At 45.4% G+C, this 72,089-nt stretch overlaps 3 protein-coding genes across 6 annotated transcripts; 2 read left to right on the top strand and 1 right to left on the bottom strand.

Annotated features, from left to right (window-relative positions):
- Positions 1-34,496: 34,496 nt before the first annotated feature.
- On the bottom strand, positions 34,497-35,478 carry LOC147986485 (uncharacterized). The gene is made up of 2 exons (XM_087542029.1): positions 35,187-35,478; positions 34,497-35,149 (listed from the first exon to the last, which is right to left on the bottom strand). The coding sequence occupies exons 1-2, from the start codon at positions 35,476-35,478 to the stop codon at positions 34,497-34,499; spliced, it is 945 nt and encodes a 314-aa protein (XP_087398155.1).
- A 3,192-nt stretch (positions 35,479-38,670) lies between these two features.
- Positions 38,671-42,513, top strand: LOC125539513 (acyclic sesquiterpene synthase). 2 transcript variants are annotated; one of them, XM_048702984.2, is made up of 11 exons: positions 38,671-39,132; positions 39,401-39,459; positions 39,626-39,900; positions 40,019-40,116; positions 40,287-40,483; positions 40,696-40,799; positions 40,889-40,984; positions 41,067-41,282; positions 41,359-41,500; positions 41,584-41,829; positions 41,991-42,513. In XM_048702984.2, exons 1-11 carry the CDS (start codon positions 38,991-38,993, stop codon positions 42,339-42,341), a joined length of 1,926 nt encoding a protein of 641 aa, XP_048558941.2. In that variant the 5' UTR covers positions 38,671-38,990; the 3' UTR covers positions 42,342-42,513. The 2 variants fall into 2 exon arrangements, with proteins under 2 accessions (XP_048558941.2, XP_087400905.1); XM_087544779.1 differs by lacking the exon at positions 39,401-39,459 and having other exon boundaries at positions 38,993-39,132.
- Positions 42,514-50,857: 8,344 nt separating this feature from the next.
- On the top strand, positions 50,858-56,164 carry LOC125539514 (ent-kaur-16-ene synthase, chloroplastic-like). Of its 3 annotated transcripts, none has more exons than XM_048702986.2 (14): positions 50,858-51,260; positions 51,644-51,690; positions 51,790-52,075; positions 52,176-52,378; positions 52,854-53,067; positions 53,152-53,272; positions 53,344-53,441; positions 53,532-53,743; positions 53,825-53,937; positions 54,027-54,122; positions 54,203-54,418; positions 54,529-54,670; positions 54,746-54,991; positions 55,628-56,164. In XM_048702986.2, exons 1-14 carry the CDS (start codon positions 51,002-51,004, stop codon positions 55,928-55,930), a joined length of 2,556 nt encoding a protein of 851 aa, XP_048558943.1. In that variant the 5' UTR covers positions 50,858-51,001; the 3' UTR covers positions 55,931-56,164. The 3 variants fall into 3 exon arrangements, with proteins under 3 accessions (XP_048558943.1, XP_048558944.1, XP_048558942.1); XM_048702987.2 differs by having other exon boundaries at positions 51,644-51,693; positions 52,176-52,356; positions 52,850-53,067; positions 55,628-56,163; XM_048702985.2 differs by having other exon boundaries at positions 51,644-51,693; positions 55,628-56,163.
- The last annotated feature ends 15,925 nt before the right edge of the window (positions 56,165-72,089 follow it).

Below are 72,089 nucleotides of genomic sequence, written 5' to 3'. Positions count from 1 at the left end.
CCATAGGAGTTTAACGGTGGGGCTACTATATAGCCCCTGGTGGCTCCGCACTCTCCCGAATTTGGGGTGCATGCATGCCTGGCCGGGAAACGGCCCTTTCTTAAGGCGGAGGAATTCTAACATTCCGATAGGTCATCGAGTGGTTGACCAGTCTCACGCTATATCATGACAGTCAGTTTTCGGCTTTCTCTACTGAGGTGCTCGTCCGGATGACCCGGGGCACAATCACAGTAGTTCTCTAGTGCTACCTTAGCCGATAGAGCAGAACGTAAGGTACCAAAACATAGGAGCCGGGCAAACCCAACATTTGACCAAAGACATGATTCGGAGCTGATGCATATAAGGCCAAACTCGCGACGCCGAACACTCCCTAAGGTATTCGGTCTTTATGGTATGAACCGGGCCTAATCAGTGCCCTTTGTAAGAAACCCCTAGTGTTCAGGTACGTGCATTATTCTGACGTGGCCACATGCCAAGACGCCAGCATCCTTCTCAATTGTACTGAGAATCCGAGGGATGTGTATCAACAAGAGACAGTAAAAAAGGTTGACGCATGGTCTTAATCTAAAAAGAATCCTTGGAACGGGTCCCTGTTGCACGTCTGCGCCTGTGTCTCCGTTGTGCCATATCCTGGACGGGTGTAGCACGGTGGTCATCTGTAAAAGAGAGGAACTTAGGTGAAAAGTTGTCATGCAAAAAGGTAGGTTTTTGAAAAAAACCATGTATAATTCAAGATGAGTGAAAATTGCCACTTGTCTGCGCGTTGAGCCCCTTGTATTTGTGATAGGGGTGTGGCCATCAAACCTGTACGAATTACATACAGCTGCGCCGGACTCGTCTAACCGTGTCCGTGGTCTTGACGACCTATCGAATACTTTAGTTGGTGAGGCCGTTTTAGTGTGCGGCTGCCCAGGCCGCTGCATTCTCTTCGGCGCGCAGGGATCACTCCATATTTCCATTTAATGTAATGATGCCACGTGGACCAGGCATCTTAAGCGTGAGGGATGCATAGTGCGGTATTGCGTTAAAGCGAGCGAAAGCTTCGCGTCCAAGTAGTGCCTGATAGCCACTTTGGAACGGAGCAATGTGGAAGGTTAAATTTTCGCTACAGAAGTTATCGGGGAAGCCGAATATAAATTCTAGTAGCAGGGAGCCCGTGCAGTGAGCCCCTAGGCCCGGCGTTACTCCTTTAAAGGTAGTATTGTTTTGGAAAATTTTCGTTGGGTCTATCCCCATTTTGCGGATTGTGTCCTGATATATCAGGTTTAGACTGCTGCCACCGTCCATCAGGACTTGTGTGAAATGGTATCCGTCAATTATTGGGTCTAATACCAAGGAAGCCCATCCTGCATGCCAGATATTTGCTGAGTAATCCCGATGGTCAAAGGTGATCGGTTGAGCCGACCAGTGGCAGGACTCCGCGGTGATAGGCCCTTGTGCATATTTCTCTGGGAGTGCCGCTTTATTTCTCCCCTTGATCACGTGTAACACGTTTACGGTTTTGACTTCTGGTGGAAATTTCTTTTGTTCCCCAGTGTCTTGCTTGAGAGGCTCATCCTCGTCTTCGCTTGGTGTATCCTCCCCCTTGTGTACGGCGTTCATCTTGCCGGACTGCTTGAATACCCAACATTCTTTGTGGGTATGATTAGTGGGTTTACCAGGGGTGCTATGGATCTGACATATTTGGTCCAGAATTTTGTTTAGGCTGGACAGTTCATCTCTGGCGCCTTTAGGGGGTGGCTTTTGCTGACCTGGCCGAGAGCTTTTGAATTCGGCGTTTACTGCCGTGCTCTTCGGGCTGTCTTCTTTATTCCGGCGCTTATTATTTTTGCTGCGTCGTGATTTCCCGTTTTCATCTCTAACTTCAGATGTACTAGGGTCGCTGGTGCTGCACCTGGCTAGCCAGCTGTCCTCACCCGCGCAAAAGCGGGTCATGAGGCTTGTTAATGCTGCCATTGTTCTCGGCTTTTCTTGGCCGAGGTGTTTGGCAAGCCATTCGTCGCGGACGCTATGCTTAAAAGCTGCCAAGGCTACGGCGTCCGGACAATCGACTATTTGGTTCTTTTTAGTAAGAAACATGTTCCAAAGCTTTCGGGATGACTCTCCGGTCTGTTGAGTTATATGACTCAAATCATCCGCATCCGGAGGTCGGACATAAGTCCCTTGAAAATTTTCCCAAAAAACATCTTCGAGCTCTTCCCAGCTTCCAATGGAGTTTTTGGGGAGGCTTTTAAGCCAGTGCCGAGCTGGCCCTTTGAGCTTGAGTGGTAAGTACTTGATGGCATGGAGATCATCTCCTCGAGCCATATGGATATGGAGGATATAGTCCTCAATCCAGACCCCAGGGTTTGTTGTTCTGTCGTATGCCTCTATGTTTACGAGTTTGAATCCTTCTTGAAATTCATGGTCCAGCACCTCATCGGTGAAACATAGGGGGTGTGCCGCACCCCTGTATCTGGGTTTACCGTGTTGTTCAGATGTTTGTTGTGTTGCATCGTATGCTGGAGCGTGCTTGCGTGGTCCATAGATGGATCTGGTTGCGCCGTCCTTTCGATGCGAGCCCTCGCGTGGATCGCATAGTGGCTTATGTGTGGCGTTGTTTACCGCTCTATGTTGGCCGTGAGGTCGTCTATCCGGCCAGGTGGCCGTTTTAATTTTTGGTTGCGGGGGATCTAAGGCCTCCTCGTCAAATTCAGGTAGCAACTTTCGCTTCGCGTAGCTCTTGGTGGGGCAATTACCGTCGTACTTCGCTGCTGTATTGAGTACTTTACTCCATCTGATTTTAAGTGTGCCTTGCGCAGCCTTGAGCCTTTGCTTCTGCTTTTTTAGACTCCTCGCGGTGGCAACGAGCCTTTGACGGGCATTCTGTTGCTCCAGGTGTCTGTCTGGTGTGATGTCATCCGGACTGTTATCTTTGACAGAATCGGGTTGTTCGGTTTGATTCTCCGGGTTGCCATGGTCCGGCGATGGTTCACCCTACTCTAACGCTGGGTCTGTATGATCGTTGTTTCTGCCGATGCGGGATTTGTAGCGGTGCTTACGCCGCCGCTTTGACTGCTACTCGAGGGGACAACCCTTCATTGCGTCCTTCTGTTCCTCGTGGTCGTTTTCTTTTGGTGTGTCCACCATGTATACGTCATGTGATGAAGTGGGCGTCCAGTGCCCTATGGGCAATGGTTCCTGTTCGTCTCCTGCATCGTCGTCCATACCGTCGATGTCTTCAGAGTCGAAGTCGAGCATGTCGGTTAGGTCATCGACATTGGCTACTAAGTGGGTGGTGGGTGGGCGGTGAATTTTGACGCCATCCGCATCCCAATCCGGCCGGACATAGTTCGGCCAGGATTCTCCTAACAAGGAGAGACCTTAATGAGTTCAGTATGTCACCAAGGGCCGAGTGCTGAAAAATATCCGCGGAGGTAAACTCCATGATCGGCGCCCAATTGGATTCGCTAGGAACGGACGCTGGCGGTTCGGAGTCCGTGGCCGGGGGGAGATTCGGTAGTTTGTCAACACGGCTCTCGTGCAGAGTAAGGTCGATGTTCGGCTCGGTCACCGATGGGGGTAAGGCCTCCGTGGAGGGGTCCATCCACCCGTCCATGGACGGTGCAACTGGCTCCGAATTGAGGGTCGGAGCGGCTGCCGGTGCGATCTCCTGAACACTGTCAAATGGTAGAGCTAAATCATACTCATCATGACCGCGTGACGCACAAGGCAGAGGCTTGAATCCGTCGAAGATCAAGTCTCCGCGAATATCGGCCGTGTAGCTTAAGCTTCCAAACCTGACGTGGTGGCCAGGGGCGTAGCTTTCAATCTACTCCAGATGGCCAAGCGAATTGGCCCGTAGTGCAAAGCCGCCGAATACAAAAATATGTCCGGGGAAAAAAGTCTCACCCTGGACTGCATCGCTAACGATGATAGGAGTCATCAAGCCTAACGGCGACGACACAGAGGAACTCTCAATGAAAGCACCAATGTCGGTGTCAAAACCGGCGGATCTCGGGTAGGGGATCCCGAACTGTGCGTCTAGGCGGATGGTAACAGGAGGCAGGGGACACGAAGTTTTACCCAGGTTCGGGCCCTCTTGATGGAGGCAAAACCCTACGCCCTGCTTGATTAATATTGATGATATGGGTAGTACAAGAGTAGATCTACCACGAGATCAGAGAGGCTAAACCCTAGAAGCTAGCCTATGGTATGATTGTATGTTGTCCTACGGACTAAAACCCTCCGGTTTATATAGACACCGGAGAGGGCTAGGGTTACACAAGGTCGGTTACAAAGGAGGAGATATGCATATTCGTATTGCCTAGCTGGATTATGGTATTCGTTACACAAGGTGGGTAGTACAAGTAGAGTCCCATCCAGACACGAGACGAAGTCTTCAATCTTGTATCTTCATAGTCCAATAGTTCGGCCAAAGGATATAATCCGGCTGTCTGGAGACCCCCTAATCCAGGACTCCCTCAGCCACCAGGGGGCCCACGAGGCAGGGGGCGCGCCCAGGGGTAGGGCGCCCCCCCCACCCTTGTGGCTGGTGGCTGCCCCCCTCTGGTACTTCTTGCGCTCAATATTTCTATATATTATGGAAATAACTTCCGTGAGGTTTCAGGACTTTTGGAGCTGTGCAGAATAGGTCTCTAATATTTGCTCCTTTTCCAGCCTAGAATTCCAGCTGTCGGCATTCTCCCTCTTTATGTAAACCTTGTAAAATAAGAGAGAATAGGCATAAGTATTGTGACATAATGTGTAATAACAGCCCATAATGCAATAAATATTGATATAAAAGCATGATGCAAAATGGACGTATCATTCTCCTAGATAGATCTTACGTGATCGTAGGAATTTTTTTGAAATACTACGTTCCCCAACAGCGGTATCAGAGCCAGGTTTATGCGTAGATTTTATATGCACAAGTAGAACACAAAGAGTTGTGGGCGATAATAGTCATACTGCTTACCAGTAACGTCTTACTTTGATTCGGCGGTATTGTTGGATGAAGCGGCCTAGACCGACATTACATGACCGCATTCATGAGACTGGTTCTACCGACGTGCTTTGCACACAGGTGGCTGGCGGGTGTCTGTTTCTCCAACTTTAGTTGAATCAAGTTTGACTACACCTGGTCCTTGTTGAAGATTAAAACAACACACTTGACGAAAAATCGTTGTGGTTTTGATGCATAGGTAAGAACGGTTCTTGCTAGAAGCCTATAGCAGCCACGTAAAACTTGCAACAACAAAGTAGAGGACGTCTAACTTGTTTTTGCAGGGCAAGTTGTGATGTGATATGGTCAAGACGTGATGAGATATAAATTTTTGTATGAGATGATCATGTTTTGTTCAATTTATCGGCAACTGGCAGGAGCCTTATGGTTGTCTCTTTATTGCATAAGATGCAAGCGCTATATATTTGCTTTACTTTATCGCTATGCGATAGCCATAGTTGCAAAAGCAATAGTTGGCGAGACGACCATGTGACGACACGTTGATAGAGATCAAGATGATGGAGATGGTGTCATGCCGGTGACGATGGAGATCATGACGGTACTTTGGAGATGGAGATCAAAGGCACAAGATGATGATGGCCATATCATGTCACATATTTTGATTGCATGTGATGTTTATCTTTTATGCATCTTATTTTGCTTAGTACGGCGGTAGCATTATAAGATGATACCTCACTAAATTTCAAGGTATAAGTGTTCTCCTTGAGTATGCACCGTTGCGGCAGTTCGTCGTGCCGAGACACCAAGTGATGATCGGGTGTGATAAGCTCTACATTCACATACAACGGGTGCAGGACAGTTTTGCACACGCGGAATACTCGGGTTAAACTTGACGAGCCTAGCATATGCAGATATGGCCTCGGAACACTGAGACCGAAAGGTCGAACGTGAATCATATAGTAGATATGATCAACATAGTGATATTCACCATTGAAAACTACTCCATCTCACGTGATGATCGGACATGGTTTAGTTGATATGGATCACGTGATCATTTAGATGACTAGAGGGATGTCTATGTAAGTGGGAGTTCTTAAGTAATATGATTAATTGAACTTTAATTTATCATGAACTTAGTCCTGATAGTATTTGCAAATTATGTTGTAGATCAAGAGCTCGCGTTATAGCTCCCCGTTTATATTTTATATGTTCCTAGAGAAAAATAAGTTGAAAGATGATAGTAGCAATGATGCGGACTGGATCCATGATCTGAGGATTATCCTCATTGCTACACAGAAGAATTATGTCCTTGATGCACCTCTAGGTGATGGACCTATTGCAGGAGCAGATGCAGATGTTATGAACATTTGGCAAGCTCGGTATGATGACTACTTGATAGTTTAGTGCACCATGCTTTATGGCTTAGAACCGGGACTTCAAAAACATTTTGAAAACCACGAAGCATATAAGATGTTCCAAGAGTTGAAATTGGTATTTCAGACTCATGCCCGAGTCGAGAGGTATGAGACCTCTGATAGGTATTTTGCCTAACAAGATGGAGGAGAATAGCTCAACCAATGAGCATGTGCTCAGAATGTCTGATTACTACAATCGCTTGAATCAAGTGGGAGTTAATCTTCCATATAAGATATTGATTGACAGAGTTCTCTAGTCACTATCACCAAGTTACTGGAACTTCGTGATGAACTATAATATGCAAGGGATGACAAAAACAATTCCCCGAGCTCTTTGCGATGCCGAAATCAGCGAAGGTAGAAATCAAGAAAAGCATCAAGTGTTGATGGTTGACAAGACCACTAGTTTCAAGTAAAAGGGCAAGGGAAAGAAAGGGAACTTCGAGAATAATGGTAAGCAAGTTGCCACTCCCATGAAGAAGCCCAAAGCTAGACCCAAGCCTGAAACTAAGTGCTTCTACTGCAAAGGAAATGGTCACTGGAAGCGGAACTGCCCCAAATACTTGGCGGATAAGAAGGATGGCAAAGTGAACAAAAGTATATATGATATACATATTATTGATGTGTACTTTACTAGTGTTCATTGTAACCCCTGGGTATTTGATACTGGTCCAGTTGCTATGATTAGTAACTTGAAACATGAGTTACAAAATTAACAGAGACTAGTTGAGGGTGAGTGACGATGTGTGTTGGAAGTGATTCCAAGGTTGATAAGATCACCATCGCATACTCCCTGTACCTTTGGGATTAGTATTGGAACTAAATAAATGTTATTTGGTGCTTGCGTTGAGCATAAATATGATTGGATCATGTTTATTGCGATACGATTATTCATTTAAGTCAAAGAATAATTGTTGTTCCGCTTACATGAATTAAACCTTCTATGGTATTACATCCAATGTAGATGATTTACTAAATCTTGATCACAGTGATACACATATTCATCACATTGAAACCAAAAGATGCAAACTTGATAATGATAGTGCAACATATTTGTGGCACTGCTGTTTAGGTCATATTGGTGTAAAGCGCATGAAGAAACTCCATGTTGATGGGTTTTTGGAATCACTTGATTATGAATCACTTGATGCTTGTGAACCATGCCTCATGGGCAAGATGACTAAAACTCCGTTCTCCGGAACAATGGAGCGAGCCACTAACTTATCGGAAATAATACATACCGATGTATGTGGTCCGATGAGTGTTAAGGCTCGCGGCGGGTATCATTATTTTTTGACCTTCACAGATGATTTGAGAAGATATGGGTATATCTACTTGATGAAACACAAGTCTGAAACATTTGAAAAGTTCAAAGAATTTCACAGTGAAGTGGAGAATCATCATAACAAGAAAATAAAGTTTCTATGATCTGATTGTAGAGGCGAATATTTGAGTTATGAGTTTGGCCTTCAATTAAAACAATGTGGAATAGTTTCACAAACTCATGCCACCTGGAACACCACAAGATGATGGTGTGTCTGAACGTCATAACCATAGTTTATTAGATATGGTGCGATCTATGATGTCTCTTACCGAATTACTACTATCGTTTTGGGGTTATGCATTAGAGACATCTGCATTCACATTAAATAGGGCACCATCTAAATCCGTTGAGACGACACCATATGAACTGTGGTTTGGCAAGAAACCTAAGCTGTCGTTTCTTAAAGTTTGGAGTTGTGATGCTTATGTGAAAAAGTTTCAACCTGGTAAGCTCGAACCCAAATCGAAGAAATGCGTCTTCATAGGATACCCAAAGGAAACTGTTGTGTACACCTTCTATCACAGATCCGAAGGCAAGTTATCTGTTGCCAAGAATGGATCCTTTCTAGAGAAGGAGGTTCTCTCAAAAGAAGTGAGTGGGAGGAAAGTACAACTTGATGAGGTAGTTGTACCTTCTCCCGAATTAGAAAGTAGTTCATCACAGAAATCAGTTCCAGTGATGCCTACACCAATTACCGAGGAAGTTAATGATGATGATCATGAAACTTGAGATCAAGTTACTACCGAACCTCGTAGGTCAACCAGAGTACGTTCCGCACCAGAGTGGTACGGTAATCCTATTCTGGAAGTCATGTTACTAGACCATGACAGACCTACGAACCATGAGGACGCGATGATGAGCCCAAATTCCGCGAAATGGCTTAAGGCCATGAAATCTGAGATGGGATCCATATATGAGAACAGAGTATGGACTTTGATTGACTTGCCCGATGATTGGTGAGCCATTGAGAATAAATGGATCTTCAAGAGGAAGACGGACGCTGATAGTAGTGTTACTATCTACAAAGCTCGAATTGTCGCAAAAGGTTTTCGACAAGTTCAAGGTGTTGACTACGATGAGATTTTCTCACTTGTATCGATGCTTAAAGTTTGTCCGAATCATGTTAGCAATTGCCACATTTATGAAATTTGGCAAATGGATGTCAAAACTGCATTCCTTAATGGATATCTTAAAGAAGAATTGTATATGATGCAACCAGAAGGTTTTGTCAATCCTAAAGGTGCTAACAAAATGTGCAAGCTCCAGCGATCCATCTATGGACCGGTGCAAGCATCTCAGAGTTGGAATTTACGCTTTGATAAGTTGATCAAAGTATATAGTTTTATATAGACTTGCGGTGAAGCCTATACTTACAAGAAAGTGAGTGGCAGCACTACAGCCTTTCTGATAAGTATATGTGAATGACATATTATTGATCGGAAATAATTTAGAATTTTTTGGAAAGCATAAAGGAGTATTTGAAAGGAGTTTTTCAAAGAAAGACCTCGGTGAAGCTGCTTACATGTTGAGCATCAAGATCTATACACTAAAAAAAAGACACTTCTGTGATGATACTTGTTTGTCACAGTAGGTCACATTTTCTGTCATGCATGCACATCCATGACAAATTTATGACAGAATCAAGATAGTCATACCTGTGCTGTCGTAGAAGTGTTCCATGACATTACCAAAATTATCACCACGGAAGTGTCCACTTCCATGACGATAAATCGCGCATCATGGAAGTGCTTTCGTCAAGGGTGACCGACACGTGGCATCCACCGTAAGGGAACGCCGTTAAGCTATCGGGTCTGATTTTGGATCCGATAACCCGCTAACAGCACGGACCAATGAGGATTTTCCACGTGCAAAATTCTTATTGGCTGGAGGAAACACATGTTGGCTCACCGTTGGGACAGATGTCATCCATTCATTGGACAGGAGGCGCCTATGATACGTCGACACGTGGCACAACCCAACTAAGGTCCATTCCGGTGAAAAGGCCGGCCCGTTTGACTTGGTCAAAAGGTAACGGGCTGGCCTGCGGAAAGACTGTTAACGGCCTGTTCGTATATAGCCCATTTATGGCCCGCTAACTCACAGCCCGTTATGGCCTATCCGAATTAAACCCAGTAGCTTCATCTGGGCCTTCCAATATGATTCCAGCCCATCGTAACTTCCGGCCCATGTATGGCCCATGATGTCTTTCAGCCCAAACGAGACCATTTGTAACTCTTGGCCCATTAATGGCCCGTGGTGAATCTGGCCTGCAATGAACAGTGTACCCCTTTATACCCATTAATGGCCCATTATTCCATTGGGCCGTTTCCAACTCGTGTTATCTTTCGGCCTTCTCAGGGCCCATTTATTCTTGGGCTCATTTCCAGCATTCGGTTACTTACGGCCTGTCATTGGCCTTTTCTGCGTGTGGGCCAAATTCAACCCGCAGCTACAATCGGCCCGTTTGCGGCCCGTTACTCCGTTGGGCCATTTTCATAATGTCATCAAATACGGCCGATTAATGACGGCCTGTTAGTGTCGTCCCATGAACGGACAATTCCAAATCTAGCCCGTTTACGGCCCATAATGCGGTCTGTTATTGGCCCATGTTTGGCCTATCGATCATACGGCACGTAGAAGGCCCATTGATGCTACGGCTCGTAGAAGGCCCATTGATGCTACGACCCATAGAAGGCCCATTCTTTCTACGACCCTAAGAAGGCCCATTGTTTCTACGTCCTGTAGGAGGCCCATGGTAACTACAGTAAATATGTAGCCCATGGTTATTGTGGCCTAGTTTTAAAAAATAGGTTATTGCGGCCACTAGCAAACTGAGGAAAAAGAACAGCACTGACTACAAGCAAACAAATAAACAAGACAACAAGGAAATAAATAAGCAAGCAACTTATGCTAGGCTATCACGGCTATTACACATATTACATCCACTGGGCATCAAAGTTCGCCACCAGTGCAAATATAGGGAACAAAGTAGCATATCATATACAATGGTTGTCAAAGTTGGCGACCAGTGCAAATAAACGCCGCAGCAAAACAAGTCCAGAACTGAAACCACTTCAGAGGATCTCAAGAAACAATATCCTGGGTACCCATAATGCTGGAAAGATACTTAGCAAGCTTATTAACTTTCTCTTGTTTGGCGCTTAAATCCTCCAGCGCTTGTTGTTGCACCAGAAAGTATGCATATGAATTCTACAGGGACTTCCTGAGTCCTTCAGCTTCCTATCGCAGCACATCTGATCGATGTCTTTCAACTTGAAGTTGAGACTAAAGAAGACGAACTGATTCAGGCAGCGAGTTCAAAGAGCTTGTGCCAGCAATAGCGGCCAGTAACTCGAACACTACATCAAGACATGACTTTTGGGTTCTCTCACTATCGTCAAGGTAGTTTTTATCAGCTTTCTTGGAGACCAACAGGGATGTCTCACTATCTTGAACCTTATCTGCATTACTTCCTTTACCATTGCATAACAGGGTACTGTTCTCCAATATTTTGTCCGCATTCTAAAAGAGAAACAAGCAGACACATCACAGGTTTACCATGTTGTATTTGAAACTCATTTTGGTAAATCAGTTTAGTAGTAAGCTGCACAGGATAATAGCATGAAATAAACATATATCTATGTACCATGGTCACTTTATGGTCTATATCATTCTAGTTTTTGATGCCAAAATAAGATAGAGACACAGTTCAAATAATATTTGTTCAAGACAAAGCAGAATAGACAGAATATAAGTGTGGGAAACTATAGAGCAATAACAACACTTGTAATGTGCATGACATGAGAACATAACTGTTTATTCAATTGAAACTGAAATCAACATAGAGCAAGTTACAACAACAAACCAGTTAAAGAAATAGGTTTAAAACATACCTGTTGCGCCATTGGAGTTTCAATTCCATCCTTCAAATCTGAGAATAGTTGGTCTGAGTAAATACAGTGATGCAAGAGCAAAGGAGTATGAACCATAGCTACAGAACCTGACCTAAGAACAATTCTTCTTCTCCTTTAAGTGTTGAGTTGGTATTCGGAGTGGTGGTCATCATGCTTTGGGCACTGCAGTTCCCTTACTAACTGCTCGTGTTTGGGTGCTCTGTGGTGGAGACATTGATGTGTCAACTGGAACTGGGTTACTATCTGCTAGGGTTGGGCTTAGAAGTGGTGTAGTTGGTTCTCTGTCCAACTGGGTAGGGGTACAGTCTGCGAGAGTCTGGGTTATGTGTGGAGGGGCTGGTTCTTGGGCAAGTACAACCGTGGTTCTATCTGCATCAACTGGTAGCACTATCTTTTCTGAAGACCGTGTTGTTACTCCCTTAGATACTGCCATCACCCTCTCCAATTCAAATGGTTGATAAACAAGAAAAGTAATTGAATGTACAGACATTGTATGATAGACAGGTGCAATGGATAGTGGGGAATAAAAGAGGGCATGAAATAATTCACATTTATGTTGTCTAACCAAACAGGATAACATGACACAATTTCACATATATGATGGCTAACTAAACAGGATAGCATGACACAATTTCACATTATGATGGCTAACTAAAAAAGATGGAAAGACATAGTTCAAAATATGATGATTATGTAAACAGGATGACATGATATAACTATATAATGTGTTTATTAAATAGGTTGGCATGCCATAATTCACATACATGCCGCCTATGGAAACATGATAGCATGATATAATTCCCAGATAGAATGACATAATTCAAAATATGATGACTATAGACACTAAACAGGATGAGATGATATAACTATATGATGTCTTTATTAAATGGGTTGCCATGCCATAATTCAGATAGATGTTGTGTATGTAAACATGATGGCATGATATAATTCAAATATATGATTTATATACTAAGCAAGTAAGCAGATGGCAATCCATATATGATGTAAAAACTAAGCAATGCAAGACAACATGCATGACATGGGTAATATAACCCTGCCAAGTTTGAGAATAGACCTCGGGGGGGGGGGGGGGGATAGGACTGGTCATCAGCCTCTGAATCCTCCTCTGAGGAGCTCTCTGTGTCCAGCAAGATGTGTGCTTCAATAGGTAGCATTGTCTGCTCTGAATACCTTGTTTTCACTCCAGATACTTCCATCACCGCTTCAAATGGCTGATGCAAGAGTAGTTGAATATACAAACACTATCAACAAATGGAACACATAATACAAAAAAATGATAGCATGATATAATTCACATACATGATGATTGGCTCAACAGCATGGCATTGCATAATTCACATATATAATGCCTTTGCAACAAGATAGCATTGCATAATTCACATATATAATGTCTTGCAACAAGATGGCAATGCATAATTCACATATATGGTAATTAGACACTAAACAGGTGGCATTCACACAAAGCATGTCTAAACTAATCAAATGACATGGCAATGCAAGACACCATACGCACGATATGAGCAACATAACCCTGCCAAGTTAGAGCATACACCTCGGGCGAGGGGGGGACAGGACTTGTCATCTGTCTCTGAATCCTCCTCTGAGGAGCTATCCGTAACCAGCGAGATATGCGCTTCGTTAGATAGCATAGACTGCTCTGAAGACCTTGTTTTCACTCCAAAATTTTCCATCACCGTGTCAAATGGCTGATGCACACGAAGAGTAGTTGAATGTACTAACATTGTTGACAAATGTAATACATAACGAAAAAAGGATGGCCTGATATAATTCACATATAAGATGACTGGCTAAGCAGGATGGCATTGCAAAATTCACATCTATGATGCCTGGCTAAACAATATGGCGTTGCATAATTCACATAAACGATGAATAAACTAAACAAATGGTATTCACACAAAGCATGTCTAAACTAAGCAGTTGACATATTTGATGTATAAAGTAAGAAATGCAAGGCACCATATGCATGATATAACCAACATTAGCATGCCAAGTTAGAGCAAAGACCTCAGGGGGTAAATAGGAGTGGTCTTGTCCTTTTGAATCCCCCTTAGAACAGATATCTTCCTCTCGATTACAATCCGAAATGGGTGGAGGGGGGCCTGCCTTTGGGCCTACCATGGAGCGACGCCTGCATGAAATTTTATTGCCACACAAGGCTCGTCTCTTTTGCTCTACATGTTCAGTTCCATTGTGTACAATAACTAACATGCATAGGAATAAAACATAGTGAGATTATGTAAGGAGTGCATGTAGAAATCCAGAGTGATGGTAGCAGGCAGATAATGGCTTCAGTTAAAAAGTACAGATAATGGCTTCTTTACTGTTTGTTTCCCACCCAACATGAAACTCATAGTAGACACCAGAGATTAACCGGATAGTAGATAGATACTATTGATTGCGGCCCCGATATGTACCCCACAACCATTTAAAAACTCAAGTTTGACCATTAGTTTGGAGTTGAGTCTAATCGGTGAACAGGACGATAAAGTAGCATGTAATATTAAGCGATGCATAACGTAAGCAGACACGAAAGAGTGCGACCTCTCTTGCGGACCCGTGTAGTCCTCGAGGTCATCTGCTCGGTTGATGATGGTAATGTAGTTGTCATGGCTGCCGACGGCGGGGAAGAAGATCTGAGGCGGCGAAAGACAGTCTGGAGGCCGGATCCCTGCTGTGCTGCGCCCTTCTGTCGTTGGAGCAGCTGAGCTTGGGTGGACGACGGCGCAGCAGGAGCAGGACAAACCACACAAGGTTTTCTTTGACAACTATCTGTAAGAGAAGTAATTCTGTTAGGGCTCGTTTGAATTGGAGGATTCTAACAACGCAGGGATAGGAAATACACAGTAATAGGATAGGAATGCACGTGCAAAACAGAAAATTTAAAAACACAAGATTTCTGCCAATCAGGGTGTTTGGTTCACAAGAATTGGAAGATCACAGGATGCAAAGAAGCATGTTGAGATTAAGTCAAACAACAAGAAAATGTATAGTTATAATGCTATTATGCTACTATCTCTTAGTCTTGTCCTTCATGAATAGGAATTTGAAAAGGAGGACAAGTGGAAATTAAAATCCGTACGGTTTTCCTTTCAAGGAGACACTAAAGGAACAAATCCTACATTTTTCCTTTCCTCCATTCCTTTGAACCAAATGCATGAATAGTAGTACCATAGGAAACTTTCCAATTTCTATGTTTTTCCTTCACTTTTCCTTTCAAGCACTGGCGATTCTAGTAGGCAAGCTTGAGCAAGGAAAAGCTACACTCAAAAAATGTATTTGTGCTACTTGCCTACTTCTACTACTTTGGACCCAGGCCACTGCCGTACTAGCTCAACTCCCAGGCCCATCGACAAATGAACAGCTCAAACACGTAGAGATGAATAATGATGGCGTTCAAGAGAGTCCATCATGGATAGCTAAGTTTCCTGATACCTCACTGCTTGTCATATAGTAGGAGAAACTAATCATATTTCATGTTACTGCATGTGCTCAGTGGACAATATATATAACATGTAGAGTAAAAAAGAGATGCAACAAGTGTACAACCTCTTTGGCGAAGCCATGTCGATCTCAGCGTGATTGGGTTGGTTGGTGAGGATGATCCAGTTAACTTGGCTGTCGGAGGAGGGGAAGAAGATCTTAGGCGTCTAGAGATGGAGCCTGGGGTACTGCTCCGCTGTGATGGAGGGTTTCGTTGTTGGAGAAGCTCCGGTGAGTTGTACGACGCCGAGGCTGAAGCAGGACAAGAGAGACAACGTTAACCTGAGTGGAATTCTAATAGCATCTCCAATAGATGACGTAAAATACATAACCACAAAGTGCTAGATGTAAAATACATCAGCCGCTCATCTCTGAACTTAACTATCGAAACTGAATTTAACTGTCGAAACTGAACTTAACTGTCGAAACTAAAATTTTGCTATCGAAACTGAATTTTACTGTCGAAATGCACTAGCTAGTAGCAGCAGCAGCAACGCGTGCGAGAGCCGAGGCAGATGGTCATGTAGCAGCATCAGGTGAGGCTACCCTGGGCCGCCAATCACCACCGGCCGAACAGCCGCCCCCCGTCGCCTGCGGCCGGCGGTGCGCCGCCCCGCCCGCCCCGAAACCACTCCCCATCGCCGGTTCGCCGCCGCCCCGGCCATCCTTCTAGGCCCCCATGCTGAGCTTTTTCTCCGGCGATCCCCACGGCACCGCCCCACCACCGCCGACGACCACGGCTCCCACCCTGGACCCTAAGGTAGATAGTGGGGTACCTCTCCGGTGAGCCCCCCTCCCCGCTGTGTCCAGTTCTTCCTTAACTCCGGCAAGCCCCCCACCCCCTGAAAATCGACTGACCCGAAAGTCGATTCAGTCAACTGAAGTGTGGCTAAATCGGAGCAGCATCGCAAGCAAGAGCGAGAGCAGCAGCGCGAGCAAGAGCAAGAGCAATAGCATGAGCAGACCAAGCAGGGGACCGAGAGCAAGAGCAGAGCAGCAGCGCGAGCGAGAGCTAAAGCAGCAACAACTCCTACTGATGTGGACGTCGCCGCCGAGGGAGCGACGTTGATACGTCTCCAACGTATCTATAATTTTTGATTGTTCCCTGCTATTATATTATCCGTTTTGGATGTTTATGGGCTTTATTATACACTTCTATATTATTTTTGGGACTAACTTATTAACCCAGAGCCCAGTGCCAGTTTCTGTTTTTTTCCTTGCTTTAGAGTATCGCAGGAAAGGAAAATCAAACGGAGTCCAATTGACCTGAAACTTCACGGAACTTATTTTTGGACCAGAAGAAGCCCACGGAGTATCGGAGTTGGACTAGGAGAGTCCTGGGCTACCCACGAGGGTGGGGGGCGCGCGCACCCCCCCTGGGCGCGCCCCTGCCTCGTGGACAGCCCGGAGGTCCACCGACGTACTTCTTCCTCCCATATATACCCATATACCCTAAAATCTTCGGGGGGCACAATATATCGGGAGTTCCGCTGCCAGAAGCCTCCGTAGCCATCGAAAACCAATCTAGACCCGTTCCGGCACCCTGTCGGAGGGGGAATCCCTCTCCGGTGGCCATCTTCATCATCCCGGTGTTCTCCATGACGAGGAGGGAGTAGTTCTCCCTCGAAGCTGAGGGTATGTACCAGTAGCTATGTGTTTGATCTCATTCTCTCTCTCGTGTTCTTGAGGTGGTATGATCTTGATGTATCGGATTGAGTCTTTAAGGATTTGAGAACACTTGATGTATGTCTTGCGTGGGATACCTGTGGTGACAATGGGGTATTCTATGATCCACTTGATGTATGTTTTGGTGATCAACTTGCGGGTTCCGTGACCTTGGGAATCTATGCATAGGGGTTGGCACACATTTTCGTCTTGACTCTCTGGTAGAAACTTTGGGGCACTCTTTGAGGTTCTATGTGTTGGTTGAATAGATGAATCTGAGATTGTGTGATGCATATCGTATAATCATACCCACGGATACTTGAGGTGACATTGGAGTATCTAGGTGACATTAGGGTTTTGGTTGATTTGTGTCTTAAGGTGTTATTCTAGTACGAACTCTAGGGCTGTTTGTGACACTTATAGGAATAGCCCAATGGATTGATTGGAAAGAATAACTTTGAGGTGGTTTCGTACCCTACCATAATCTCTTTGTTTGTTCTCCACTATTAGTGACTTTGGAGTGACTCTTTGTTGCATGTTGAGGGATAGTTATATGATCCAATTATGATATTATTGTTGAGAGAACTTGCACTAGTGAAAGTATGAACCCTAGGCCTTGTTTCCTAGCATTGCAATACCGTTTACGCTCACTTTTATCATTAGTTACCTTGCTGTTTTTATATTTTCAGATTACGGAAACCTTTATCTACCATCCATATACCACTTGTATCACCATCTCTTCCCGAACTAGTGCACCTATACAATTTATCATTGTATTGGGTGTGTTGGGGACACAAGAGACTCTTTGTTATTTGGTTGCAGGGTTGCTTGAGAGAGACCATCTTCATCCTACGCCTCCTACGGATTGATAAACCTTAGGTCATCCACTTGAGGGAAATTTGCTACTATCCTACAAACCTCTGCACTTGGAGGCCCAACAATGTCTACAAGAAGAAGGTTGTGTAGTAGACATCAGACGCTGTGGAGGAGGTGGCCGGCGACGCCGCCGTGGATGGAGCCGCGCCGTGTCGGCTCAGGACCGAGCACCGGCAGCACCGTGAGATCGAATCAAGAAGAAAATGCGGCGATTAGTGTACAACCTCTTTGGTGGAGCCGATTAGGCCTCAGCTTCATCTGAGGAAATAGTGATGATGATTCTCTTCCGGTGGTGCAGGTGAAGACGGCGGTGTGGGAATGGAGGTGGCGCGAAAGACGAGGGGAACGTCGGGGCAGCTCCTTGGAGGTGGAGGACGGGGTGGCTGAACCGGCGGGACGACGAGATCGACGACGGATCCTCGTCCGGTACGGTGGATGAGGGACATCGAGGTGTTGCTATGGACGACGTCGTCGGGGAAGAGGCTTCGGCTGGGTAGCAGGCGGAGGAGGGTGTGGGGCTTCATGGGTTTTTGCGGCCTCGGTGTACGAATTGGTGGGCGGATGGGATGGGAGTGGGGAACCATGGCTTAGGGACGCGCTTTATCCGAAATGTGGGGTAAGTTACGAAATTACCCCCACCCATTTCAGCTAGGTGGTTATTTCGGTTCAGGGGTATCACGGGCATTTCGCGTGTCGGGATTTCACAGGAGGTGGGAGTTTTCGCACGCGTTGTATTTTGGAATAGCAAGGCGCGGGTTGAGATGGAGGGAGTTGTCGGAGCACAACAAGACAAAGATATATCTTAAATATTTCGGGGTAACAAGGTGCGGGTTGAAATTTCTGGACAAGCCCAACATGTACTGTACCAAATCAATCCGCACTTCCGTCGACGAAAAAACAAAAAGAAATCAATTCGCAGCACACAAGAGAGTCTAGTCCCGTGTACTGTACCAAATCAATTCACACTACAGATGTCATTCAAAACTTTGAATTCACGTTATGTTCAATTAAAATATTTCGCTATGTGTATAATGCATGCAACCTTCTACTCAAACGAACGTTTATGTGCATTCCAAACATATATACTACCACTTTAATATGAACTAAATTTGAATTTGTTTTTCTATTTGAATAAGATCTACAATGGTGATTGTTGTGAAGTCAAACCATTTGAATTCGTTTCTCTATTTTAATAAGATCTACAATCATCATTATTGTCAAGTTAAACCATCGTTTGTGTATTATCTTCACAGCACACCACATGATTACTCTCGAGTTAGATATGAACTATGTGTACTATATGAACTCGAACTCGATTTTTTGAATCCACTTTATGTTGATTTCAAATCACAGTACATTTCAAGCTCTAGCTAGATCTTCATAATATAAACCATGTCTCATATGTATAATGTGTTTATCACATAATGTATGGTTCCCCGCCCCCTATGCCTACAAGTATTTAGATGTGAGTTGCAAACACCACACATTACCACAAATTCAAATAAAATGTGAGATTGTTCGATATATAGTACTATTTAGATTGCTCGATATTTAGTTGTAAGCTGCAAACGCCACACATTATCACAAATTCAAATAAAATGTGAGATTGTTCGATATATAGTATGGTTTAAATTGTTCGACATTTAGCTGTGAGTTGCAAACGCCATGTATTATCGCATTATGGTATAACATGTGCAAAACCACAGCACGCATGTCACCGCTATATTCATGGATGCATATGTTTATAACACTATGATCTCCTATTCAAATATATGAATCCACTTTCATATCAAATTATGATCTTTGTTTGTCTCTTACACCCACACAATCCTCTAACTTTTGTAGCTAGCACTAACTTTCTCTCGTGCATGCACACGCCCTCCCCCTCCCTCAACATTCTGTCCATCGCGCACATTCATTTTTTTCTTTAGGTCGTTCTCCCATAGTCTCCACAACTGCTTTCCGACACACACCGATCGATAAACCTCTCCAGCGTCTGCCTACAACATACGTACACACGCACCTTCCATCTCCTCCTTTCTGTGTCCATGCCTCGTGTCTCTCATACGGTCCCACACACGTGTAAACTCTCGCCTCTCTTTTCATCGATCTCACAACCACACACCCCCCCCTATATCTAGCTAGTAGCTCGGCCTCTCGCACCACCTCCTAGCTCCATTCTCTCTGTCTATCCGTCTCGCTGGGCCTTATTTGCCTCTAACAAATGGATGTACACCGACCGATCTCCCACTATACATATAGCTAGCTAGGACCTTAATTATAACTCATTTTTCCCCACACGTCGATTGATCTACCTCATTAGTTATGTCTCTCCCTTCCTCCGACAAACAACAATTGATCTACCGATCTAGTTAGGTTTGCTTAGCAAACACATGGTTCCCCTTCATCATCCATGCATGCGTCCCGACAGATCTATCATGCACAGGCACACACAGAAACACATCCCCACTCTTATTGATAATATTACAGTTCTACCCCCTGTTTGTATAGTAAGCCTCTCCCACCATCTTCAAGAAGCAACTCCATCACCCATCCAGCACTCTACCCCTCTCCCTCCCTCTCCTCTCTCTCTCTCTCTCTCTGTCCCAACCTATTTCCCATCCTTCAGTTATGTATGGATGTCGACCCATCTCCCTCTAGACATAGCTGGGTCTTTCCTTCTCAACACATATACGAGTCGTTCTACCTCTTTAGTTAGGCCTCTGCCTCCCCCCTCCCCCCACACACACCGATACATCGAGCACTCTAGTCATGTTTCCCTGCCACACACAAACTTGCCATGTGCCCTCTGACGTTCTGGTAGGTCAGTCGCCCTATATCTTTGACTTGCACACACACAATTTCGATGGCTCTCTTCATGCATCTCGCACCCACCCACTTGATCCTCTCTTCGACTCTATCGATATCTATGCCCCATTCCTCTCTTCTCGTGGATCGCCCCCTCTGGCCCTCTCTATATGATATGGATATGCCTCTATTTCACACACATTGCATGCAAAAAAAAATTTTAGATGTCATCGACACATATTCCCACAAATACATTCACGAAATCACCACAACCCCCCCCCCCCAAAAAAACACTCACGAACGCACACGCCATCTGTCTAGGTTTGTATCTCTCTTACACACACTCACATAGGTGGGGGATGTGCATGAAGAGAAGAGGTGCACACACGGCGCACGGACTCCCGTCTCTTTCCCGACCACACCCGCGGGGGTACACGGTGGAGCTCATTTCTGTACGAAAAGGCAGCCCACGTGGTAATTTGACACGTGTACTGGTTGTCCACTTGATGGAGGATCGTCTACCACGGGTGAACAAATAAATTGCGACTTGACGCATTATGTTAAAAAAAAGAGGCAAACCATGTAGGGCCTACCTTACAGGCAAGGCTCTATACACTGGAGTACTTTTGATGTGTCCAGTCAACTCGCAGAATGAGGAGAAGCTTGCTTAGTATGCCGTCTCCCCCGCCCATGGCCGCGGTGGCTCGCATGATGAGGTGAAGCTTGCTTACTAGTACACCTTACACCCGCTCCCTTGCCCACGCGCGTGGTGGCTCGCAGGACGAGGAGAAAATTTTACTACTCCCTCCGTTTACTCCTCGTCCCTACCTTGGTTAGAGAGATTATCATATTGTTTGGAATATATGTCCTTTAGTAGATTTAGATTTCAATATGAACTACTAGTACATACTCCAAACGCTGATGTATATAGATGTATTTTAGAGTGTATATTAACTCATTTTGCTCCGTATGTAGTCCATATTGAAACGGACGTAATAGTACGCACTCTCCCTCGCCCTCGACCCTCGTCCACATGGTGGACGTGCAACAATTCATTCGGTCTCATATAGCTAGAACGACATAAACTGCAGTACCATTATAACCCGACTTCCCAAAGAGGCGAAGAGCCAATCGCATGGTTAATATTTTGGAGATGCCAAGCACAAGGTTTATAGGAGAACGAGTAGTAGGTGCCGCATCATTTATAAATAAACTTTTTTTCTTCAGTGGCACGTACGCAATATAAATAAGTTCATATGGAGAGAAAAGAAAACCGCTCCACTATATACATAGGCAGGACGAGCCTACATGGTTGCTTGCTGGGGTTGCTCTCTTCAGTCTTCACACTCTCTCGCACAAAACGACAGTGGCCACATCTCTAACATCCCGGCGGATCACGTCCGCCGGGGGAATGGGTGGATGCTTAGTGTAGATGCGGTCGCCGTCGCCGACGGAGAAAACCCACTATCGGCACGTCCCGATCAGGGGTCCCTGCCGTTCTCTCTCACAAAGCCGGTGAGGTTGCCTTCGTCCATTCCTCACTTCCGTGACGTGGGCAGTTGCCTCCTCCCGCCGCCCTCCTCTAGGTTGAGCTACGTCCCGACATCCCTCAGGTACAACTCCCTTTACAGCCGGCTTGCACCACTGCTCCAGCTGCCCACATCACTCCATGTGGATATTTCTCTACTTCTTTGCCCCGCACATACCTCTACTGGCTTCTACGTACTGAATTTGTGATGAGTTTATGTCTCATCAACTAGTCCCAGTAATCTTATTCTAACCACGCTTCTTCAATTTCTTTGCCACAAGGATGCTCATCTTGATTTTGGTGGAACTGCACAAAATGATCCGATGTTCAAAGGGTTGCAAACTTATTCATTTCTTCGGAAGCTCCAACGTTGCCAGCAAATTAAAGCCTGGTTAGGGTTTACGGTTCAAGGGCTATGGACTGCATGGATCGTTTTTTCTTTAGCTGTCTCTATTCCAAAATAAGTGTCAACTTTAGTAGTAGTAGTAGTACAACTTGTACTAAAGTTTGCATAAAGTTGACACACTTATTTTGGAATGGAGGGAGTACATATTGGCTATGATCTGTCAATCATTGAGATGCAATAGCATGCATGTTAGTCTCCTTTGTATTTGATGAAATGTTGCAACGGGCAACCTTGGACGCAAGATACATGAAACAGAAGCTGGAAGTTTCATGGCATTGTAGAAATTTATCTCACTGATAAATTACAGTACGTACTATACTAGTACTATGTAAAGAGTTAGGTGTCACACGGTGTCTAGGAAATATGGTGATAGTGTGAGGTGGGCCATGTAATCACTGAGCCTGCGTGTTTTCACTGCTCTCGCACTCCTCCGATGAGAATGGAGAAATTGTAATCTAGTAGTACCTCCTTTCGCCAAAAGTGTGGGACATTCAGCAGTCCTACCACCTCAGTAATAATGACCAATGAGCCATCAAATCACATAGATCCAGCAATAAGTTGGACGGACGAAGCAACCATCACTCTTGAATCCGCTTCTCCCTTCAACGCAGGCGCTAGTGAGAGGTCGCGTCCACTCTGGCCGGGCATGAATGCGGCACTGATTCTTTGGAGCGGCGCTGACCGTTTCAGGCGGGAAGCGCGCGGGGGCGATGGAGGGACTTTGGGTGGGCTAGGCTGGCCAGTAGAGGGCGTGGCAGCTGTCCCGCCTGTCCCGACCGGACGCCCGGAAACGAGAGGATGCACCGACTCTCGCGGCTAAATCGTACACTACACACCATCTCTCTGTAGGAGTAGGTCGATGTGTCGCTCTCTCTAACACACACATGTTGTTAAACACACACACACACCGAGGTAAAATGAGTGTATATCTCAATTAATGAAGACTTGCATGTTACCATCCATATGTTACTACCTACTATGAAAGTAGTAACATAGACTAGTAACATATGCATTGTTACTCATCACTATGACTAGCCTAGCAATGTAACCAAACGCTCCTTACTCTGCCTTGTTATCTCCCCCAGAAACCCAATGCATGGAGCGCAACTACGCGTTGATGCATACGTGGCCCTACATGGTAGCTAAAACGACATCTCTTAGTTGTTGTGATTACTTGTTGCATTTAGAGACAGAAATCAGGGCTTTGATTGGAGGAAGGACCGTTCAAGTATCACCTTCTCCTCCAATCTGCTTGCACCTCATTTCGAAAAAAATCTGCTTGCACCTTGGTCCCGCTGCACCTTCTAACGTGACTTATTACACCAAGACGGAGGGAGTGGTACAAGATACGGTGGCACACTGACTTAGGTCGAATACAAGTGCCCAAAATTGTGTGCATGTTATAATACAGATTCACTTAAAATAGTATGTGAGCGAACATAGGGATCAATTGGGCAGTGTTCACGAGCAGAAGCGAGATGTGTGAGGTAAGATACACCGCTGGCACTTTTAATTTTTCTTATTAATTTGTTTGTTTCACCCTCTGACTTGTGGGGACCCAACATACTACGTGGAGAAAAGTAAGGTGACTAAGGCTGCATTATTTATATACTACCAACACTGCTTTAAATCCCAAAAGACCTTACCATCAAAGCCACATGACACGATTATGATTTAAATCCCAATGACTCCCACGCAAAAAAACACGGCATGCTTGTCACATGAATGTAGGAATGTATTAAAGGTTATTTTTCCTCTCATTAAACATAACGTTAGGGTGGTGTAGCTGGTTAGCCTGTTCGCGCATCAAACTTGAGGTCTCAGGTTCGATAACTACACTTGAGCATAATTTTGTTTTTGTTCGACTTCTTTCTTCCACCCAATGACAGGTAGGCCCCGCATGACAAAGAGAGAGAAAGTGATCTGGAGCGGTGCCAGGAGGATTCTTTGACTGGTCAAAATGGATGGATACAGAGCTATACGATCTCATAGTGACCATATAATCACCTCATCATGTATACGCTGGCTGCAGCCTCGGCGCTTGTTTTCTAGGGTTTGCACTCTTCACACTCTCTCTCTAGTATATATATACACGTTGGAGCTTCAACGCTTGTAGTTGCTCTCTTCACACACTCTCACCCTCTACAGATCTAAACAAGACTTCGTTGGCCTCTCTCTCCCCCCTCACTGCTGGTCAAAGAGCCTGCGGGATCTGTCCGCCGGGAAGGGGAGGAGGCTTAACGATGTCGCCGTCGACGAGGAAGGGAATCCACTACAGGCGCAGTTGTTCTCTTTCACCCAGCGGCGGCGCGGGAGGGCCTCCGACCCCTTCTTCCTCACCGCCGTACATAGTGTGGGCCGAATGGCCTCCGGTCGCCCGCCGAACCCCACCCCAAGAACCTTAAGGTATAAACTACTTATTCCACATGCATTGCTCTAGCTGCATGTGGGCTTTTTCCACTTCTGCACTCGAATCTAGGTGTTGGATCAAACAGGAAAGTAGTGGGGAAAGTTGTATAGCATGAATCTAGGACGTGGTTCAAAGAGGAAAGGAAGAGGGGAAGGTACTAGTACAGACTGGCTATCTAGCACCTACGTTGGTCGAAAAGGGGAAACAATGACAAACGTAGTACGCACATCTGTAACGAACTGATCTTTTGTTTTGGGGGACAAGGCTGTAGAGTTTGAGTGGGATAAGATTTGTTGCGCTCACATAGGGAAAGGTGTCTAAAGATAACAAAACTGGGACCAACACAAATATGCTCCTTGGTTTTTGTTCTTTGTTGCAACAGACTGTGCATCACCCCTTCATACATCGGTAAATGCACATGGTGCGGGTGCATCCACTGTCCCGTGCAACTCTTTAGCTGTTATTAATCTAAGGCCCTGTTTGGTTAAAAATTCCCTAGTCCCTACCTGCTTGGTTCCAGGGACTAAATATGGACTGGAGGTTATTAAATGACATGCTAAAAGACCATGTTAACCCTAGTAATGAACTAATAGAGACAAGCTGCGATGCGGGGTGATACATCTCCGTCGTATCTACTTTTCCAAACACTTTTGCCCTTGTTATGGACTCTAACTTGAATGATTTGAATGGAACTAACCCGGACTGACACTGTTTTCAGCAGAATTGCCACGGTGTTATTTTTATGCAGAAATAAAAGTTCTCGGAATGACCTGAAAATCAACGGAGATTATTTTTGGAATATATAAAAAATACTGGAAGAAAGATCCACTTCAGGGGGCCCACACCCTGTCCACGAGGGTGGGGGCGCGCGCTACCCCCCTGGGCACGCCCCCTGCCTCGTGGGCCCCTTGATGCTCCACCGACGCCCACCTTGACTCCATATATTCACTTTCAGGAAGAAAAAAATCAGGGAGAAGGATTCATCACGTTTTACAGTACGGAGCCGCCGCCAAGCCATAAACTCTCTTGGGAGGGCTGATCTGGAGTCCGTTCGGGGCTCCGGAGAGGGGAATCTGCCGCCATCGTCATCAGCAACCTTCCTCCATCACCAATTTCATGATGCTCACCGCCGTGCTTGAGTAATTCCATCGTAGGCTTGCTAGACGGTGATGGGTTGGATGATATTTATCATGTAATCGAGTTAGTTTTGTTAGGGTTTGATCCCTAGTATCCACTATGTTCTGAGATTGATGTTGTTATGACTTTTCTATGCTTAATGCTTGTCACTAGGGCCCGACTGCCATGATTTCAGATCTGAACCTATTATGTTTTCATCAATATATGAGAGTTCTTGATCCTATCTTGCAAGTCTATAGTCACCTATTATGTGTTATGATCCGTTAACCCTGAAGTGACAATAATCGGGATACTTATCGGTGATGACCGTAGTATGAGGAGTTCATGTATTTACTATGTGTTAATGCTTTGGTCTGGTACTCTATTAAAAGGAGGCCTTAATATCCCTTAGTTTCCAATAGGACCCCGCTGCCACGGGAGGGTAGGACAAAAGATGGCATGCAAGTTCTTTTCCATAAGCACATATGACTATATTCGGAATACATGCCTACATTACATTGATGAACTGGAGCTAGTTCTGTGTCACCCTATGTTATGACTGTTACATGATCGATCACATCCGGCATAATTCTCCATCATCGATCCAATGCCTACGAGCTTTTCCTATATTATTCTTCGCTTATTTACTTTTTCGCTGCTACTGTCACAATCACTACAAAACCCAAAAATGTTACTTTTGCTACCGTTACTTTTTGCCACCGTTACCACTACTATCATATTACTTTGCCACTAAACACTTTGCTGCAGATATTAAGTTTCCAGGTGTGGTTGAATTGACAACTCAGCTGCTAATACTTGAGAATATTCTTTGGCTCCCCTTGTGTCGAATCAATAAATTTGGGTTGAATACTCTACCCTTGAAAACTGTTGTGATCCCCTATACTTGTGGGTTATCAAGAACATTCTCTGGCGCCGTTGCCGGGGAGCATAGCTCTATTCTGATTTATATCTGCTTATCATTATGAAGAACTTCAAAGATCAAAGAACTAAGATTTTTCCCTCAACTACGAGGGGAGGTAAGGAACTGCCGTCTAGCTCTGCACTTGATTCACCTTCTATTTTGAGTAAGCTTGCGACACCTAAACCTGCTTCTGCTATTAATTCTGATATGTCGCATGTTATTGATGATGCCATTTCTGCTATTCATGATACTTATGATGAAACTACTTCTATGCTTGATACTACTGTGCCACTTGGTGAATTTCTTGCAGCCATGCAACTAACTAACTTAGTCTAACAAATCTCCCCCTTAAACTTGTTGGCCCTTAACGATCTCGCAGATGCCCATCTTCTGCCTCATCTCCACAAAGCACACCCGCCCGAGAGCCTTGGTCAGAATATCAGCTAGTTGTTGTTCAGTCCCAACATGATCGACCTCCACCTGCCCTTGCTCAATGCAATCTCTGATGAAGTGAAACTTCACGTTGATATGCTTGTTGTGATCATGATAGACAAGATTCTTGGCCAAAGATATAGCTGACTTGTTGTCGATCAGAAGTTTAAACTTCCCTGGATCAATTCCCTTCATCTCTGAAATTAGTCTGCTGAGCCAGAGACCTTGGCAAGTTGCTGCAACGGCAGCCACATACTCAGCCTCGCATGAGCTGATCACCACCACTTCCTGTTTCTGGGAAGTCCAGGTAATGGGGTTCTTGCCGAGGAAGAAGATCCCCAGATGTGCTTTTACAATCTCCCACATCTCCTGCATGATCACTGTCACTATATCCCAGGATATCTCCAGTCCCTCCACGCCCATAACGGCATCCATAGCTCAAGGTCCCTTGCACATACCTGAGGATTTGTTTGACATGTGTCCAATGTGTGATAGTCGGTTTCTCCATAAATCTGCTAACATTTCCAACAGCATGTGTAATATCTGGCCTTGAGTGTACAAGATACCTTAGACTGCCGATTATGCTGCAGTAGAGGGACGGATCAAAGAGTTTTGCATCATCTTCCTTCCTCAGTTTCAATCTGCACTCCATGGGGGTGTGGCACCGATTGCAGCCTTTCATTCCAGCCTGCTCTAGGATCTTTTCTGCATAGCCTCGTTGACAGAGTGATTTCTCCTCTAGACTGAGTTACCTCGATCCCCAAGTAGTAACTTAGAAGGCCGAGGTCACTCATCTTGAAAAGCTTCTGCATCTGATCCTTGAACTCTGCGATCTGCGCTGAATCGGTTCCCGTGATTATCAGGTCATCTACATACACTCCCACAAGCAGAAAGGATTGAGCATCTCTGCGACGATAGACAGCGGGCTCCAGCGGGCTCCTCCTGAACCCAAGTGCGCAGAGACTCTCATCCAACTTGGCATACCAAGATCTCGGTGCCTGACGAAGCCCGTACAGGACCTTGCTCAGTTTCAGCACCTCACCTTCTCGACCAGTTACGACGTAGCCTGGCGGCTGCGCGACATACTCTTCCTCCGCTAGATCGCCATTGAGGAATGCGTACTTAATGTCCATATGATGTACCTCCCAACCAGAGTGTGCGGCGAGAGCGAGGAAGAGGCGCACTATCTCCATTCACGCCACGGGTGCAAACACTTCCTCAAAGTCCACGCCCTCGCGTTGTGCGTATCCTTTGGCCACCAACCTCGCTTTGTGCTTGACAATGTTATCGTCGGGGTCGCGCTTCACTTTGTAAACCCATTTGAGGCCGATCGGCTTGTGTCCTCGAGGGAGAGGTGTGAGCTGCCAGGTGGAGTTCTCTGCGATCGCGTCCATCTCCGTGTCCATGGCCTGCTTCCAAGCCGCACTGTGCAGTGCCTCATCGATGTCACCAGGTTCCTCTGCACTGAGAAAGCAGTGTTCCATGGCCTCTCTAATCGCGTCTCCTTCTGTTTCATCGAGAATGCAGGAGACACGCCGGTAGCAGATGTTGCCGGTGTCCACATCATGGCGGTTCTTGTCATGGCTGAGCAGCGTGGCCCAGCGAATTTCTCGTCCTCCATCTGGCGTCGCTGGCTCGGACTGTGGTGTCCCGAGCGCGCTCCCCCCATACGCGGATGAGCCGAGCGATGGCGTCCCGAGTGCGCTCCACCCAGGCGTAGACATGCTGGGGAGCGAGCCACCTGGCACAGGCATTGAGGGAGAGGTTGGCGTGCGCGGCGTGTTGGAGACGACAGGCGTGCCACGGTCGACCTCATGGACACCCGGGTCTGTGGTGTAGACCACAGTGAACGTAGTCGACACGGTGTACGCCTCTGCCGTGCCTGGCATACGCCACGTCCACGGTCTGGACTCTTCGAACACCGCATCCCTCGTCACCTGCACTTTCTTTGTCGCTAGGTTGTAGACACGATAGGCTTTGGAGCCCTCCTTGTACCCGACGAAAACCATGGGCGTCGAGCGGTCGCTGAGCTTGGTGATGCCGGGGTCTTATGTCAATGATATGCAGAAAAATGATCTTTGGACTGAGCTAAAGTCAAATTTCACCCTACCGCCAGAGGATGATCCAGAGAAGCCAGTTAAAGAGCAATTAATCAAGTCTTTTGCTCTTAAGAGGATGGCAGAACTATTCAGGAGGTGGAAGAAAGATCTAAATAAGTTTGTCGAAAATAATGAGACACCAGAATTCAAGGGCAGATATGAGAAGATCAGAGATCACTGGCCCGCATTTGTGGCCCACAAGACATCGGAAAAGAGTAAGAAGATGTCGACGACAAACAAGCAAAATGCTGTGAAGAAGAAGCATCACCATCACATGGGGTCAGGTGGCTACCTCATAGCCCGGCCTAAGTGGGCCAAGACTGAGAATGATCTGCTTGATAAAGGGGTCGAACCAGAGACAATTAACTAGCCAGACCGTTGCCGGACTTGGTTCTTCGGGGCTGGCGGAACCTTGGACCCTGTAACAGGGAAGTGCATTTGGACGAACGATCAAATGGACATACCAGTCAGGAAGCTTCAGCAATATATCGAAGCAGCGCAGCAAGGGACGTTCTTTTCAGACAGAGAGAACGATGAGCTCACAATGGCCCTCGGGAATCCTGAGCACCCTGGACGGACACGAGGCACGCCAGGCTCCATTCCGTAGAAGGTTGGGTTTCCGGACGCAGGCGGTTACAAATCCCAGGAGAGGAGGAAAAAATTGTAGCAGACCCAAATGCAGGCGCTGCAAGCAAGGGTACAAGCGATAGAGGAACGACAAGCAAAGCGCAGCAAACGTACTGCCGAAGCTTCCCCCGAAGCTACCCCGCCATCTCAGAGGAGAAGCGGCGTGGCTTCCACCGAGCTGCTTCAGCCGGAGCATGCCTTGACGGCTCCTGCTAGCTATCCCATGGATGCTATCACGGAGTCTCAAAATTGCCACCTTATGACGCAATGGATGAATTTGAAGGTCAAACGGCTGTTGGCTCTGTTTATCCTACTGAACCCGGTGCAACTTTTCACTGCCGGCCGATTCCAGAAGGATATGCTAGGGTGATGGCGGATGAAATAACGGAGGGATTTGAGGACCTCCAGCTTGACCACCCTACCGGTGAAGGGGAGACTAGGCTGGGGTCTGCTCTGAAGACTCCATGCCTATGGCGGAAGGAGCTCATCAACCTTCCGAACTGGACGCCTCCGCCTCCTCCTCCTTCTTCGGCAAGTCAGGGCACTTCGCCTCCTCCACCACCTACTCCTCTGGCGAGTCAGGGCACTCCGCCTCCTCCACCGCCTCCTCCTCTGGCAAGTGACGATCAGGGCACTCGACCGGCTCCTTCTCCAGCGCGTGGCGGCACTCCGCCTCCTTCTCCGCCTGCGTCGACGCGCCCGAGCAGCCAGCCTCCTCCTTCTCCGCCTCGTCAGCAAGGGCGGAAGAGACCTGCCGCCGCTCCGGCTGCTCCGGCGCGTCGTAGTCCTTCTCCTCCGCCTCGTAAGCAAGTAAAGAAGACAACCGCTCCGTCTACTCTGCCGGCGTCTAGCAGTACAGCCAGAGGCGGGAGGAAATACAGATTTGGTCCTTCTCTGAAGACTCCAGAGAAGTTACCATACGAGAGGACCCCGGAGGAGAATGCCGAGATCGCACGAGAAGAAGTGAGGACTACTTTGAAGGGGTGAAAGCAAAGGAACATCCACCTCCGGAGGAGAAGGTAGATCCGGTGAAAGCGAAGCGCACTCTGACTGCCCTGACAAAACCACCCAAGTCTCCACCGAAAGGAAACTATGAGCGCATTATTGGAAAGGAATTTGCCGAAGCGGAGCGGTCGGGAAGTACTGTCAGTGATCAAAGGTTGAAAGAACGATGAGCTGAGAAACAAATTGCCCAGCTCGGCGAACAAGCGAAGCAATCGTGCCCCCCGCTCAAGTTTCCTAGCGACAACGTCGCTAATGATCCGAGGATGGTGCCCGGTTATAGCAATCTTGGCGATTACCTACCCGACGATGTACATTATGATTTCATGGAGGTGCATATACAAAGATACGAGTACGGGAAGCCTCTTGTCAAAGATGAAAGATCTCTATCAACGATGATGCGAAGATTGCATGATTGGTACTTGAAACTCTGCAGAGACTCTGGGGGGAGGAGTACTTTGTATGTGAAAGTTAAAAAGGAGCATGACCTCGTTGGAATTGAACTGTTCTTTCAGTTTTTCAATCAATTGGCCCTCGATAAAACAACGGTCGCCTGCTACTGTCTGTAAGTAGTACTACTTCTGTCATTAAGTCTCTCTATATAGCTCAGCTCTTTCATTGCATGTATTTATAATCATCCTCAATATATTATGCAGATTGAAGATCGCCGAATTGAAGAAAAGACAAGTCGGTGATATTGGGTTCATTAACACATATCTCATAGATGCAACTCAGGTTAAATTTCATACCGCAGATACCGAGGCCAACTTGCTACGATCGTTGGTAATAAATGAAAACAAAGATATAATACTCTTTCCTTACAACTTCAAGTGAGTGTTACTGTCTTGTGCGTATTCGGTTTTCCTTATATATTAGTCAAGGTTATAGTAATGTAATTGATGAGTTATGCATGCGTGTGCAGTTACCACTATATTCTCCTAGAGATTAAGCTTGAGCAGGGACTAGTAACCGTCTTAGACTCAAGACGAAAAGATCCCCAGGGCTATGCAGACATGACTCAAATGCTTGAGAAGTAAGTTAAATCGATCATTATCCACCATATCAGCAACTTTGTTCATTTCCTGATATATCAAGTAATTGTTTTCTTTGTCTGGCAGGGTTTGGAAAAAATTCTACAAAAAAGCTCCAGGACTCCCGAAGAAGCTGCAATTTAGACACCCGAAAGTAAGTACTATAGTAGCATGTTCTGCACATCTCCTATTGATTCAAGCGCTAGTTTCATCAATACCATTTGGCATTCTTGCTTATCAGTTTGATTGACCTCTATTTCTTGTAAAGTGGTTGTGGCAGGAACAAGGGAATGATTTCCGTGGATACTATGTTTGCGAGTCCATCCGCCACACGACCTGTGAGCGGGGCTACACTGACGAACAATATGAAGTACGTAAATAACAACATTCACAATTTTATTTTATTACCATCATTTGTGTTGAGTTTCATTCATTCATATATATATATATATATGTATTGACCCCCTTCTTTAAATTAGATGTTTCGGAAGCGGGATGAACTCCTAGCACCAGCTCGCATGCGAGCAATTCAAGAGGAATTGGCGGCATTCTTTCTTGACCACGCGATCACTGAAGACGGAGAATACTATGTGGACCATGAGTCCGTATGATTATATTTGTAAGAGATAATTATTGTATATATGTAGCCGGTAGTGTCGGATAGATATACGAGAACTTGTTGTTCGACCAATCTCTCGGAGAAGGAGAGGTGGTCGATATCACTTTTCTCTGTATGCATATATGTTCATGACGATCTTCTTTTTCCTTCGTTTGCTTACTAGCTAGCTAGCGTGTCTAGTCCTCTCTATACGTATGTATAGTACGTAGCGTCGACCAAGCACGGACATAAGAGAGGACACTTCTCTCTATTAATTATAGCTAGCTAACACAATATATGAAACACCTAAATTAACCCCCCAAAACCCCCAAACCCCCCCCCCCCTTTCAAAAAAAACAAAAACCCCAGCCACAGAAATGCTGACGCGTGGATGCCTATTGGTCCCGGTTGGTGCCACCAACCGGGACCAAAGGGTCTCCTACCTGGGCTCCGCGCACAGGCCACGTGGAGGCCCATCTGTCCCGGTTTTGGATTGAACCGGGACTAAAGGGATAGGGCATTAGTACCGACCCTTTAGTCCCGGTTCAGGAACCGGGACAAAAGGCCCTTACGAACCGGGACAACAGGCCCTTTTTCTACCAGTGACCGTGCACCCGAACGTGCGCAAGTGATGCACAGCGGGCTTGCGGCCGTGCCATGCCTCATACGGCGTGACCCCCTCCAGACTGCGGGTGGGAGCGCGGTTGAGTACGTACACTGCAGTCCGCACCGCCTCATCCCAGAAGAACGCCGGCATCTCCATGCTTTTCAACATGCATCTCGCCATCTCGACCACCGTTTGATTGCATCGCACTACCACTCCATTTTGCTGCAGTGAGGACAGGGCAGTTGTATAGTGCTTGATGCCCAGCTCCTCGCAATACGCCTTGAATTCGCCGGAGTTGAACTCGCCGACGTGGTCGGACCGGAACGCGCGCAGCTTGCAGTTGCCGATGGCCTCGGCCTGCGCCTGCACCTTCTTGAAGTGCTGGAAGGCTTCATCTTTGGACCTCAAGAGCTCTATCCATATGTAACGGCTGTAATCATCCACGATCAGAAGGAAATACTTGTTACCTCCTGGCGTGGTCGGCTTGATTGGACCGTAGAGATCCGTGTGCACGAGCTCCAGCCCGCGCTCTGCGCGATACGCGAATGACTACGGGAACGGGAGCGGTGTTGCTTCCCCAGAGTGCACCCATCGCAGTATTGCTCGACCCGGTCGATGACTGGCATACCACGCACCATCTGTTTCGTGGAGAGAGCTCGGAGGGCGCGGAAGTGAAGGTGACCCATGTGTGCGTGCCACCGCCAGGTCGGTCGTCTCCTTGTGCCAGCAGACAGGCTGGTGCATCCATGGTGAGGACGCCAGTGTACAGACGATTGCCCGACTGCCTGATGCTTGCCAGGGTGCGCCTGGCTGGGTCTCTGATTACCATGAGCCCGTCTTGGATGCTGATGATGCAGCCCGCCTCGTCCAACTGCCCCACCGAGACAATGTTTGTGCGGATGCTCGGGATGAAGAAGAAGCCTGCGAGAGTGCGCTGGTCACCACCCTGACAGCGAAACACAACTGTGCCACGCCCGCGGATGGCCACAAGCGAGCCGTCCCCGAACCTCACCGTTCTGTGCACCGTCTCATCGAGAGATGCGAAGACACCTCTGTCACCTGTCATATGGCTGCTGGCTCCTGTATCAAAGAACCACACACCGTCTGGAGAGGGCACGGGCATGACTTTCTCCTCATTGAGGTGCACTTCTTGGGGTGCCACGATCTAGGATGCATCAACTGTGCTGACCACGGCCATGTAGAGGCCCTGGTCGTGCTCGGCGTGGGCTTCAGCGAGATTAGCTTGCTCCTACTTGCCCTTCTGTTCCTGCTCTCGGAGCCATGTTCGACACTCCTTCTTCCAGTGCCCTGGGATGCCGCAATGGTGGCACTTCCCTTTCTTCTTCTTGCCACCGGACCGGCCAGAGCCGCCTGCCCCCACGCTCCCCGGCGCACCCTTGCTGGCGCCATGGGGCTTGCCCTTGCCGGGTGACTTGTTCTTGCCGATGTTGCCGCCACCGCCCGAGGACGAACCACCGCCGCTGCCCACCTTCTCACGGGCCAGCCACTCCTCATGTGTGAGCAAGAGGCGTCCGGCGTTCTGAGTGCCGTCGTCGAGATCATAGTGATCCTCACAGGCAGAGAATCGACCCACGAGCTCCTCAATCGACATGGCTTTCAGATCGAGGAGGGACTCAATCTCCATGGCCATTGGGCGGTACTTGCGCGGCACCACTCGGAGAAACTTTTGAACAGCCTTGTGCTCGGTGACAGGGTCGCCGAACAGCTCTAGATCGGCAACGAGGGCGGAGAGCCGCATCCCGAAGTCCGCGATAGACTCCCCGTCCTTGAAACGGAGATCCTCGAACTCCCGCCGGCGCACCTGCGCCTTGGCCTTGCGGGCGCGCTCGCTACCCATCCTCATTGTCTTGATGGTCTCCCACACGCCGTCTTCGTCGTGTCCTTCGCGGCCAGCACGCGCAGCATATCCGGGGGACGCCAGTGAGGATTATCTGCAGCGCGCGCCGGTCGTCGTTCTCGTCGGCGCCGTCTTCGATCACCGCGGTCCAGACGCGGGCGACTTGCAGCTTGACCTGCATCACAAGCGCCCACTCCTGGTAATTGGTGCGCGTGAGTATCATCGACGCACCCGATTCCTCTCGCACGATGCGCTCCACCATGCGGTACTCGCCGCTGCCGGTGAGGCACGCGACCGGCGCCTTGGACGCAGGCGTCTGCGTTGGTGACCTGGCGCCGCCCTTGTTCTTCCTGTCCGACTCGTCGCCCGACATATGCGCCGCTGCGGATCAGACACCGCCGGTCACGGGAGCAGGATCAAACACCAGGCTCTAATACCAATTGTCGTTGCCGGATCGAGCGCGAGGGAGAGAGGAAGAAAAGCTCACGAATGAGAGAGAGAGAGAGAGCGAGAGGTTTTTTGCGTTGTGCAACTTCACAACTTTTTCTGTGTTCTATTCTCTTCTTATTATTCTGTTACAACAGAAGCCACCCCCAGCTCGCTCACTCCCGGCGGGATTGCCATGATCCGTGATGGCCGCGCCATCCCACGACTGCATCACACAGCGATCAAGTCCCACCAGGAGAGGAGCCAGGGTACAAAAAGAGAGAACTTGAGAGGATCGTGCGTACGTGCACTGGACTCCCACAACTACGTGCATGTGCCGGTCACATCACCATGCACACACATTATTTTAACATAAAAATCAAAGGACCTATACTATGCAGCCATGCAGCCAACTAGCTTAGTCTAACACACTTGCCGGGCATCAATAGTCCCAGGTATGCTCCTCTCATAGCAGTCATGAGTCCTTCTATCCAACAAGGGTGAAAGGCCGACATGTTGGTGGAGCAGGACCTCCTACTGGTATGTGTTTGTGTGGTTGGCGCCTGATGTGTCGTTTGTCATTATCGTCGGCGAGAGTGGTCTTGAGCCTATGAGTTTTGATGTTTCGAATGGGATTGGCCCTTGTTGTATCCATTTTCGCTTGATTTTATGTAATTAACTAGGCATCAATCTTCTTCTTAGTTAATGAAATGGAAAAAAAACCATGTTTCAAAAAAGAAAACACATAGGTACACGCGGATACATGAGACTCAATGTTTTAAAAATGCTAAAAATACGACATCATATTTTTAAGCATGGCAAATCAAATGATTTTTATGACAAATTATGTTGTTGCAAGGCCTTTAGCGAGTATGGCAATTTCTAGCAAAAAACTGAACATGGCAAAGATTTGACATGCTTGCTAAAGGACATTGTAGTTCTCGTAACAACATAATTTGCTATCTTGAGGGTTCGATTTGCCATGCTCTAAAACCCGACGTTAGATTTGTAGCGAGAACCATTTGTTTTTCCCACTACAAACTGCCGAATTGCTATGTCGTTATTCTTATTTTGCCACTCCAAAGAAAAATAGTACACAGTTTTAGCAAAAATTACTACAAACTTTGAGGTGCAATATGGGTTAATCTAGTCTGTTGGATGGATAAAATGGATGGCTCGTATTATGTTGATGTACTGGAAAGGGGCTCTTCCTTTATCATCCCTCAAGACCGCCCTAGCCGTAACCTTAAATAAGTCAAAATCAAAGGATGAATCAACATTAAACTTCAGAAAACCCACATGTGGGGCGAATCAACACTCCCTGGCCAGCTGGTGGCGGTGCTCCAGTTCGCTGATGACCAAGGATAAAGCGAAGACTTGGCATTCCATTATCGCTCTTGTATGGTGAAAATCTGGAAAGAACGAAATCCGAGTGTTCACTAATACATCCTGCAGCGCAAGACCTTTATTCCATAAGATTCAAGTTGACACCAAGAATTGGAGTGATGCTGGCCGTGGGAGAGTTCTACACCTTGTTAAGGGACCCTCTTGAACCTGATTGATGTACCCTCTTGAGCTGACTAATCCCCTCCCTGTTCTTCTTTTGTAATTTGTAAACCTTTATTCCTTCCAAACATAATGAAAAGTAGTGATCTTGTCTTTTCATCAAAAAACAAAAAAAAAACGAAAACACTAATGCTCACATGTGTGGGCGTTTCTCAACTTGCCCGCACGTCTGGATCGTTGTTCACTGTCTTTTTGCACGAATCTTGACACGAAAAGGTGGATTTAGTATGCCACATAGGACGGGGTTGGTGTGTGGTCGTTGGAGAGTTTGCCCACACGCCCGCACCATGATGTTTGCCAGCTGCGCTGTGTGAGCGAACTAGTTTCTGTCTATACAGCCACCACCTAGTTCATGCGCGTGTGAGTGAACTGCTTTTCGCCCACACAACACTCCTACGTTGTGGATGACAACTGCAATTACGCGAACATGGCAACTAAATAAACACACATGGCAACTGTGATTCTTTGCTAGACGGCAACTACAGTTGCGTGTACGTGGCAACCAGATAAACACATATGACAACTGTGATTAACAATACATGGCAACTATGATTGGACCACACGTGGCAACTAGATAAACACACATGGCAACTACTGTTTGACTATATGTGGCAAGTAGTTAATCACACACGGCAACTACGGTTTGATTACACGCCGCAACTACCAAAAATTAGACATGGCAACTATAGTTAACCAAAACAGATAGAGTTGCCATGTTTTTACAACTACACTTGCCATCCCGGATAACTACATCTGCCAACCAGGATGTCAACTAAATTGTCATCCCGCGGGGTACCTAACGTAGCTGCGCCAGGACGTGTGGGCATTTTTCTTCGTGCCACACACGCAAGTGGAAATGAGTAGTACTTGTTGGACGTGTGGCATGTAGTAGCCGCGCCCACACGTGTGGGCAATTCTAATGTCTGTCACACACAGCCCGTGTGGGCTACCTCCTACTCACACCACACACGGTGTGTGGACGCATGTTGAATATACCACACGTATGACAGTTATCAGCGTCTAAAACAAAAGCATTTGAAGAGGAAGCAAAAATATAATTAGCAGTGAGAGCAGAAATCCCCATAGCAATCTTCTCCTTAAGCATCAGATGTATTTCCCGTCATAAATACCAAGAAATAATTGGCTCGCGTATTATGAAGCCGATCTTATATAAATCTTGATCTGACAAGTGTAGTAAAAAATTCAGAACAGCCTCACCAGCAAGATCAACCTCACAAGCTCTATCAATAATTTTCCAATCCCATCGTTAGCCATGTTGTAAACATGCGTTTGTCGTTTCTCTGACCTAACAGCCACTCTGGCGACTGATTAGACGAACAACTCAATTCATGGGTCGGGCAACGATCGACATCTCCTCTCGTGGCGATGTAACCGGTCTCTCCATGAGAGTTTGGAAATTAGCGTAGCGTCACGTCGAAGTGTTTGTTTCGGATGGTGTAGCTTCAGCACCACATGTTTGTCTATTGGATTATTGGAAGAACTGTCCGTACACAGATTGATGCAGCCTCCGGTGGCCGGGCCATTATGTAGCTTCAACACCATAGATAGGAGGCGAGCACAGTAGCATTTTGCAAGTGGGTTTGTCCGCACGCGTGAATTCCGTCTCGCACGAGGCATGTCTACTTGCTCTTGCTCTGAACCTTTTGAGCCAGCGACAGGAACAGGATTCGTGTAACTCGTGAAACAGAAGTGATAACAGATACATACTCGTGTGTGACTCCTGGGAGCCGAATTGGATTTTCGATACGATATCTGCAGCCCAGATAGGAATGTCCAGCGACCTATGTATATACTGAACTCTGACTCACTCAGGTAGTCACTCACTCCCAGTTCTTTAGCTGAATCTTCTGCTTCTGCACATCGGTCGATCGAATGACTGCGACAAGGGGCGTAATTAATCTGCCGGGTTCTCCTCTCTCGCCGCCAAGTGGTCGCTGCCCCTGGTCCTCCGGCCTACCATGCGGGGTGCTGCCCATGCGGCCGAGCAGATCTCTCCGGCCTACCGTCGCCACAGGTAGCCTGCCATGCCATGCCCATGCATGATCCATCTCGGTCGTCTCGTTTCTTTGATATGTTTGTTTTATACATGCAAACAGCTTCTTCTTCTTTGATATGTTTGTTTTATACCGAAAAAGGCTTTCGCCCAACTTTATAAATAAAGCAAATTGTTTTATACATGCAAACAGCTTCTTCTTCTTCTTCTTCTTTAATTTTTGCGTTCGAGAAAGTAGATTATCAGTCGTAACGCTGTGCTAATTAGCTAATGGAGTTCTTTACAACAGTGGCCCAGAAAAGGCAGCTGGAAGTCGGAGAAAATGCTGCAAGTTTGCAAAACCGGCTGGTAGTATATACTAAGCGACCTATTAATTCCTGATTACTACTCCTACTAAATTTGCTTTTTTTTCTTCCAAACGGGGATAACCCCGCCCCTGCATCATACGCTGCACACAACCATCTACCAAAATTTGCATGTGACGAGCTCTTGTTCTTGTATGTGTACTTTTCAGTTAGGAGTAATAAATGGCATGTATCAGAAGAAGGTTAGCGAGACTATAACGAAGCAGCAGCTCCAGGAACCCGAACCGGCGCCATCTTCCCATGACACGGCAGGGGTAGCTACGGCGGCGCGCTTGCCTTTGCCTGCCTCCCCTCAGATCCAATGTTTCCCAACGTCTTCGACAAATATACATCACCAACTATCCATGCTGGACGTCCTTGAAAAGATCGGAATATCCAGGCATTTTGCTGGTGAGATCAAGAGTGTCCTGGACTTCACTTACAGGTATATGAAGTACTACTCGCTACAAGTTGAGTAAAGATGATTAGTCGATCGGTTCTTTGTTTACTGATTGTAGAGTCTCGTGTCGGTGAGAGGGTGTCTGACAAGAGCAAGTTTGCAGTCGTTGGTTGCAGAGAGATGAGGAGATCATGCTGGACACGGAGACATGTGCCATGGCATTTCGTATCCTAAGGATGAACGGATACGACGTCTCATCTGGTATACTATTTCCTTTTAGCTAGTCTCGCCAAAATATGTCATTCTGTAAGCTTGCTTAGCATTTGATTCATTTTTTTGGGAAGCTTAGCATTTATATATTCTTAATATGGGACGTGTATATTTCCTCACACACTACTAACTACTCACCTGAAAACATGCGCATGTTGCAGATAGCTTATCACATCTTACTGAAGCCTCCGTTCATCTGAATGATACGAGATCTTTGTTAGAACTATACAAGGTTTCCCAAGTCAGTACCTCGAAAGACGAGTTGATTCTGGACAGTATAGGATCCTGGTCAGGTCGCCTACTGAAGGAACAACTGAGATCTAGTAAGGCACAAAGAACAACACCACTCCTAAGAGAGGTAAATACTCAACTGGGAACATACTTGTACCCACAACGTTTCGTAGATAGCCTTAGGATGTGTTCGGTTGTGAACTTGTGATAAATCTTCAGTGCGAACCGTCACCTTGTAGCTCTATCTATGCTTTGTCGATGAAATTAATTCCGGACTTTGTTGGAGACTAACTCTACTTGTATGCTCGGTGATATACATATGCTTTTGTGTTGTTATAGGTAGAACATGCTCTTGATAGCCCCTTCTACACTACGTTGGACCGCCTAGAGCATAAGATGAACATCGAGAAATTTGACTTTATGGAGCATCAGATGCTATGCTTGTATGGTTTTATTCTCCTTTTTTCACAAAACAAGGTTTGTGTAATGCATAACTTCACAAGACACCAATGTTATTAAATATCTTAAGCAGGCCTCGGCAGAGAAATCAAGACCTGCTAGCTTTGGGTGTCATGGATTTCAATACAAGTCAAATTGTGTGCCAACAAGAGCTTCAACATCTCGAGAGGTACATCTTATCAACTATATTCGACTATACACCACCAACAATCGTCTTATTGAGATGACTTTTTTGTTTCCTTTCATGGTAGTTGGGTGAAAGATAGCAGGTTAAACCAGTTACCTTTTGCACGACAAAAGTTAGCCTATTTCTACCTCTCTGCCGCCGGCACCATGTTGCCTGGAGAGTTATCCGATGCTCGGATTCTATGGGCCAAGAACGGTGCGCTTACGACGGTCGTTGACGACTTCTTCGACGTCGGGGGATCAAAAAATGAATTGGAGAATCTCACCACATTAGTTGAGATGTAACAATATACACATCGCTTGTTTATCTTTCTAAAGCAATATTTGGTTTCTTCTACTTATCTTTTTGTTGTGCAGGTGGGATAAGCAGGAGGAAATTCAGTACTACTCCAAACATGTAGAGATTGTTTTTTCTGCAATCTACAACTCGGTGAACCAGCTTGGAGCAAAGGCTTCTGCGGTGCAGGGCCGCAATGTCACCAAACACTTTGTAGACATAGTTAGTCCCATTCATACTTATTTTTGTGTAAATGGTACAATTAATTTTCTCTAACAAATACTAATGTGATTACTGGATTGCAGTGGCAAGATTTGATGAGAAATATGATGACCGAGGTGGAATGGAGAGAGAGCGGATATATTCCAACACCAGAGGAGTACATGGAGAACGCGGTTGTTACGTTTGCATTAGGCCCCATTGTGCTCCCAGCACTCTACTTTATTGGGCCAAAGATTACGGAGTATACCGTCAGAGATACTGAGTATAACGAGCTATTCAGACTAATGAGCACTTGTGGGCGTCTCCTGAACGATGTCCAAACTTACGAGGTATCTCGCCAAAGTTTTGGATTTTAATTCAATGGTGTTTATTATCTTGTCGAGAGATAAACACGTCTGGAATTTCCATGGTAATATTATCACACTCCAAGGGAAAATAGCAGGAGGAGATAGCTAATGATTTTTTGTTGTTGTTGACTATGTTGCTGTAGAGGGAGTACATCGATGGTAAAATAAATAGCGTATCTCTGCTCGTTCATCAGAGTGGTGGCTCGCTGACCATACCAGAGGCCAGGAAAGAGTTGCAGGAGCCCATAGACACATGTAGAAGAGACTTGTTGAGGTTGGTCCTCAAAGAAGACAGTGTCATGCCTAGACTATGCAAGGAGTTGTTTTGGAAAATGTGCAAGACATGCTACTTTTTTTACTACCAAGGAGACGCGTTCAGCTCGCCAGATGAGAAGGTTGGTGCGGTGGATGCGGTGATCCATGAGCCACTCCAGCTCCCCCTGAATCTACACCCTGGTCTCGACTTGTCCTGTCTGCATGAGAGAAAAAAATGATTGAGTATTAATTTTCCTCATTTGTACATATCATTGTAGGTTTGCTTTGGTACATCTCTTTTTAGAAAAACTAACAGAGTGCCCCTCACAAATGCAAGGGCATCATACCTAATAAGTGTGTTAAACATTTTAAGTATTTATTTTTATCTCATGTAGATATTTTCTATTTTTACCTACCCCTTTTTTAGCCCAGATGTTCTACGGTATTTTCACTAATGAGGAAACGTAATGCAATAAGTATCTCAACCAGAGATATGCCCAATTCATGTTTTCCCAACATTATCATCAAGATTTATAGCGTAGAGCTGTAATTGTGACTAAATCGTCATAGATAAATGTCAGTCCATCTGAGAAGGCGATCTGCATTCTTTCTTTTCACTCTATGTTTGCAAACGTATTAACTCTTTCTTCAAAAGTGATGCGTGTTGGAGCTTCCCTCTTAAGAAGCTTGCCATTTCTTCAGATCCAAATATTCCAACGTCCCAAAATAATGACATCAAGAGCAATTTCTTTACGCGGGTTGTGAAAAGCCAGAAGGACTCTTCCATAGATAGAAATTACTTTCAGTTTGTTGGCGAAATGGAATTCCAGAAGCTTTGAGCCGTATCACAATCCTAGAAAAGATGTGGGGTTGTTTCTTCAATGTTATCATTGCAGAGCACATAGTTGTAACAGTCAAGATGCATGGATTTTCTCTTTAAATGATTTTCCTTGTGTTAACTCTATCATGCAACAAATGCCAAAAACAAAGATCTTATGCCTCAGTCTGCCAGCACATTTCTAGAGCCACTAAACAATGATGTGTGCTTTGTATGGTCCCATCAAACTCTTATATATCTTCTTTTAGAAACCCTGATTATTATGTGTGCGTGTGCGCACACAACGCTTGTTGAAGAGTCCGTCGAAGTTGTGGAACTTGAAGGTTGAGGAAGTTACCACAGACGCCTCGCTATCGATGGAACGTTGTCTTCCACTAAAAGACTAATTCACATTAACGAGACACCAAAGCATAAAACATGAGGTTTGATCTCTAGTGGGATGAGGGTACCGCTGCCCACCTAGCTATTCAACCAGTGGTTGGTTCTCAAACTGGTATTCATCTTGCTGGAAGAATAAAGACTGCCTTTCCATTTGTAAGTCCATTTATCCTTATAATTAGACATAGTAGTTTGTTGAACATGCCCTCCTCATGTTGCCATGACGTGTTGCGCCGTGATGAACGCTCATCCAAACCCCTTGCACTCAGGCCAAACACAAGCATGGTGTGGGAGTTCGCGAGGAAGGAGCCGTGGCAGGTGTATGTAAGCCCAAGTGTTGTGGTTTTGTCACGGCAGATGTTCTCGTGAAAGGACTAAGTCTGTAAGCCATCGCAACTAGGAGGTTGCTTGAGAGGGGTTGACCGGGAAACGAGGGACACAGTTTACCCAGGTCCGACCCCTCATGGTGGAGGTAAATACCTACTTCCCGCTTGATAGATATTGCTTGAGATCTCAATTACAAGGATGCGAATTCGCTAACCTAGCTCTCAATGATTTTAACCCAACCTTTTCCACCTCAGGGGCTCCCCTTTATATACAGGTTGAGGCCTTGAGGTTACAACAGAGTCCGGGTCGTACTACAACCCGTATTCTATTCTACTTATCCCTTAAGTAAAGAATCTTCTTCGTTGGGCCCTGTTGAGCCCGCTTGCCGAACAATATGACAAGCCGGCCTTCATCTTAGTCTTCTGGGCCTCCATCATTTAGTGATCCGGTAGGTTGAAGTGACCCACGCGCCAGCGTGCTCTGGGCCGGGTCATTTCTCCTGCCGGGTTAATGATGTTAGGGAAATATCCCCAACATTAGTCCCCAATTTAGCTTGGATTTATCCATGCTAAATTGTAGTTCTTCTCTCCATATGCTCTGGGCCAGGTCGATCATCCTAGCCGGCTTGGGAAGATTTCCTGTACTTACTATTTTTTTTCCAGCCTTGACGGAGACTGAGATGCAGTGCCTCTACCCTCAGGCGCTCGGTCTCATTATGGGTAGAAGTTTGGATCTCTGCCATAAGTATATTTTCGGCATCAATATTTTCCTGATTCTTGGCCATCTGCTCGCGGAGTTTCGTCACTTCCGCGTTGCGCTCAGCCAAGTTTTCCGCGGTCATCGGAGTCCCTAGGAGTGTTCCTAGCGTAGTCAACTCCATCAGAGACTGAGACGGTGTTTTGCTTGAGCCAGCCACTCCCGAAGCCGGCGCGGAGGTACCGGTCCCTGCTACTGTGCCAGTCGCTGTGTTATTTTCAGCCGCCGCGATTTCGGATGAGTCGACTTTGTTGGCCATATAGATTGCGGCATGGCGTGGCAGCTCGAAGGCATTTGGCCCGACTTCGTCATCAGAGTAGCCCCCAAGCCGATCATCATGGAGCAGGAGGATCGAACCGGCATCGCCTACCGGGGGTTTGCAATTGGAGTAGACGAGGGTGTCCCCGCCGGACACAGAGTTGTCTGCAAGATCGACTCCCTGAGTGAAGCCTGTGAAGACGTGTTTCCGGGCGGCTTGAGGTCGGTCGGGTTTGGCGTGACGAGCCAGCTCGACGATGTCGGAGCAGATGGTCGGCTCAGGGCATAATTTGCCAATCTTGCCGATAAAGACATGGATCTTGCTGAAGGGGACCCGGTACCCGTACTCGATTGAGTCAGCCTCGGGCCCCAACCTGAATCGTCGATGTAGAGCTTGCCGCGATGACTCTTCGCCATCCTGCCGATCACGTATCCCTCGATCCCTAGGAGAGCTCCCTCTAAGAACTCAACACCACTGTGCGCAGGCCCCACGGTGGGCGCCAACTATCATGGTTCTGTCACGACAGATGTCCTCATGAAAGGACTAAGTCTGGAAGCCATTGCAACTAGGAGGTTGCTTGAGAGGGTTGGTTGGGGGAAACAAAGGGCACAGTTTTCCAAGTTTGGCCCCACATGGTGGAGGTAAAGACCTACTTCCTAATCGATTGATATTGCTTGAGATCTCGATTACAAGGATGTGAATTCGCTAACCTAGCTCTCGATGATTGTAACTCTACCTTTTCTACCTCAAGGTCTCCCCTTTATATACAGGTTGAGGCCTTGAGGTTACAACAGAATCCGTGTCATACTACGACCCGTATCCTATTCTACTTATCTATACCAATATAAAAAGACCTTAAAGGGGCAGATCCAAATAATCTCGGTCATCAAAGCATGTCAATCCAACGACCTAGACTACTTTAATGTCGGGCGCTCAACATGTTTAGCGTCCAGTTAATTTCATGCCAAATATAGTGTTAATCACATAATAAAACGCAAATAATATTCTACTTAATATCCGCATGCACTTAATATACTTCCAAATTAACGTGCATTGTACGTACACATTGACTAGTCCCTTAAGTAAAGAATCTTCTTTGTTAGGCCCTGCTGAGCCGGCCCACCGAACAATATGACGAGTCGGCCTTCATCTTAGTATTCCTGGGCCTCCATCATGTAGTGACCCGGCAGGTTGAAGTGGCCCACGAGCCGGCGTGCTCTGGGCCGGGTCATTTCTCCTGCCGGGTTAATGATGTCAAGGAAATATTCCCAACACCACGCGTTCGGTGTTTTCGATTTGCTCGGTCTGGTCTTTTCGGTCTTTCATAATCGACAATTGGAATTATTTCGGTCTTCTCAATTGTCCACTATTCAGTGTTCGGTCTTTACATGATGGTGTTCAGTCCCGACCAAATAGACAAATTTCATGCTACAACTCAGATTTATGGACATTGTAGTACAAATGTATGCAAGAAAAAATCAGACTCTATGTCTAATAGGGGTCTGCAACCAAAATTCAGAGTTCGGACGCATGCAGCTAGAATTGTACCATAAACATCGAAAGAATTATGCTAATTCGGTCAATCTGGATTATTCGGTCATCCAGAGAAGAAGACTAGTCTAGCCGATTTTAATCCGATCTTCCAATTTTGACGCCCAAATTTAATTTGGTATTTTAGTTCAGTCTCGATCTTTACAAGTTTGTTTGTCAGTCTTGGGTTTTTATGCCGGGCTTAGTTGTATGAGGCTACCCACGATGAAAAGTATCATATACTAATACCATGTATATGATACTGATACGTCTCCAATGTATCTATAATTTTTGATTGCTTTATGCTATATTATCTACTGTTTTGGACATTATTGAGCTTTATTATCCACTTTTATATTATTTTTGGGATTAACCTATTAACCGGAGGCCCAGCCTAGAATTGCTGCTTTTTGCCTATTTTAGGGTTTCGAAGAAAAGGAATATCAAACGGAGTCCAAACGGAATGAAACCTTCGGGAACGTGATTTTGTCACCGAGCATGATCCAGGAGACTTGAACCCTACGTCAACAAAGGAGGAGGCCACGAGGTAGGGGGGCGCGCCTCCACCCTTGTGGGTCCCCGGTTGCTCCACCAACGTACTCCTTCCTCCTATATATACCTACGTACCCCCAAACGATTAGATACGGAGCCAAAACCCTAATTCCACCACCGCAACTTTCTGTATCCACGAGATCCCATCTTGGGGCCTGTTCTGAAGCTCCGTCGGAGGGGGTATCCATCACGGAGGGCTTCTACATCATCACCATAGCCCCTTCGATGAAGTGTGAGTAGTTTATCTCAGACCTACGGGTCCATAGTTATTAGCTAAATGACTTTTTCTCTTTTTTTGAATCTCAATACAATGTTCTCCCCCGCTCTTGTGGAGATCTATTCGATGTAATCTTCTTTTTGCGGTGTGTTTGTTGAGCCGATGAATTATGGGTTTATGATCAAGTCTATCTATGAATAATATTTGAATCTTCTCTGAATTCTTTTATGTATGATTGGTTATTTTTGCAAGTCTCTTCGAATTATCAGTTTGGTTTGGCCTACTAGATTGATCTTTTTTGTAATGGGAGAAGTACTTAACTTTGGGTTCAATCTTGCGGTGTCCTTTCCCAGTGACAGTAGGGGCAGCAAGGCACGTATTGTATTGTTGCCATCGAGGATAACAAGATGGGGTTTTCATCATATTGCATGAGTTTATCCCTCTACATCATGTCATCTTACTTAAGGCGTTACTCTGTTTTCATTAACTTGATACTCTAGATGCATGCTGGATAGCGGTTGATGAGTGGAGTAATAGTAGTAGATGCAGGCAGGAGTCGGTCTACTTGTCTCGGACGTGATACCTATATACATGATCATACCTAGATATTCTCATAACTATGCTCAATTCTGTTAATTGCTCAACAGTAATTTGTTCACCCACCGTAAAATACCTATGCTCTTGAGAGAAGCCACTAGTGAAACCTATGGCCCCCGGGTCTATCTTCATCATATTAATCTTCCAATACTTAGTAATTTCCTTTGCTTTTTACTTTGCTTTTATTTTACTTTGCATCTTTATCATAAAAATACCAAAATTATTATCTTATCATATCTATCAGATCTCACTCTCGTAAGTGGCCGTGTAGAGATTGACAACCCCTTATCGCGTTGGTTGCGAGGATTTATTTGTTTTGTGCAGGTGCGAGGGACTCGCGCGTAGCCTCCTACTGGATTGATACCTTGGTTCTCAAAAACTGAGAAAAATACTTACGCTACTTTGCTGCATCATCCTTTCCTCTTCGGGGAAAACCAACGTAGTGCTTAAGAGGTAGCAGATACTACCTCCACGACGCATAATTTCAGGTTCATGATACTCAATTTGTTTTTTCCTCATTTAGTTGCATGTCACCTCAGAAAAAAAAATATTAGTTGCGATGCATGATTCGCATTACGACCAGCCTATGGCCCAACGCCCGCGCAATGTGACGTCGAGCCTGTGAGCCGGTTGACACCCCCACCCCCGCCGCATCTCATTTGTGCATTGAAAAGATATTCGAGGTTGTGCATCGATGATTGGTCTCTGAACCTGCTCCCTGCTTCAGTGAAGCACTGGCCGATGCAGATCTGGCACGACATGGGGCGTGACCCCTGGTCGTCTGGGCATTTCAGCTCTGCTCAAGATCTCGCCTCTCGTGGCGAGATACGACGGTGCGGCTGACAAATCTTTCAAGGGATGATGCTTCTCCGGATCCAAAGGGGTTGGTCGCTCTCCTCTCCGGCGGCCACAACGGCGAGCCGTGGGTAGCGGCGATTGTGTGGTCGAGTTGGATTTGGTGTTCTTCCGTGTCCTGTGTGGATGTACTCATACATACTGTATGTGTCCTTGTATTGTTTTCCATAACATAATACTTTTTCCGTCTTAAAATAAGTGTCTCAAGTTTAATAGTATAACTTTGTATTAAAATTAGTACAAAATTAAGATATTTATTTTGAGACAGAAAAAGTATAATCTCATGTATTTTCCTAATCATAAAAAAAGAGAGAAAGAGAACGCGCACGTACGCCCACGAATCCGATTCGTCTGCGCGCCGAAGCTACCGGTCCTAGTAGAGGACAAAATGCACTTGCGTGAAGGATCTCCGACTAGGTCCGTGACAAAATGCACTTCCGTGAAGGATCTCCGGCTAGCTCCGTCGCAATGTGCCATCTATCTGTCGACCCGTGCATCCATAGGCTGCACCCCGGTTTTATATTCGCAGCTTTGCCCGGCCCGCCATACTATTTTAATCAATCAGTATATATAGATAGAGTGATAGACAGGTTTGTAATTTGTCAAGCAGTTGCATAAAGAAACCTCTATCGTTGTCTTTGTAATTCTGTGTTAGTCCACGTCATTTCGATTATCTCAACTCAGTTGTGTGTTTCATGCCCCACCGCCACCGCTTCCGCCAAAGTCACCGCTTGTACGACACGTTAAGATCCATGCCTCCCATACAAAAGTTCCTATGCCAAAGCCAAATCAGTACCCCTCCAATTGAGATTAGGTTGGTCATAGTGTGGGTAACTTAGCTAATAACATCATGTTCAACACCGAGTCTTAAATCGTCCGCAACCATTCGGAGCATGTGGTTCGGACATGTTTTGCCATTAGATCGGTTCTGCATGGGTCCGCATCGCATGCTAGTTCGGACGAGCTTTTTCCAATAAACCGAAGATAAAATATGTGCCTATGTGTTTGGGGGGGGGGGGGGGTCATTACAGACGTCTGAACCGCTGCCACGTCTGCATCTAGCAACCATGGCCCACCCAAAACCCTTACCGGTGCACGCCCGGGTTCTTGCCCGACGCTAGATGTCCGCATTGATGCCGGCTTAGGACGGACATGACCTCTCATTGCTGGCATTGTAGCGGCGTGCCGGCCAAAAGTGTCGTCCGCTGTACACTCTGAACATACCTCCTCGTCGTATTACATATCGTCTGCCTACCTCTACTATAATGATAGTAATATAAATTAGTAGCATATGCATGTCATTAGATTATGAGTTAGTTCCTACTAGTCTTATACAACCCTCGAAGATGTGATGCTTATACACTTCGTAGTACTGAACACGCTTCGCGCGCCGTTAAGTCACCGAAATTGCTCTGTAAATCCTTTGATTTATAGTATACAGATCATGCCCATGAAAGAGATGGTCCACAATTAAATCGCGCTCTAATTGTGCCATCACTGGACGGTGATTTAACTGCGAAAAATACGAGCGCGTCTGCCGGCCCTGAGAGAGTATTCCAATTCACTATGTAAAAGTTAGCAAATGCACTTCAGATTATGGCCGGGCTTTCTTTTGGAGAAATTTCTAATTTATTTTTCTTCAATCATGGCAGTATAAATAACAATAAAAATAATAAAATTACAATCATGTCCGTAGACCATTTAACGATGACTACAAGCACTGGAGCGAGTCGGAGGCATGCCGCCGTCATCGCTCCTTCCTCATCAGAGCCGGACAAACCTTATTATAGTAGATAATCCGAAAGTTGTCGTGCCAATACCCTCATAAAACCAGCGCACCAGAGCAACAACCATCGCCGTTGAAAAAAGTCATAGATCAGAAGAATCAAACCCTATAAACACTCAAATAAAGACGAACAAAGACCGAATCCAAACAAATCCTCTGAAGATCAGCACCGACCGAATCCTGCAAGACCCGACGGAAACACACCTCCACACGTCCTCCGGTAATGTTAAACACACCATCAGGGCGGGATGAAATATGAAAGACATTATTCCTACTAAAAGACATTGCCGCTGTCATACATCCTCAACCAAGACAGTGAATCTAACAAGAATCAAAACGAGATCCCATTCGTTGGTGGGGGGCCGAGATTCTTCTCACCTCCATGATCCAGAGGCCATCGGAGATAGGACGGACCGGCGGTGGTCGTCAAAGTTGCTTGCATTTCAGGTTAACTTTAGTTTTGAAAGTAATATTCCCTTCGTAAAGAAATACTGTATAAGACTGTTTAGATCACTTCAAATAATTTTTAAAGAGGAACTTATCTGCGGGAAGCGGGCAGGGAGGGCGCGTGGGCGCCAAGTGGCGCGACGGCGCGGGCATCGCCGCCGCCGTCCCCACACCTGCTGGTCCCACATCCAGAGGCCGATAAAAGCGTGAGTGCGCCACCTTTTCCGTTCGCAGTGTCCTCCCCCTTTGCCCGCCGCTCTCACTCTCTCTCGCTGCTTTCCTATTCCGGCGATGCTGCAATAAATCCCCCGTCGACGGCGGCCGCGGCCCTGGGCGATCGTAGATCCCTCCCAACCCATGTCGAACGCTGGGGGCCCCTCCGTCCTCCCGGCGCCTTGCCGGCAGGCTGGTCATCGCGCCCTCCTCCCCCTCCCGGCGGCTCCCCAGTTCGTGGCGAGGTTTCGCTCCAACCGTCGTGTTCGACTCACTCCCGCCAGCGCCGTCGTGCACGCTTCAAGGATTCCCCCCTCCGAGGCGCGCCGTGTCCGATCCCTCGCCGGCAGTCGACACCGTCCTCCTCCACTCCACCGGATTCGCTCGGGGACTCCGTGCTGTGGTAACTCCCCAGATCTTACCTGGCTGGATCGCTCCTTTTTTTCTGTTCCTGGTGAACCTTTTTCTTACGCGAGGAAATCACTTTCTCTGTGAGTAATTCCAGCAATTTATTTCCAAAATGTTTGGAGTTCAGGTTCAGCCGAACCCTGTATGTGTTTTACCTAAGAAACAACCCCTATGCCGCACGTATCTGTCTCCCGACCTGATGCCAACAGAAAACGACACTGCTGCTGAATTGAATAGATCTGACAATTGTCTTGCTGTAGGCTTGCGATTGCTAGTACTTGATATTTTTATAGTACGTCTTACTCCGGCATGATCCGGATCCTAATTTAATTGATTCGTCGGTCGTGACTCACATGGCATCTCTTTTTCTATGAACAGCATATGTCGAGAAGATGTTGGTAGCAGAAACGGCAAGCCTGCTAGACGTGGTACTGACGTCACTGATGGTTACTGTGTTCGAGGTTCCCGAGACTGTCTTGAGTTGCTTGCTAAATTATATACTGCATTGCTTTGATCAAATGCAGCATCGAAAGGACCGTGAGGCTAGAATAAGGAAGCAGCTCCACAAGGTTGAACTACCGCCGTCTCCATACGACACCGCGTGGGTGGCTATGGTGCCCTTGCGGGGCTCCCCTCGCACTCCATGCTTCCCTCAGTGTGTTGAATGGATATTGCAAAACCAACATGAAAATGGATCTTGGGATAACAACGACCTTGGGTCATCAGCCAACAAGAACGTTCTCTTATCCACATTGGCATGTGTTCTTGCGCTTGAGAAATGGAATCTTGGCCAAGAGCACATAAGGAGAGGTACAGAGATAGATTTCTTATTTCTTATTATCCGACACATGTGAATGTTGTCTGCCTGTGTTTGTTTTCAAGAGCTCAAACGCCTTAACGCCATGTGCAGGACTACATTTTATCGGAAGACATTTCTCCCTTGTCATGGATGAGGAGATTGCTGCTCCTACAGGCTTTAACATGATTTTTCCTGGTATGCTTAGCCTTGCCGTTGGGGCGGGTTTGCAATTTCCTGTCAGACAAACTGATATTGATTGGATTCTTCAGCAATGGGAGATGGAATTGAAAAGGTCTGTTGATGGAAAAACATTGGTATGAATTATATTCCCCCCGTTTGTATTAGGGCAGTTGGTTTATAAGTATATGTAATATTTATGGGTTGATCATTTGAATGGAAATGCACTATCTGCCCTGGAGTAGAGTTGGAGTACCGATGAAAGTGCCTCCCGCTGCGGCTGCGCGGCCGCATGTGCTTGATTAGGCTGGTGGATTTGGGAACCTAGATTAAAGATTGGAAAACAACACTTCTTTAGCTGGAGAAAATACTGAACTAACCCTGCAAACCAACGGATGGATTTGATTGGTACTCCAACTCTACTCCAGGGAGTACCAAGGTTTTCTTGTAAGAACTTCTGTTTTTTTTTTCGATCAACCGTAATATGAAGGAAAAAGGACCACCATGTCATTCATATTGTCTTTTGCTTACTGATTAAATTAGCAATCATAATTTGAGTATCACCTGTGGGTCACATATTAAAAATTCTCATACTTGACTTAATTTAGGCAGGCCGGGGAGAAATCTTATGGGAGAGAAGCATATATGGCCTATGTCTCCGAAGGGTTAGGAAACTTACTGGACTGGAATGAAGTTATGAAGTTTCAGAGGAAGAACGGGTCGTTGTTCAACTCTCCTTCCACAACTGCTGCTGCGTTAGTCCACAACTATGATGATAAGGCCCTCGATTATTTAAATATGGTAGTCAGTAAATTTGGTGGTGCAGGTGGATCTTTGTACCTTTCCTTGTGAAGAATTTGCAAGGGTTTAAAGTGTTGCAAAATACTTAATACCAGTAGACCTTTTGCAGTACCAACAGTGTATCCACTAAATATGCACTGGAAGCTTTCAATGGTGGATTCGCTTGAAAAGATCGGAATTTCTCGGCATTTTTCTAGTGAGATAGAGGGAATCTTAGACATGGCATACAGGTAATGACTGTAAATAGGAAACTGATATCTGTTTTTAGTAGCTTGTAAACTTTACTGTCTCCTGTTTTCAGTTTCTGGTTACAGAGAGACGAGGAAATTATGATGGATGTAGCAACATGTGCAATGGCGTTCCGCCTTTTAAGGATGAATGGGTATGATGTATCCTCAGGTACTTAGGCAGAAAATCCTGTCAATTTTGTCATTGTTCTTGGTTTAACAAATTAACAGTCTAACTTCCTAATTCTATATCTTGGTGCAGATGAGCTGTCTCATCTTGCTGAAGCCTCTAATTTCCATAATTCACTTCAAGGATATTTAAATGATACAAAATCTGTACTGGAACTATACAAGGCTTCAAAAGTCAGTGTAGCAGAACATGAATTAATCCTAGATAACATTGGCAACTGGTCTGGCAGCTTATTGTCAGAAAAGTTGTGCTCTGAAGGGGTGCAGGGCCTACCAAACTTAGAGGTGCCTGCATGAAATTTGAGATACCTATTTTACTTGATACTAGTTCAAGTTATATCTAATCCTGTGCTTTTGTGATTTCAGGTCGAGTATGCCGTTAAGTTTCCATTCTATACCACGCTGGAACGCCTAGACCACAAGAGGAACATCGAACATTTTGATGCTAGAGGTTCTCACATCCTGAAGACAGAATGCTTGTAAGATTCTCATTTCTCTAATAAGAGTTGTATTTTAAATCATTTTAATTAGACATCATACTAAAAATTCAAACATTTTGCTGAATCAGGCCGTATGGTATCAACCAAGAACTTTTGGCTTTGGCTGTTGACGATTTCACATTTTCTCAATCTATCTACCAGGATGAACTCCTGCATCTTGATAGGTAATCTGGCCATTATGCTCTCTTGTCATGCAAACTTTCTTTTTTGTTTTTGGAGATTTTTCAAAAAATTGTCGCAACAGGTGGGTGAAAGAAAACAGGTTGGACCAGCTACAATTTGCACGGCAGAAGTTGACATATTGTTATCTCTCTGCTGCTGCTACGATTTTTCCTCCTGAACTTTCTGATGCTCGCATATCGTGGGCCAAAAACGGTGTGCTCACAACCGTTGTTGATGACTTCTTTGATGTTGGAGGATCAAAAGAAGAACTAGAAAACCTCATAGCATTAGTTGAGAAGTACAGTCCTTAAACTTGATGTCTTTGTCTGCTGTTTCGTATGTATTGCTTCTGCCTTACACATTGCTAATAAGTCATGTTTTCTGTTTTGCCAATGGCCGCCGCCTTAGGTGGGATGAGCATCACAAAGATGACTTCTGTTCGGAGCAAGTAAGGATTGTATTTTGTGCTCTCTATACCACAGTGAACCAGCTTGGATCAATCGCTTCTGCCGTACAAAACCGTGACGTTAAAAATCACCTGATAGAAATAGTGAGTTTGATGTCTGCCCCTCCTCTTGTTGAGTTGCATTATGTTCAGTATTGACAGGTTGAAATCCATCTGCAGTGGCTACTTCTATTGAGGTCTATGATGACCGAGGCAGAATGGCAGAGGAGCCAATATGTGCCAACAATGGAAGAATACATGACAAATGGGGTAGTTTCATTCGCACTGGGGCCCATTGTGCTTCCAACATTGTATTGTGTCGGGGAAAAGCTATTGGGGAGTGCTGTCAAAAATCAAGAGTACAGTGAGTTATTTAGGCTAATGAGCACCTGTGGCCGTCTCCTCAATGACAGCCAAGGCTTTGAGGTATGTTGGGCCCTCTTATCACAAAAAAGTTTGTGTTCCTGCAGACCCCTTAATGCTTTTTTCTTTCGGAAAGGAGGATTACCCCCGGCCTCTGCATAGACCCCTTTATGTTACCAACCATTATTCAAGATTTCGCAGACCTGCAGACCTGCATAAAAATAGTGTTTCTTTAATGTTACTCTCTCCAATCCAAAATAAGTGCCACTGTTTTGAACTAAGGTTAGTTCAACCTTAGTTTAAAACTGCGACACTTATTATGGACCAGAGGCAGTATTATTTATGTTATTCCACACACCATTTGAACTATGGTGGACTTGCAATTCCCGCAAAAGTCAAGACTCTAGTTCTCTGTTTTGTTAAAATGATGTGAAACGAAGCTCTATTGTCATGTTAATCATAGGAAAAAAGAGATATCCATGCCTCTTATCTTGGTGGCTTGACATTGTACAAGAATTAATCAACTCTGTTTTTTTTGCGAATAATCAACTCTACTCTGTTTTATTAATCAACTCTGTTTTATACCTGTGCTGCTATACAACTATCCAATTTTGGGTTTATAAACGGAGTAATATTTAAACTATGTGTTAGACATATGCATTAGGATGACTCTGACCTGTTTCCGATCATATGTTGCAGAGGGAGGGCAGCGAGGGGAAACTGAACAGCGTTTCGCTACTTGTTCTTCACAGCGGTGGTTCTATGTCCATAGAAGCGGCTAAGAATGCGATAGAGAAGTCCATAGTCGCTTCGAGGCGAGACTTGCTAAGATTGGTCCTCAAGGAAGGCACGGTTGTTCCCAGGGCATGCAAGGAGCTGTTCTGGAAGATGTGCAAGATACTTCACCTGTTCTACTTTCGGACCGACGGATTCAGCTCGCCAAAGGAAATGGCCAGCGCGGTGAATGCTGTTATCAACGAACCACTCAGGCTCTCAAGTTGACAATCCATGGTTGATGGTCTCATCAGAAAAAGAAAGATATTCATGTGTTCATATGGAGCAGAGGGATCGGCAGTGAACCTTTGGCCCTGTAACTTAGAGAGATGTAAAGATTGACGAAGGTAGGCTCAATGTTTCAAAAAAGAAACTTCTTGTTACCGGATAATAATATTTCCTGCAGTTTCATCAGAAAAACACATCGCTGTCCTATGTATATATATTTTAAAAAGGGCGCTGCTAGCCGTCCGATCTAGGCCCCTACAGCCATTGGATTGTTTCAACTTAGGCCAACTCCAGCGCACGACCCCATCCTGTCCGGGTGCGTCCGTTTGGGATAGAATGGACAAATAGCGCGACCCAACGCGCGACCCCAAACAGACAAATGTTCGGATTCCGTCCGTTTTCGACCCATCCCCGGCCCAAACTTGCGCTGAGTTTGGGGTGAAACGGACATCGCGTGGACGGGCTCGACGCACGCCCTTGTCCCCCCTCGTGGCCCGCCTGTCGGGGACACTAGCAGTCCCTTCGCTTCCAGCGCCTTCACCCCCTCTCCCCGCCCCACCCCGTCGCTGGCGTCGTCACTATTCTCTGGCTGCCTCCTCACTGTGCATCCCGCGGCCGTCCATACCAAACCACATCTCAACATGGCCGCCACCATGCCCGCGCTTTCGCCGTAGTTTTGGCCGTCGATTGGAGGAGATTTGGCCGTCGCCGTCGTAGCCGGTGGCAGAGGGGATACGACTGTCGGCGATGTACCATGGCGGCCACGGCAGCTTCTGACGAGTGCTCCAGAGCGGCCAGTACCCGGCCGCCAACCACCCCTGCTGCATCGAGGTGATCATCGCGGCCTCTTTACCACCACGACCGCAAGGTGTTCGACACTTTGCCCACAAAGGTATGGACAGTGGAGATGATTTTTTCTTCCACCACTTCATTTATTCATCGGACGATTCGTCATCGGATGATGGAGATCTTGTGGTGGCTGCACTGGTCGTTCACGACCACATTGAACGGCAGCTTCCTCGGTACAAGGGGTCACTCCCTGGCCGTGCTCCCAACCTGAACCGCAACAGGGAGAGAGGCCATGCCCTGCTCTAAGCCGATTACTTTGCGAACACCCCGCTCTTCAAGCCGGATAAATTCCGTCGCCATTTTCGTATGGCAAGGCATGTGTTCAATCGTATCCGAGAGGGAGTGGTTGCTCGTGACCCATACTTCGAGTGCAAGACGGATGCCCTTGGCAAGCTTAGATTCTCCTCTTACTAGAAATGCACCGCGTGTAGGAGATATGCCCTAGAGGCAATAATAAATGATATTATTTATCTCCAAGTTCATAATTATGTTTATGTTCCATGCTATAACTGCTATGGTTCTCGAGTCTGCAATAACACGAGGCTCGGAGGAAGACTCATATGCACGTGTGGAATAATAAACGGTAAGAAGTATTCTTAGTCTGACCTCTAAGACTAGCTCAAGTGTTGCGTGATGGTTCTATTTTCCTGATCATGGGCATGTCTATGTCAGCAACTTTGAGGGCACAATGTTAAGAGAACATTTGTGTTGAATCGACTTGGATTGATGTTATGCTATGAGATTCATTCGTCACAAGTTAATGGTACATAACACAGAGATGGTTAACGTTTGCATGATTCCTTAGACCATGAGAGTATCGAGTTTCTTCATAATTGCTTCATGAACTTTGGGGTTTGTTAAACGTCATTCGTAAATGGGTGGCTATTACGGCGGCTTACGGGTTCATAGAAAAGTATGTCAAGTAACTTGATAGCTCAAGATTGGGATTTGCTCCTCCGACGATGGAGAGATATCTCTAGGCCCTCTCGGTGTTACAGTATCCATCATCGTCTGGCCAGACATAGTGTTATTTGATCACAAGGATGCCGGGACACGAAAACGAGAAAGGAGAACAATACCAGTAACGAGGTAACTGACATAGTGGACAAGTTGTTGATCCACGGGGATGCCAACATGTCTCACCTCAGGTATTTTTAACATATCACGAAGCAACAGGAATAGCACACGACAACTGGAGGTTCACTCAAATATTTATTTGTGTGGGTATAGGGGTCAATATGGGTGTCCACGGCTCCGATATTGATCCGGAAGGGGTTCCGGGTCATTTCTATACTTCACCGAACCTATAGGGTCACACGCTTAAGGGTCATCTATCTGCTGAATACTAGACAGGGAGTCTGAGAGAAAATTACCGAAAAAGTTTCGGACAGCGGAAAAGTTCCGCAGAGAGAGGTCATCGGATGAGTTTTAGTGAAACTGAAAAGTTGTTTCGGGATATACTATTAAGTCAAATTGGTTTCGGCACATGCCTGATAATTCTTGGAGGGTGCCAGAGTCATTCTGAAAACTTTCTGGAATTTTCTGGGATAAAAGCTGGAAATGCTCCGGAGCTGCCGGAACCACTTTAGATGCTTTTCACAGATGAAAATCACTAATCCGGAATTGTTTCGGAACGCGTTGAAAATTATTTTAGTGGGTACTGGAAATGTTCTAAGCCCACATAAATATTTTCAGTTCGAACGGACGCTGAAAAATGTCGTCGTGAATAGTGAAAGTGCTTTTGGGGATATTTATGGAAAGCCACCTTTTGGGGCTTTTCCCAAAAGGCTTCTAGAAGGACTTGGGGATCAAGGAACCCCCTTTGTGGGGCCCCCATGAAGGTGGGACATTGGAGGGTGCAGCTCCTCCATGGGGCTCCACTTGTCATCCCTTTATGCCCTTTTATGTGTGACATAAAGTGTGGGCATTTTGGGTTTTTTCATGTGCCCCCTACCCCTTGGGTTTTCCTATAAATAGAGGTGGAGAGGCACTCTCCACACACACTATTTCTCACATACAAGTGCCATTGCAATGATCTGGCTTCTCTCTCCCTCCCCGCGAAATAGTTTCATAGAGCCGAAAGGCTGTCTGGGTTCCGGTGGGAATTAGTTCTGGACGGCGTAGCCCTATCAGATAGATGACACCGTATGTGTGCAACTCTGTAGAGAGATCGTAGTTTCGGTCTTAGTTTGAGAGGGACTGTCCAACCGCCTCTCGGAGGGCTATCCGAGGGGCAGATGAGGGTATACATCCTCGCGGTTCGGAAGTTCTAAATCCTAACTGTGGGGATCTGCACCGCCGATCGTCATCGACTCTACTTCCGCTGCACTACGAGTCGGCAACGAAAAGATCAAACCTTGTATGCAGTCTCCATAGTCGTCCTGGGCTGGTGCGTAAGTTGAAATTTTTGTTTTCTGCCGCGTTACCCTATAGTGGCATCATGAGCCGTGCTATGCGTAGATGCATGTTTTGATCTAGAATACATATATATGTATGGGTCTTGCACAATATACTTTGTAGTAGATGAGTTCTATTACTGAAAATTATTTGTGCCGGTAGCAGATGAAATATGTTACCCGATGTTCTTGTTACTTCCCTGGAATTTGCATATTTCTGATCTTGATAATGGCATGGTGGATTTTCAATGTTCTGGCAATCCACAATCCTGATTGATCAACGAAGTGCTAACCGTTCGTTGAAATCCACCATAGTTAGAAAGAAAGATGAAATTTCGCAAGCAAAAGGGCAATGCAGATATGATCTACACGGGGGTCATGCGTATGACGAAGTTTAGTATGGGGTTCAATATTTTATTATCTCATGCTTCATACACCCCACAAAGTTAATCTAGCGACATGAACTATCATACTTGATGATGAACGTTGGTAGCCGCGGTTTAAGTCAAAACCTTAGAAGCCATGTAAAATAAATTTTTGCATAAACCGATTAGAGGCGTCTAACTTGGTTTTGCAGGGTGTGCATGTGATGTGGTATAGCAGTGCTCGTACTAATTCGATTATGTATGAGATGACTATATGATGTAATTTGATTAACATGACCTACGTGTCATGATTCGGCATGATGGCTGGAGCCATATGATTGTCACTTTAATGACCTGCGTGCCAACCTTAAGTAATGCACTTATTTTACTAGCTATAGAGATAGCAATATTATTGGGTGCATCGACAAGGTGGTGGCAATCTTTGCGAAGGTGAACACCGACGCGAATGCCGAAGACGAAGAAATGAAAGACTTCTCTGTCAGAAGGGGCTATACCATATCATGCTATTATGAATTGCCTGAGATGTTTATCCCTCTTGATGCACCCTTCTTGATTGCTCGGTAGTCGCTTTTTATTAGGGTGATCTCTCACTTCAAAATATCAAAGTAGTTAGTGTTCACCCAAGTGTAGCACCGTCTGTAATTCGTATCTTTTCGGGGTGCGCCATGTACACATGGGTACGAACGAATCGAGAGGAATGAGGCGGGTGAGGTCAGACTTCATAGCAAGATCACTTGGTTGTCTTTGACGTTCAGGCAGGATCGTCCTGAGCTCGGAACACACCCATCGAAAGATGAGCAAGAGTCACATGGAGATGTGATCGGCAAGTTTGCCTACCAATTGAAATTCTCATCATCAGTGATGTCCACATCAATGGCATGGAATCAAAATGTGGGTCTTGTATCACTCATAATCAATTTTGAGATATATTGATTTGAGTGGGAGCGCACTATTGAATTAACATGTTTAATTCTTAGTGCAATTAATTATGAACACTGTGTAAGTGTTTCTTGCAAAATAGTTGTAGAATAATGGTGTAGCGATCAGACCTCAAACAATTTGATCTCTGTGCTCCAGTGTCATCCCTGGATCAGTAATGCTGACACCACACAGTACTCGGAGGATTTATAGCAGAGTAGCAATCACACACTTATTACATTGAGTGTCTCAATAGAGAACTTATTACAATAAATATGGCTTAAGGCCATCTAATAACGATAACAGCGGAAGGCTTGGAAGGTAAGTGAGTCCATCAACTCCAACGGCATCACTGAGTATAGAACCACGACCTAAAAACTCCTTAATCGTTGTCTGAAAAGTCTGCAACATTAACGTTGCAGCCCGAAACGGGTCAGCACATTGAATATGCTGGCAAGGTAACACATAGAGAGTAATGGAATGAAACAGCTATACTATATGCATATTTGGCTGGTGGAAAGCTCTATGGTTACAGTTTTGCGTAAAGCCAATTTTTCCCTACTGCAAAGGAATACATTTATTTAACTATCATGGTAGTTGTTAAACATTGAGAATGGTTGACAACATTCTCAATCCCAATTAAGCATCATCATTAACAAAACCCAACAAAATTAATTTAGAGTAACATGTTGAGATTCACATGATAATCCAGGTACTAGATACTCAAGATGTCCATAACCGGGGACACGGCTAATCATTATTAGTTTAACACACTCTGCAGAGGTTTGCGCACTTTTCCCCACAAGACTCGATCGCCTTCGTTTGGTTTCTCGCACTACACGGTGTTTGAGAAGACGGATGACCGAGACATAGTCTTTCAGAAGCGCTAGCACCTTACGATCGGGTAGACCGTACCACCTACATCCCCTACATCTGCTAGTCTACCACTATAAGAGTTCGCACGACTTAGTCAACTATGCTAGAGCCCATAATAGCTTGTGGCTGCACACGAAAGTTTCTAGCATGAATAATCTCATGATCCCTTTGAGCCTGGGTGGCGGTCCAAAAGAAAACAGGCAAGTCCTGGATTACCCAGGTGCCTCAATCCACCCAGATGTGTGTTTATGTTGCCACCTTAGATAAACCATTAATTAACAATACTCACATCTGTCATGGATATCACTCACCCAATCCACGTCTACTAGCATAGCATGGCAATAAGCAAACGTAGAAGTAACTCCCAAAGGTTTGATAGTACACAGGTAATAGGTACTACCTCAACTACTTCCCATCCCGCAATTTAATTAGATCCTATTCATGCAATGTGTGAGGATTGATCTAATGCAATAAAACTGGGTAGTAGATAAAGTATGATCAAAGTGTTATTTGCCTTGCTGATGATCCGGGAAACCTAGCGATTCGAAGTAACAAGCGGCGCACTCCAGGTATTCTATCGCAGACAAACAAACAAGCATACAATAAGTACGCATCTAATGCACAGGTAAAACTCAAATAAGAGATCTAACCAGATAGTTCAACTTAAGAACTCCGGTTGGCAAAAAGAATCAAATCAAACGAAGCAACGAAAGTCAAACGGTGAAAGAAAACAACTTCGTTCTACTAATCTGGATCTAAGGCAAATTTTACAGTAGCAAAAACTTGTTTAAGTTGATTAAACGAATAGAGGGTTTCGAGACAAAACTCCAGGCGCTTGAATCGCCTGATTCCGATAAACGAGCTAAAAGTTATACTAAAATGAAAATCAGATCAGGAATCGCGATCAGAAAAATCGCGGGTTAAATCCGAGAAAAAGAAAAACGATGAACGTTCGTTAGAACGAACGAACGGACGAACGCTCGCTAATTAAATAAATCGGAAAAACCGATCTATTAAAAAAACCGAAACTAAAAACTGACGAAAAACCGACGGAAAAACCGAACGGTTTTTGCGAAAAAAATAAAATAAAATAAACTGCACGGATTTTGAGGCGACCTCGAGCGGCGTGCGGCGGCGGCGGCGTGTTGGGTTTCGTAGTAATTTCAAAAAATTTCCTACGCTCACGCAAGATCATGGTGATGCATAGCAACGAGAGGGGAGAGTGTTGTCTACGTACCCTCGTAGACCGGAAGCGGAAGCGTTATGACAACGCGGTTGATGTAGTCGTACGTCTTCACGACCCGACCGATCAAGCACCGAAACTATGACACCTCCGAGTTCTAGCACACGTTCAGCTCGATGATGATCCCCGGACTCCGATCCAGCAAAGTGTCGGGGAAGAGTTCCGTCAGCACGACGGCGTGGTGACGATCTTGATGTACTACCGCAGCAGGGCTTCGCCTAAGCACCGCTACAATATTATCGAGGACTATGGTGGAAGGGGGCACCGCACACGGCTAAGAATATGATCACGTGGATCAACTTGTGTTTCTCTGGGGTGCCCCTGCCTCCGTATATAAAGGCTCAAGGGGGGGGTGCGGCCGGCCTAGGAGAGGCGCGCCAGGAGGAGTCCTACTCCCTCTGGGAGTAGGATTCCCCCCCCAATCCTAGTTGGAATAGGATTCGCGGAGGGGGGAAAAGAGAGAGGGGGGCCGGCCCCCTCTCCTTGTCCTATTCGGACCAAGGGAGGGGAGGGGCGCGCGGCCCATCTTGGGCTGCCCCTTCTCTTTTCCACTAAGGCCCACTTAGGCCCATATAGCTCCCGGGGGGTTCCGGTAACCTCCCAGTACTTCGGTAAAATCCCGATTTCACCCGGAACACTTCCGATATCCAAACATAGGCTTCCAATATATCAATCTTTATGTCTCGACCATTTCGAGACTCCTCGTCATGTCCGTGATCACATCCGGGACTCTGAACAACCTTCGGTACATCAAAATGCATAAACTCATAATATAACTGTCATCGTAACCTTAAGCGTGCGGACCCTACGGGTTCGAGAACAATGTAGACATGACCGAGACACGTCTCCGGTCAATAACCAATAGCGGAACCTGGATGCTCATATTGGCTCCTACATATTCTACGAAGATCTTTTATCGGTCAGACCGCATAACAACATACGTTGTTCCCTTTGTCATCGGTATGTTACTTGCCCGAGATTCGATCGTCGGTATCCTATACCTAGTTCAATCTCGTTACTGGCAAGTCTCTTTACTCGTTCTGTAATACATCATCCCGCAACTAACTCATTAGTTGCAATGCTTGCAAGGCTTAAGTGATGTGCATTACCGAGAGGGCCCAGAGATACCTCTCCGACAATCAGAGTGACAAATCCTAATCTCGAAATACGCCAACCCAACATGTACCTTTGGAAACACCTGTAGAGCTCCTTTATAATCACCCAGTTACGTTGTGACGTTTGGTAGCACACAAAGTGTTCCTCTGGCAAACGGGAGTTGCATAATCTCATAGTCATAGGAACATGTATAAGTCATGAAGAAAGCAATAGCAACATACTAAACGATCAGGTGCTAAGCTAATGGAATGGGTCATGTCAATCACATCATTCTTCTAATGATGTGATCCCATTAATCAAATAACAACTCTTTTGTTCATGGTTAGGAAACATAACCATCTTCGATTAACGAGCTAGTCAAGTAGAGGCATACTAGTGACACTCTGTTTGTCTATGTATTCACACATGTATTATGTTTCTGGTTAATACAATTCTAGCATGAATAATAAACATTTATCATGATATAAGGAAATACATAATAACTTTATTATTGCCTCTAGGGCATATTTCCTTCAGTCTCCCACTTGCACTAGAGTCAATAATCTAGTTCACATTGCCATGTGATTCAAGACTAATAGTTCACATCACCATGTGATTAACACCCATAGTTCACATCGTCATGTGACCTATACCCAAAGAGTTTACTAGAGTCAGTAATCTAGTTCACATCGTTTATGTGATTAACACCCAAAGAGTACTAAGGTGTGATCATGTTTTGCTTGTGAGATAATTTTAGTCAATGGGTCTGTCACATACAAATCCGTAAGTATTTTGCGAATTCTATGTCTACAATGCTCTGCACGGAGCTACTCTAGCTAATTGCTCCCACTTTCAATATGTATCTAGATCGAGACTTAGAGTCATCCAGATCTATGTCAAAACTTGCATTGACGTAACTTTTTACGACGAACCTTTTGTCACTTCCATAATCGAGAAACATATCCTTATTCCACTAAGGATAATTTTGACCGCTGTCCAGTGATCTACTCCTAGATCACTATTGTACTCCCTTGCCAAAATTAGTGTAGGGTATACAACAGGTCTGGTACATAGAATGGCATACTTTATAGAACCTATGGCCAAGGCATAGGGAATGGCTTTCATTCTCTTCCTATTTTCTGCCGTGGTCGGGCTTTGAGTCTTACTCAATTTCACACCTTGTAACACAGGCAAGAATTCTTTCTTTGACTGTTCCATTTTGAACTACTTCAAAATTTTGTCAAGGTATGTACTCGTTGAAAAAACTTATCAAGCGTTTTGATCTATCTCTATAGATCTTGATGCTCAATATGTAAGCAGCTTCACCGAGGTCTTTCTTTGAAAAAAAACTCCTTTCAAACACTCCTTTATGCTTTGCAGAATAATTCTACATTATTTCTGATCAACAATATGTCATTCACATATACTTATCAGAAATGTTGTAGTGCTCCCACTCACTTTCTTGTAAATACAGGCTTCACCGCAAGTCTGTATAAAACTATATGCTTTGATCAACTTATCAAAGCGTATATTCCAACTCCGAGATGCTTGCACCAGTCCATAGATGGATCGCTAGAGCTTGCATATTTTGTTAACACTTTTAGGATTGACAAAACCCTTCTGGTTGCATCATATACAACTCTTCTTTAAGAAATCCATTAAGGAATGCAGCTTTGTTTATCCATTTGCCAGATTTCATAAAATGCGGCAATTGCTAACATGATTCGGACAGACTTAAGCATAGATACGATTGAGAAACTCTTATCGTAGTCAACACCTTGAACTTGTCGAAAACCTTTTGCGACAATTCTAGCTTTGTAGATAGTAACACTACTTTCAGCGTCCGTCTTCCTCTTGAAGATCCATTTAATCTCAATGACTTGCCGAACATCGGGGAAGTCAACCAAAGTCCATACTTTGTTCTCATACATGGATCTCATCTCAGATTTCATGGCCTCAAGCCATTTCGCGGAATCTGGGCTCATCATCGCTTCCTCATAGTTCGTAGACTCGTCATGGTCAAGTAACATGACTTCCAGAACAGGATTACCGTACCACTCTGGTGCGGATCTCACTCTGGTTTACCTACGAGGTTTGGTAGTAACTTGATCTGAAGTTACATGATCATCATCATTAGCTTCCTCACTAATTGGTGTAGTAGTCACAGGAACAGATTTCTGTGATGAACTACTTTCCAATAAGGGAGAAGGTACAATTACCTTATCAAGTTCTACTTTCCTCCCATTCACTTCTTTTGAGAGAAACTCCTTCTCTAGAAAGGATCCATTCCCAGCAACGAATAGCTTGCCTTCGGATCTGTGATAGAAGGTGTACCCAACATTTTTATTTTTGGGTATCCTATGAAGACGCACTTCTCCGATTTGGGTTTGAGCTTATCAGGTTGAAACTTTTTCACATAAGCATTGCAACCTCAAACTTTAAGAAATGACAGCTTGGGTTTCTTGCCAAACCATAGTTCATATGGTGTCGTCTCAACGGATTTAGATGGTTCCCTATTTAACGTGAATGCAGTTGTCTCTAATGCATAACCCCAAAACGATAGTGGTAGATCGGTAAGAGACATCATAGATCGCACCATATCTAATAAAGTACGGTTATGATGTTCGGACACACCATTACATTGTGGTGTTCCAGGTGGCGTGAGTAGTGAAACTATTTCACATTGTTTTTAACTAAAGGCCAAAATCATAACTCAAATACTCTTCTCTACGATCAGAACGTAGAAACTTTATTTTCTTTTTACGATGATTTTCCACTTCACTCTGAAATTCTTTGAACTATTCAAATGTTTCAGACTTGTGTTTCATCAAGTAGATATACCCATATCTGCTCAAATCATCTGTGAAGGTCAGAAAATAACGATACCCACCGCGAGCCTCAACACTCATCGGATCACATACATCAGTATGTATTATTTCCAATAAGTCAGTTGCTCGCTCCATTGTTCCGGAGAACGGAGTCTTAGTCATCTTGCACACAAGGCATGGTTCGCAAGCATCAAGTGATTCATAATCAAGTGATTCCAAAAGCCCATCAGCATGGAGTTTCTTCATGCGGTTTACACCAATATGACCTAAACAGCAGTGCCACAAATAAGTTGCACTATCATTATTAACTTTGCATCTTTTGGTTTCAATATTATGATTATGTGTATCACTACGATCGAGATCCAACGAACTATTTTCATTGGGTGTGTAACCATATAAGGTTTTATTCATGTAAACAGGACAACAATTTATTCTCTTACTTAAATGAATAACCGTATTACAATAAACATGATCAGATCATATTCATGCTCAACGCAAACACCAAATAACACTTATTTAGGTTCAACACTAATCCCGAAAGTATAGGGAGTGTGCGATGATGATCATATCAATCTTGGAACTACTTCCAACACACATCGTCACTTCACCCTTAACTAGTATCTGTTCATTCTGCAACTCCCGTTTTGAGTTACTACTCTTAGCAACTGAACCAGTATCAAATACCGAGGGGTTGCTATGAACACTAGTAAACTACACATCAATAATCTGTATATCAAATATACCTTTGTTCACTTTGCCATCCTTCTTATCCGCCAAATACTTGGGGTAGTTCCGCTTCTAGTGACCAGTTCCTTTGTAGTAGAAGCACTTAGTATCAGGCTTAGGTCCAGACTTGGGCTTCTTCACTTGAGCAGCAACTCGCTTGCCATTCTTCTTGAAGTTCCCTTTCTTCCCTTTGCCCTTTTCTTGAAACTAGTGGTCTTGTCAACCATCAACACTTGATGTTTTTCTTGACTTCTACCTTCGTCGATTTCAGCATTACGAAGAGCTTGGGAATCGTTTCCGTTATCCCTTGCATATCATAGTTCATCACGAAGTTCTACTAACTTGGTGATGGTGACTAGAGAATTCTGTCAATCACTATTTTATCTGGAAGATTAACTCCCACTTGATTCAAGTGATTGTAGTACCCAGACAATCTGAGCACATGCTCACTAGTTGAGCGATGCTCCTCCATCTTTTAGCTATAGAACTTGTTGGAGACTTCATATCTCTCAACTCGGGTATTTGCTCAAAATATTAACTTCAACTCCTGGAACATCTCATATGGTCCATGACATTCAAAACATCTTTGAAGTCCCGATTCTAAGCTGTTAAGCATGGTGCACTAAACTATCAAGTAGTCATCATATTGAGCTAGCCAAACGTTCATAACGTCTGCATCTGCTCCTGCAATAGGTCTGTCACCTAGCGGTGCATCAAGGACATAATTCTTCTGTGCAGCAATGAGGATAAACCTCAGATCACGGATCCAATCCGCATCATTGCTACTAACATCTTTCAACACAATTTTCTCTAGGAACATATCAAAATAAACACAGGGAAGCAACAACGCGAGCTATTGATCTACAACATGATTTGCAAAATACTACCAGGACTAAGTTCATGATAAATTTAAGTTCAATTAATCATATTACTTAAGAACTCCCACTTAGATAGACATCCCTCTAATCCTCTAAGTGATCACGTGATCCAAATCAACTAAACCATGTCTGATCATCACGTGAGATGGAGCAGTTTCATTGGTGAACATCCCTATGTTGATCATATCTACTATATGATTCAGGCTCGACCTTTCGGTCTCCATGTTCCGAGGCCATATCTGTATATGCTTGGCTCGTCAAGTATAACCTGAGTATTCCGCGTGTGCAACTGTTTTGCACCCGTTGTATTTGAACGTAGAGCCTATCACACCCAATCATCACGTGGTGTCTTAGCACGAAGAACTTTCGCAACGGTGCATACTCAGGGAGAACACTTCTTGATAATTAGTGAGAGATCATCTTAAAATGCTACCGTCAAACAAAGCAAGATAAGATGCATAAAAGATAAACATCACATGCAATCAATATAAGTGATATGATATGGCCATCATCATCTTGTGCTTGTGATCTCCATCTTCGAAACACCGTCATGATCACCATCGTCACCGGCGCGACACCTTTATCACCATCGTAGCATCGTTGTCGTCTCACCAATCTTATGCTTCCACGACTATCGCTACCGCTTAGTGATAAAGTAAAGCATTACAGCGCAATTGCATTGCATACAATAAAGCGACAACCATATGGCTCCTGCCAGTTGCCGATAACTTGGTTACAAAACATGATCATCTCATACAATAAAATTTAGCATTATGTCTTGACCATATCACATCACAACATGCCCTGCAAAAACAAGTTAGACGTCCTCTACTTTGTTGTTGCAAGTTTTACGTGGCTGCTACGGGCTTAAGTAAGAACCAATCTTACCTACGCATCAAAACCACAACGATAGTTTCTCAAGTTGGTGTTGTTTTAACCTTCGCAAGGACCGGCGTAGCCACACTCGGTTAAACTAAAGTTGGAGATACTGACACCCGCTAGCCACCTTTGTGCAAAGCACGTCGGGAGAACCGGTCTCGCGTAAGCGTACGCGTAATGTCGGTCCAGGCCGCTTCGTCCAACAATACCGCCGAACCAAAGTATGACATGCTGGTAAGCAGTATGACTTATATCGCCCACAACTCACTTGTGTTCTACTCGTGCATATAACATCAACACATAAAACCTAGGCTCGGATGCCACTGTTGGGTTTCGTAGTAATTTCAAAATTTTTCCTACGCTCACGCAAGATCATGGTGATGCATAGCAACGAGAGGGAAGAGTGTTGTCTACGTACCCTCATAGACCGGGAGCGGAAGCGTTATGACAACGCGGTTGATGTAGTCGTACGTCTTCGCGACCCGACCGATCAAGCACCGAAACTACGGCACCTCCGAGTTCTAGCACCTCTTCAGCTCGATGAAGATCCCCGGACTCCGATCCAGCAAAGTGTCGGGGAAGAGTTCCGTCAGCACGACGGTGTGGTGACGATCTTGATGTACTACCGCAGCAGGGCTTCGCCTAAGCACCGCTACAATATTATCGAGGACTATGGTGGAAGGGGGCACCGCACACGGCTAAGAATATGATCACGTGGATCAACTTGTGTTTCTCTGGGGTGCCCCTGCCTCCGTATATAAAGGCTCAAGGGGGGGGGGTGCGGTCGGCCTAGGAGAGGTGCGCCAGGAGGAGTCCTACTCCCTCTGGGAGTAGGATTCCCCCCCCCAATCCTAGTTGGAATAGGATTCGCGGAGGGGGGAAAAGAGAGAGGGGGGCCGGCCTCCTCTCCTTGTCCTATTCAGACCAAGGGAGGGGAGGGGCGCGCGGCCCATCTTGGGCTGCCCCTTCTCTTTTCCACTAAGGCCCACTTAGGCCCATATAGCTCCCGGGGGGTTCCGGTAACCTCCTGGTACTCCGGTAAAATCCCGATTTCACCCGGAACACTTCCGATATCCAAACATAGGCTTCCAATATATCAATCTTTATGTCTCGACCATTTCGAGACTCCTCGTCATGTCCGTGATCACATCCGGGACTCCAAACAACCTTCGGTACATCAAAATGCATAAACTCATAATATAACTGTCATCGTAACCTTAAGCATGCGGACCCTACGGGTTCGAGAACAATGTAGACATGACCGAGACACGTCTCCGGTCAATAACCAATAGCGGAACCTGGATGCTCATATTGGCTCCTACATATTCTACGAAGATCTTTTATCGGTCAGACCGCATAACAACATACGTTGTTCCCTTTGTCATCGGTATGTTACTTGCCCGAGATTCGATCGTCGGTATCCTATACCTAGTTCAATCTCGTTACTGGCAAGTCTCTTTACTCGTTCTGTAATACATCATCCCGCAACTAACTCATTAGTTGCAATGCTTGCAAGGCTTAACTGATGTGCATTACCGAGAGGGCCCAGAGATACCTCTCCGACAATCGGAGTGACAAATCCTAATCTCGAAATACGCCAACCCAACATGTACCTTTGGAAACACCTGTAGAGCTCCTTTATAATCACCCAGTTACGTTGTGACGTTTGGTAGCACACAAAGTGTTCCTCTGGCAAACGGGAGTTGCATAATCTCATAGTCATAGGAACATGTATAAGTCATGAAGAAAGCAATAGCAACATACTAAACGATCGGGTGCTAAGCTAATGGAATGGGTCATGTCAATCACATCATTCTTCTAATGATGTGATCCCGTTAATCAAATAACAACTCTTTTGTTCATGGTTAGGAAACATAACCATCTTCGATTAACGAGCTAGTCAAGTAGAGGCATACTAGTGACACTCTGTTTGTCTATGTATTCACACATGTATTATGTTTCCGGTTAATACAATTCTAGCATGAATAATAAACATTTATCATGATATAAGGAAATACATAATAACTTTATTATTGCCTCTGGGGCATATTTCCTTCATGGCGCTAGCAGGCGGCGGCGGCGGGGCAGCGCTGGCTAGGGTTTCGGGGGGGGGGGGGGGCTGGCTTCGGCTGGGCCTCCCCCCGGCTTATAAAGTCTAGACGGGCCAGAGTCCGGGTCGGACACGTACCGTTAGGTCGGTTCGTTTTTATATAATTACGCGCGGAAGAAAAATAAAAAGAAATACTAAACGGACTCCAAAAATCCCGAAATAAATTTTCCCGGGCTTCTAAAATCAAGCCGCACAAGGTCATTTATTTGGGGCCTAAATGCAATTTTGAAAAACCCGCATTTTTCCTAAATTCAAATAATATAACGAAAAAGTCCGAAATAAAATCTTATTTGATTTTATTATTAAATCCTCAATATTTCTTTATTTTGGGAAAGTCATTTTATTCCCTCTCTCATATTTTTGTAATAAAAATAATTGACGATAAAATAATAAAAATCAAATGATCCTATTCTCAAAATTTGAGAAAACTTAAATATGAAAATAATGAATTCCCCAACTCTCTCCGTGGGTCCTTGAGTTGCATAGAAATTCTAGGATCAAAACCAAAAGCAAAATAAAATATGATATGCATTGATGATCTAATGTATAACATTCCAAATTGAAAATTTGGGATGTTACAAACCTATCCCCCTTAAGATGAATCTCGCCCTCGAGATTCGGGTTGGCTAGAAAATAGGTGAGGGTGGTCCTTGAGCAAATCTTCCTCTCGCTCCCAGGTGGCTTCATCCTCTGTGTGGTGGCTCCACTGAACTTTGCAAAACTTGATAACCTTGCTGCGAGTGACTCGGTTGGAAAACTCGAGAATCTTAATTGGTTTCTCCTCGTAGGTCAAATCGTTGTCCAACTGAATTGTTTCCAATGGCACTGTGTCTCTCAACGGTATGTCAGCCATCTCCGCGTGGCACTTCTTCAGCTGAGAAATGTGGAACACATCATGAACTCCTAACAATCCTTCGAGCAATTCCAACTTGTAGGCCACTTCTCCCATACGCTCCAAAACTCAGTATGGTCCTA

This window comes from Triticum urartu, chromosome 2A (genome assembly GCF_056163025.1).
Source record: "Triticum urartu cultivar PI428250 chromosome 2A, HENAU_Tu73, whole genome shotgun sequence".
NCBI classification, from domain to species: Eukaryota; Viridiplantae; Streptophyta; class Magnoliopsida; order Poales; family Poaceae; genus Triticum; species Triticum urartu.
This window is presented reverse-complemented; position numbering and strand designations above follow the sequence as displayed.

Excerpts from the sequence above, each read along its gene's own strand:
- LOC125539513 (XM_048702984.2), top strand. The coding sequence starts at position 38,991 with ATGACTGCGACAAGGGGCGTAATTAATCTGCCGGGTTCTCCTCTCTCG. Across the intron at positions 40,985-41,066 it reads GAGCTTCAACATCTCGAGAG|TTGGGTGAAAGATAGCAGGT; the intron begins GTACATCTTATC and ends CTTTCATGGTAG. Across the intron at positions 41,501-41,583 it reads CCAAACACTTTGTAGACATA|TGGCAAGATTTGATGAGAAA; the intron begins GTTAGTCCCATT and ends ACTGGATTGCAG.
- LOC125539514 (XM_048702985.2), top strand. The coding sequence starts at position 51,002 with ATGTCGAACGCTGGGGGCCCCTCCGTCCTCCCGGCGCCTTGCCGGCAG. Across the intron at positions 53,744-53,824 it reads AGGGCCTACCAAACTTAGAG|GTCGAGTATGCCGTTAAGTT; the intron begins GTGCCTGCATGA and ends TTGTGATTTCAG. Across the intron at positions 54,992-55,627 it reads ATGACAGCCAAGGCTTTGAG|AGGGAGGGCAGCGAGGGGAA; the intron begins GTATGTTGGGCC and ends CATATGTTGCAG.
- LOC147986485 (XM_087542029.1), bottom strand. The coding sequence starts at position 35,478 with ATGTCGGGCGACGAGTCGGACAGGAAGAACAAGGGCGGCGCCAGGTCA. Across the intron at positions 35,150-35,186 it reads GCTGCAGATAATCCTCACTG|GACACGACGAAGACGGCGTG; the intron begins GCGTCCCCCGGA and ends CTGGCCGCGAAG.